The following is a 68,807-nucleotide window of genomic DNA, read 5'->3' on the forward strand; positions in this document are numbered from 1 at the left end:
GGCAGACTATAATCCATGGGGTCACAAAGAATCAGACACAATTTATTGACTAAACAACAAGGAGAACTGTAAGGGCAGGGAAAGGAATTGATGTGGGGAACTGCATAGGGATAGATGGTTTTAAAATGCTGACAGAATACCTAACTCAAAATACTTAGTCATTTGGAAATGCAGGATGAGTTTGGAAGAGGGATTGGGACTAGATTCAAGAAGCATTTCTGTAGAGGTGGAAAATTAAGTACCAGGTGTGCATGGATTTTCTGTGAGACAGCAAGAACACTGTACACAGTCTGAGTGCTGGACAGCATGAGAAACTTGCTGAAACAGTCAAAAAGCTTCAGAGAAATAAAGAGAAGAGGACTATTGGAATCAGAGCTCATAAATGCCTTGGCAGTTTTCAAGCATACAGTTTCAGGTGTGTGCGGGGTTTGTCCAATACTCTGTGACCCCATGGACTGCAGCACACCAGGCTTTCCTGTTCTTCACTGTCTCCCGAGTTCGCTCAAACTTATGTCCATTGAGTCAGTGATGTCATCCAACCATCTCACCCTCTGTCGCCTCCCTTCTCTTTCTGCCCTCAATCTTTCTCAGCATCAGGTTTTTTTTCCAGTGAGACAGTTCTTTGAATCAGGTGGCTAAGGTATTGGAGCTTCAGCTTCAGCATCAGTCCTTCCAATGAATATTCAGGACTGATTTCCTTTAGAATTGACAGATTTGATCTCCTTGCAGTCCAAAGGACTCTCAAGAGTCTTCTCCAGCACCACAATTTGAAAGCATCAATTCTCCAGCACTCAGCCTTCTTTATGGTCCAACTGTCACATCCATACATGACTACTGGAAAAAGCATAGCTTTGACTATGCAGACCTTTGTCAGCAAAGTGATATCTTTGCTTTTTAAATATGCTGTCTAGGTTTGTCATAGCTTTTCTTGCAAGGAGCAAGCATCTTTTAATTTCATGGCTGTAGTCACCACCCAGAGTGATTTTGGAGCCCAGGAAAAGAAAATCTGTCATTGCTTCTACTTTTTTCATCTTCTGTTTGCCATGTATCTTAATCAATGTGTAATACTCGAAACATATATAAAATTGCAGTTTATCCTATCAATGAACATGCAAGTTGTTTGTAGTTTACGCTAGTGATCTTTTCCCCACTTCAGATTTGTGTTGCCACTGCAGTCATATATCAAGGTTTCCTACATACTTGGATGTGTTTGGGGATTTTCTAGTTTATAAGTCTGTTATTTACATGGCTATCTTTTCATGAAAATAAATCATTATACCATAGAGATTTAAATGTGCTAGCTGTTCCTGCGTCCAAATTCTGCCTCAGCCTCTTACAAAGCCTAAATTTCCTAATCTGTAAAACAGTACCTACCTTACTAATTTACGAACATGGAATTCAGCTGTTCTTGTAAAGAGTACTTAGCATAGTGCCTGGTAAGTAGCAAAAGTTCAGTAAATGCTAGTTATTACTAATATATCATAAAAATAATATTTTAATATGACACCATTACCATATTAACATGATAATATCAGTGGTATTCCATTGTGTGTATGAACTGGACCATACACACAATGGCATCAAATCCTATATTTTAGAAACTTAAGATATTTCAAATTTTTGCTCTTCTAGGACTTCCCTGGTGGTCCACTGGTTAAGAATCCACCTTGCAATGCAGAGGACACCAGTTCAATCCCTGCTTCAGGAAGATTTCACATGCCATGGGGTAGCTAAGCCTGTGCACAACTACTGAGCCCAAGCTCTAGAGTCCATACTCCACAATAAGAGTAGCCCCCACTTGCCACAGCTAGAGAAAGCTCGTGCACTGCAACCAAGACCCAGCGCAACCAAAAATCAGTAATTTTTTTTGTTTTTTGCTCTTCTGTAGATTAAATGAGATGACATATAGAGTGCTTAGGAGGTTGCCTTACATTGCACTCAGTAAAGGTTAGCATTAATGATAGTTAATAAAAAGCTTTGTGTATGTTTTTCCTTAGGAAAAATTCCAAAGAAGTTGCTGGGTCAAAAGTATGTGTTTTAAGGCCCCTGATAGAAATTACAAATTCTCCAGGCCAGAATACTGGAGTGGGTAGGCTTTCCCTTCTCCAAGGGATCTTTCCAACCCAGGGATCGAACCCAGGTCTCCCACATTGCAGGCGGATTCTTTACCAACTGAGCCACCAGGGAAGCCCTTCTGGTGGGGTCAGAGCCTTATGGAAATCTAAGAATAAATACAGCTAGTCTACATGCAAACTGCGGTCCAGGCTGATGCTGGGGTGAAGTAGGGTTTCAGGGGCCAGGGATTCTTGGGGCTTTGCTTTCAATGCTTCACCACCAACATACCTGCTTGTGTTAGTCTATTACAGCCTGTTCTCTACCCCGTGCCCCCCACATACTCATGGATTCTGCCTCCTGGTACCTTTGGTTCCTCTGTCCCTCATGGTACTTCTGTCCCTCATGATATACTTTCAGCTCATTGCCCACTGGTGGAACTAGGTTCCTTTTATTTTGTGAAAGCCTCTTAGGCTTTGTGTGAATCTTTGTCATTAAACTTTACTTGAGTTAACTGAGTATATCTCAGTTTCTCACATAAAGAGTCTAATTAAGACATAGTCAAATCAAGCATTTGGGGGATTCATGAGTGGGGCATGGGGATTGTGTGGTCCTGAGAAGGAAGAGGGAAAGGTGTGTCTGAGGCTTGCCAAGTACTGTCCTGCAGTCAAGGCAGTGTATTCATTGATCCTTGTTATGCATTCGCCCATCTAACTTGTGGTCCTGGCATTTCTTAGTTCACGATCCTGAGGATGGATGTCATCTTTTGAAACCAGACCACAAATCAGTCCACGGGTCAGCCTCTGCACTGCCCACCTGTGGCCTAATCAGCATGGCCCCAGGATTAAGACTCAGGGTCATGTGGAACAAGCTGTGGCTGCCCCAGTGTTCCTCGATTAGCACCGGGTGTTGCTGTGAATGGGGTATTTTTCTTTTGAAGAGGCTGTAGGTGTTTCCTTGACAGGACTTGCCCATAGAGCCATTCGTAAAACTTCTTATACTTTTTGTCTGATTAATCATGATGAACAATCTGATCTGATCTCAGATGCTCAGTCATGTCTGACTCTTTGCAACCTCATGGACTATAGCCAGCCAGGCTCCTCTGTCCGTGGGATTCTCTAGGAAAGAATACTAGAGTGGGGTGCCATTTCCTCCTCCTTCAGCACCACCTGGGAAGCCCCATGATGAACAATATTTAATGTGAATTTATAAAGACAATATGAGCCTTAATATATTCTCAACTGCCAGGAATAGAACTTTACCTCTAAGATCGTGGTAAAAACAAGCACCACACTGTTTTCTGCACAGCCTTGCACTCCATTTCTGGGATGGGTGGGCTTGCTCTTGCCTTGCTTTTCTTTGCTTTCCCTTTGTGTAGGGTGTTGAGGATGAGGGTGGGTACATAACTCACTGGTGAGTGGAGATTTCTTGCTTCATGGGTCACAAAACTACTAAACGAGACTGGTCTTTCTCACATCCTGCTTCTCATCCTACCTCTCTACCTCATTAGGACTCAGCTCTTCTCTGCAAGGAGAGCACGCTGGAGGGAATGGCTGCTGTGTCTCCAACGAGATGCCAGGTGAGGCAGACTCTTGTGTTTCTGAAATACTGTTAGGCTCCAGAATGTAACCACTTTTCTTTCCGTCTTGGGGCTTCTTGGCTTCTTTGCTCAAACCCAACCAGGTGGAGAAAGGACTCCATAAGGAATGTCTCCTTCCCATTTGACTTGTGTTGATATCTTTCAGTGACCCCTTCTTGCCTTGAATATGTGCCTGCTAGCCTGTCACCAAGGACACAGCCTCCATTGCCTTCACTCTGATTTTGCCTTAAAACTGATGATAGGGGTCTGATGAGAAGGTCTGTGGAGCAGCAGGCAGTTTCTAGTTCTGATTTCCCTTTAGTACATCCACAAATGGACTGAAAGTAGGCCCCCATATTCCAGGGAGTGTTGGGTTAGGCAGAGAATGTGACACATACTATAAAGCACCCCAGTGAGGTTGAAATAGTCCTAGAGAGAGAGTTTTTGTGTGGGTGGGGACACACAGCTTACCCCCTTTCTGCCCAAGGGCAGAGAGTTTTTAATTCTGAGCTCTGCTTAGAACCTCTGCAGACACTCTGGAGACTCATCTAGGTTTTAGACTTGGGGCTAAAGATGGAACTTACAGAATCAAGGAACATCAGAGTGAATTGAGAGAAAGCCTAGAGATGATCTAATCAACAACACTATTTGAAGGATTTGTCCACACAAACACATACATAAGGGCTTCCCAGATGGCTCAGTGGTAAAGAATCCGCCTGCCAGTGCTAGATGCTGGAGATTTGGGTTCGATCCTTGGGTCAGGAAGATTCCCTGGAGGAGGAAATGGCCACCCACTCCAGTATTCTTGCCTGGAAAATTCCATGGACAGAGGAACCTGTCAAGCTACATTCCATGGGGTCACAAAGAGCTGGACACGACTGAGCGACTAAGCACGCATGTACACACACTCACATAAAGACAGTTGGTGCAACTGGACTAGGTTTATACATTAGATAATAATATCACTCCTCTCCTGATTTTTACAATTATACTGTCATTATACAAGAGAATATCCTTGTTTTTACAAACTATACACTGAAACATTAATGAGTAAAAAGGCATCATGTTTACAAGTTACTTTAAAGAAGTTTGGAAAAAAGATAGGCAGATGTGTATATTCTGAGACAAAGATAAAACCAATGTGGAAAATGTTAACATTTGGGGATGCTGGGTGAAGGGTCTTTGTTCTATTCTTCCAAGTTTTCTGTAAGTCTGATAAAAGAGCCCCTGATACTCCGAGGCTCAGCTAGAAAGGTAGTGTGGGGTTATGCCCCAAAAGTCATGCCTCAGGGCTTTATGGCACTTTCCCCAAATGCTTCAAAACTGTTCTTTGTCAGAACCATTTTCTTTCCACTCCCCCAGCATCCTCAAAGCTGTTGTCATATATGACAGTTTTGTCTGGTCCATGTAAGAGAAGGATTATGGATAAGGGAGAACGTGATTGTGTTTCCAGGACCCAGTGACATTCGAGGATGTGGCCGTAGTTTTCACAGATGAAGAGTGGAGGAGTCTGGTCCCTACTCAGAGAGACCTCTACAAGGAGGTGATGCTGGAGAACTACAAGAGTATCGTCTCATTGGGTAAGGAGAGCTTTCCACCAGAAGTAGACCCTGTACTGAGTTGATGTGGAGTTGAGAGACTAATATATTGACATCTCTTCTTCTCCCACCTGAGTTGGAACCCCTGAGAGACAAGATGAAAGAGCAGAGGGATGTGACTTAGCGGTTACAGTAACAGTGGCTTTCTTAATTCTGAACCCCAGCCTGCAAGGGGTCCTTGAGCTGTAAGCACACTGGACAACCACAGGCCCCCTCACTGAGCAGCCTAGCCCTGCACCACAGAGGGCTCGCCACAACTAGAGAAAAGCCTGCACAGCAATACAGACCCAGCACAGCCACAAATAAGTAAATTTTTTTTTAATGGTGAGGCAGAACTGTGCTAATTAAAATAATAGTTTAAATTTATTATTATGTGAAAAAAATCAAGTTTACAATTCAGCATTATTTCATTATCCAATTTTTTTAAACCATCTGAGCCACCAGGGAAGGCCTCCAGTTTTAACTTTTGTTTTTTAATTGGGAGACTTCTGCGTAATATGATCTTTTACATATAAAAGGGTCTGGTGTGTATTACATACAATAAGTCATGATGGATTTAGAAATTATCAACTTGTAGATATCAAAATAAATCAAATAGAAATGATTTTAGATGGGGTAGCCTTATTTTCCAATTAATGCTCTCCAGTAGTTTTTTTCCCCCCAAATTGAGATACAGTTGTCATTATTCAGTTTTTAACAAAGTGTATCTATAGGTATCTTTCTGTATTAAAGTGAATAAAAAGAAAGAAATATCTTTCTGTATTAAAGTGAATAGAAAGAAAGAAATAGGGACTTCCCTGGTGGTCCAGGGGTTAAGATTTCGCCTCCCAAAGCAGAAGGCGCCAGTTCAATCCCCAGTCTGGTTCGATCCCTGGTCTGGGAGGTAAGATCCCACATGCCTCAAGCCAAAACACTGAAATGTAAAACAGAAGCAGTATTGTAGCAGGTTCAATAAAGACCAAAAATGGTCCACAGCAAAAAAAAAAAAAAGAGAAAGAAATGAATACAAAATACAAAAGGTGATTTTTCTTATTGTCTATGCCTCTAGTTTTCCTACAATGAACACAATCCACTTAAGTAAAATCATACTTAATATGTATATGTTAGTTGCTCAGTTGTGTCCAAAAATAATTGTACTAAAGCATAAATAAGCAAAAATGGGCACCTACATTACACATTCTTATTCAAGGTAATCTTTTTTCATTCTCATCTTCCCTGAGGTAAGGACTCTTCCTGCCATCCTACCAGTGCTAGAGCTAGAAGCATCCCAGTCACTTCAGGGGAAGAATAAACACATTAATTCAAATAGTCTATCCACTCTGACTAGATGCCACTTGTTCCCTTTTAGAACCTTAGTCTTGACCTCCATTCAGAGGTTCCTGTACTTCTGCATATCTCGTGTACACTTCCTGCCTTTTGCATTTTCTCTCTGAAATACTTAAGAGGCTGAAATTTGCTTTGGAATCACTGTGTATTTTCATCACATATGACCACCTGCTTGTTTCTTCCTCCACAAGCAGGACTTCCAATACCCGGACCTGATGTGATTTTTCAGTTGAAGAGAGGGGACGAGCCTTGGCTAGTGGAGTTTCATGAATTTGAGGGAAAAGAAGGTGCAGAGAATGTCTCTCTAGGTAATCGAGTATGAACTGGGCAGGAGAGTTTTGTTTTGCTTTGTGTTTGGTATTTGGGTGCATGTGGGAGGGAGTATTGAGTATCATATTTTTCCTCAAATTCAAGTCTTCTCGTATATTGTTTATTCTGTCACCCACAAGTTTCCTTTTTTCCCCATCTATACCTTAAAGTATTGTTCACCTTCATTCACCAAATGTTTACTTTTTCAGCCCTGTCATGTTGTCCATTCAAACCCCTCCACTTAGCTGACACTCCTAATTAATCTGGCTATTTCCTGATGGAAATTCTCCTCTTTTTTGAGACTTTTCACTACCAGTTCTATCCCTTGTTTCAGTCCCAGGTCTTGGTTTCTCCCTAGAGTGCAATACTATTTGTGGAAGCAAGCAAAGTGACTGTCATTACTTTTCAGATTTATCAGAGTATCCCTCCTTTCTGTGCTAACATTTCCTAACCCAGGAAAGAAACATGCATCTATATTTTCTATCCATTTCAGATTGGGAGCCTAGGCGTGAGATTCAAGGTGCTTCAGAAGAAGGAAAATCAGAAGGATCGTTGAAGGAAAAGCTTGGAAGAAAAGGTCCTCCATCTCCTAAATTTGAAGTTTATGTACTGGATGGCAGGTTGAGAACAGAGAAGGAAAGCCCTACAGTTGAGGCCTGCAAGAAACCCCCTTCTCTGGAGGAAAGCTTGCAGCACAGGGCAACACCTCCCAAGAAATTTCTCACTAAAGAGAGAGACCAGGAATGCAGCAACTGTGGGAAGACCTTTTTTGACCACTCCTCCCTCATCCGCCATCAGAGGACTCACACTGGTGAGAAGCCCTATGACTGTCCCGAGTGTGGGAAAGCCTTCAGCCACAGGAGCAGTCTCAGTAGACACCTGATGTCACACACAGGAGAGAGCCCCTACGAGTGCAATGCCTGTGGGAAAGCTTTTTTCGACCGTTCGTCCCTGACTGTACATCAGCGAATTCATACTGGAGAGAAACCCTTCAAATGCAACGAGTGTGGAAAAGCCTTCTTTGACCGCTCATCCCTTACCCGCCACCAGAGAATCCATACTGGAGAAAGTCCTTATGAATGTAACCAGTGCGGGAAAGCCTTTAGCCAGAAAAGTATTCTTACGCGACACCAGCTAATCCACACAGGCCGGAAGCCGTATGAATGTAATGAGTGTGGGAAAGCCTTCTATGGGGTCTCGTCACTGAACAGACATCAGAAAGCCCATGCTGGGGAGCCTCGCTACCAGTGCAGCGAGTGTGGGAAGGCTTTCTTTGACCGCTCCTCCCTGACTCAGCACCAGAAGATTCACACTGGAGACAAGCCATACGAATGCAGCGAATGTGGGAAAGCCTTCAGCCAGAGGTGCCGGCTCACCCGACACCAGAGAGTTCACACAGGAGAAAAGCCGTTTGAATGCAGCGTGTGTGGGAAAGTCTTCAGTTCTAAATCATCAGTTATTCAGCATCAACGGCGTTATGCCAAACAGGGAATAGACTGAGTGGGGCAAAAGCTTTAGTCCAAGGATCTCCACGAAAACTCAAGATAGGTCTTCCCCCTCTTAAATCCATCACCTGGTCATCACACCTATGCTGGCTACCCCTCTCCTTTTTCTGCCTCTCTGCACCCACAGTGTTTGAAGAAACACTGTCCATCCACTGTGTTACAGAGGTGATGTGGGATGCCAGAAATTAGGATGTGACTTTAAAGAGTCAGCATTCTAAAGACATTTGTCAGACACTAGGGACAAAGGTTAGGAGGCAGTCCTCAGACGAACCTCTTGTCCGAAGCCCCAGGCATCTCTGCACTTTATATAACTGGAGGCCACAGCTGGACAGGAAAGGTACCCTTTATGTCAGAGCAGCACTGTTGTTTCCAGAAGTTCTTTTTTTATAGCCGTTAGTCCCTCTCTCAGAGGATTTTGGGCACTGACCTTGTCCTGTTGTGTCCTATCATCTAGATCTCTTAATACTACTACCGGTAGCTAGCACTTATTGAGCGCTTATTATGGATTAAGCACTCAGCTGAGAGTTTTGCAAGAAGTAAATTATTTGGTCCTTTCAACAACCCTTTGAAGTAGGTACTGTTACTCCCCACAATTTGCAGATGAGCAAACTGACGTTTAAAGAGATTAAATAACTTGTCCAATGTAACAGCTAGTACAAGGAAAGTCAGGTCTTGAATACAGGTCTCAAAATCTCTTTAACATAAGGCTATAAGGTTTGCTTCATAATTTATGTATGTGTATTATCTCCTCAACTAGATTGTAAGCAGAGACATGACTTATTTGTCTTTGTATCTCACACAGTGCCTTGCAAATAATAGGTGCTCAATAAATATTTATCTGAATTAATAACTTTTTGACTACCAAATTCTATTTAAAACACCTCTTAGAGTCACAGCCTTTCTCTGAATTTCAGTCTCACCTGTACTTTTGTTGTCTTGGGCTTCTATTACTGTAGTAGTCACTCCCTGATCTGAATTCTTTCCTCCTGTTTATTGAGGAGGGGGATATCAAGCTATGGCCCAATAATAGGCAAACCCCAAATAAACCAAGATTCATTTCTCACATAAAATCAGATGTGAGTCAGTCTTTCTTCCTCACCTTCATCATTTAGAATATGTTGCCGCCAATGTCCAGAGAAGGCTATGGCACCCCACTCCAGTACTCTTGCCTGAAAAATCCCATGGGCGGAGGAGCCTGGTAGGCTGCAGTCCATGGGGTCGCGAAGAGTCAGACACGACTGAGCAACTTCACTTTCACTTTTCACTTTGATGCATTGGAGAAGGCAATGGCAACCCACTCCAGTGTTCTTGCCTGGAGAATCCCAGGGACAGGGGAGCCTGGTAGGCTGCCGTCTGGGGCTGCACAGAGTCAGACATGACTGAAGCAACTTAGCAGCAGTAGCTCCAATGTCATCATGGGGGATATTCTGGGATATTTTTAAGGGCCATCACTTATATCTCATAAATCAGAACCCAGCACCAAAAGGCTAGAAGGTCAACAGGCACCTCAGTAACTGGTTAATATCAACAGCCCCTGTCACAAGTTACATCTTTCCATATCACTGTTAGGTCAGCCTTTCCAAGTGACCCCCTTCCTGCCCACCATTGCCTTATTCAAGACCTAAAATAGCTCCCTGTTTAATGAAGGTGTCTCTGAATATTTAAAGTCTGCCCTGACATGACCCTGCATTACTCAACTTGAAGCCCTGACTCCCCAGATCCTTCTGTTCCCTATTGTTTAGTCACTAAGTCATGTCTGACTCTTTTGACCCCATGGACTGTAGCCCACCAGGCTCCTCTGTCCATGGGATTTCCCAGGCAAGAATACTGCACTGGGTTGCCATTTCCTTCTCCAGGGGATCTTCCCAACCCAGATATAGAACCCATGTCTCCTGCACTGCAGGGGGAGTCTTCACCACTGAGCCACCAGGGAAGCTCTATTTCCTGGGCCCTGCCCTATATTTTTATTTTCTTGAAGGGAAGGCACCAGGCAACTTTGACTCCAGGCATCTGCATTCCCTTTCTGTTTACTTAAGGTGAAGCCCAGAAGACCTGATTCTGAAAGACTGTCTGGAATGTAGCTACCCTGCATGAACCCTAATGGACCAAGATCCATTTCTCCCTGGGAGTTGAAATCTAGTTCAAGAAACTGGATTGCCAAACAGACCCCTCCCTAATCTACTCAACCCTACTGGTCTACCTGTCTTAAAGCAGATGAGCAGCAGGGAAGACTTTTCACATGTGGACTTTCAAAGCAACTTGAGTTAAAACCAGAGTGCAGAATCTGTTGGAGTGGATAATATGTGCTATTATTTAATAATGTCAAGTTGAAAATAAAAGGAACTACTGCCAAACTTTTGGCTGATGACTGTCTCTGAGAGTTCTGAATCTTTATTGCCTTGTTAAAAGTAAGCTGAAGATCCAGTATTTCCCTAAGCTGCTCTGCCATTGTCAGCAAGATTAGACAAGAATGAATTCAGAATTCTAATCGACATTTGGGTAAAGTGATCATTGAAACAGAGTGGGAACATAAATTCAGCAGTTCTCCTTTTGTTACCTTTTAAAACTTGGGAGATGTGCAGAGCATTTTTAAAAGGTGAGTAACTTTCCATCTCCTGCCAACAATTCTGAGGAAAGGGCCATTTAGCTCTTAACTGATACCTCCCAGTAGGACATGGAGTAATGGAGGCTTTCCATTTTGAGGTTTTAGCTTCACCAGATGGCCACTAATAAGATCAAATCTTGGAATCAGAAATTGGCATTCTGAGCATAGAAGGCAAAAGACTTGGTAGTGTTTGTAGGGTTTTAGCCTAAGATTTTAAAAGTGGTTTTGAAGAAATGAAATAATTTCTCTGGTGCTTAAATAAGCCCTAAGTTTTAAGAGAGAACTGAAAACTTACCATACAGATTACCAGAAGCACTCCAGGAATCAACTCTTCAAAGAAAAGGATGAACTCTAAGATGAAGTGAATATGGTAGAGCAAACCTGTGCAGCAAAGCCTGGGGCAGATAACTGGTGGGACTACTAATCCCAGAAATTTATCTGGGATGCCAGGATAGCCAGGTTGGCCAGCTTCTGAACTCTGCAGCACTCACTCCCTCACTCATCCCCAGGCCTGTGCTACTAAGAATACATTAACCCCCACAACTGATATGAATAACCAGAGGTGAGGAGGAGCTGGAGAGCAAGGTTACCAGGTGCCAGTCACTAGGTAACATGTTGATAAAGCCAGAATCGTGATTCCTCAAGAAGTCGAGGAGAAAAACGGCTGTGGATATTAAATTCCTAAGTGGTCCCTGCTACTGAGGCGGGACTTCTATGGTAAAAAAGCAGAAAGTAGTTGAAGGCCCATGTTGAGCTGAGGTGATCCTTTCCAGTTTTTCCCTCTTTCATGGTGATTCACTGGTTCCGTTTACCTCTCTTAATATCAACTTTCACGTCAAAGTTACTGGCCTCTGATGGCACTGGAGCTTCTTAAGGAAGACAGGGATGCTTTGCTGGAACGATGTTGTGCTAAACACAAAGACAGACTAGAAGGCAACAGTGACCCTCAAATTTAAATTTAGGAAATCTAATAAATTTAGGAGAACTCAAGGTCAATCTACCCTTAAAACAATGAGGACTCACTGGGGACCAAGGGATTCACTCTGCTGTTTTGTGAGTCCAAGATCTAATTTTTGAGATTCTAGTTCTCCTTATTCGAAGGTGCTGCCTGGTTACTTGAGATAATCTGTCTCCACCCCACCCCCACCCGCAATGGTGTGGAGGCGCTGTAGAGGGGAAGCGACGGAGTGGAGTGAACAGCCGTTGGAATGCGGGCGCCTACCCTCCGAGGGAGCACAGCGGCCAGAGAGAAATGCTGGTGGGCGGGTGGCGCCCTCTGCCAGTTACAGTTGCGGAGCGAATGTCCCTCTCGAGGCGGGTTTTGGCTCGGCAGAGCACGTCCTCCGGGGTCGGAGCCCAGAGTAGACACTGAGGAAGCGGCGGCCCCTGTGGCGTCCAGGAAGGAGCTCTCCGAGGGGCTGAGCACCTCTAGAGACCCAGCACAGCCGCGAGGTTCCACGGATGCCCAGCCCCGAGCGCAGAACGTAGCCTGGCCAGCGGCCCGCGGGGTCCTCTGGGAAGCAGCATCCGGTAATGCGCGCCGCGCCCTGCGGAGGATTCTGGGAATTGTAGTTCAGCAGCGAGTTCGGGACGGCGCGACTCAGCCCCGCAGGCTCCTAGATGCCTTTGTCGCCCGCCGAGCTTACTCAGTGTTGTTCATGAGGTCGAGCCTGGGGTCCAGGAGGACTGAGTGCGTGTTCTCTTGAGTCTGAGTGCCCCGAAGGAGGGCCGGGGAAGGCCCCGGGGTGGAGGGCGCCGAGCTGCCCAGCGAGGGTCGCGCGAGCGTTCCCGGGCCTCTAGGTGGACCGGCGCGGTGGACCCCAGGCCCCTCGCGGCTTCCCCGCTCCCTTTTCCCGCAGTCGTCACCAGCGCTAGCGTGGAGGGAGTCACCGTGGAGCCGAAGGGCAGAGGTGAGGATTTCAGAGGGATGCCGCCTGCTGGAGAGAAAAAGGGAGAAAGGCTGCCCTCTGGCTGGGGCAGGCTCAGTAAGAACACACAGAATGTCTCCTACGAGTTGATCTCACTTTGGGGTTTAAGGCCCCGACCTGCATTGCCCTGCCGGTCTTTCGGGTGCCCTGCCGTCTCTAAGTTGATGTATGCCTTCTTTGCCCACGAAATCGACAGATCTGAACATTTGGCTTTTTGATAATGACATTTGTTCTCACAGGAGCCCCGTAAGGCTATTGTAGAGGAAGGAGAATATCCAAACGGACCCATTTGGCAGATGGGGAAAGTGAGGATTTGAGAAGTCACAGGATTTGTTTAGTGCCCTGGATTTTTTTTCCCACATGGCCCATTGCTTTTCTGAGAAAGCCAGTATTCAAAAAGAATTTAACTAGTCTTTCATCCTGTAAACCTGGGATAGAACAGGAATGACTCATTAAGTGAGGCAGGGATTGACATAAGCGGGACTCCGCGTTTATTTTGACTGTCACTCAGCAGATAAGATATATAAATAAATATGTCTTTAAGTGTCCAGGATCTTACAGCAATGTTCTGCTGGAATTTAAACCCAGAGTAGCGGTTTCATGCATTGGAGAAGGAAATGGCAACCCACTCCAGTGTTCTTGCCTGGAGAATCCCAGGGACGGGGGAGCCTGGTGGGCTGCTGTCTGTGGGTTCGCACAGAGTCGGACACGGCTGAAGCGACTTAGCAGCAGCAGCAGCAGCAGCGGTAGGAAATTCCATGGTCATGGCTGTCTTGCTTCAGAGATGTTGTGGAATTGTCCGTTGGTTCCCTGTGTTGATTCTTCCTAGGTAACAAGTAGTTGTGTCTGGCAGTTTCTGGGAGTTTACTGCAAACAAGAGTAGTCACCCTGGTTCCTGTTTCTATTTATAGGGTCACTTTCTGAGGATTCAGACCTTCCTCAGGCTGGAAACCCCAAAGAAAATGGCCTGACCACTGTGCTGCTGACCCGGGCATCCCAGGTGGGTTTAAATTTCTTATTTTTTTCTGTTCTCGGGACATGAATATGATTTCCAGCATTGTTATGGATTTGCTCAGCCCTGATTCCTAGCCCACTGGCTTCATCCTGATAAACTGATGAGTGATGAACCTGATAGTAATTGCTCCTGTCTTATGCAGAACTTTCCCTCCTGGCGTGACTTCTCTGTCTGCTTAGTACTAGGTGTGCACACGCTCTTCTGTGCTGTAATTGGCCTGCTGGTGAGATGCAAAGGAATAAAAGCCAGTTGCCTCTGCCTCCTGAAGTTTACTGAGGAAACAAGGTATAGATAAGGAAGACAGTTAAACAGGGGCTTCCCTGGTGGTCCAATGGGTAAGAATCCACCTTGGGATACAAGGGACACTAGTTGAATCTGTGGTCAGGGAAGATCCCACGTGCCTTGGGGCAACTAAGCCCTTGCACTGCAACTAATGAGCCCATGTGCCACAACTACCAAAGCCTGCACACCCTGGAGCCTGTGCTCTGCAACAAGAGAAATGACCACAATGAGAAGCCCTCACACTGCAACTAGAGAGTACCCCTCGCTTGACACAATTAGAGAAAGCCTGCATGCAGCAACAAACACCTAGCACCCCTAAAAAATAAATAAATATTTTTTAAAAAATAATTAAACAGCAAGAAGAAATATTTATTTTTCTAAATGCAGAAAATTTTAAATACTGAAATTACTAGTACAACAAAGCATTATGCTCCAGTTAAAAATAAATTAATCAATTACAAAAAATTTCACTTCTGACCACAGACTATACATTGCCTTGCAAGAGTGGTGGCCACCAAAAGAACATCATTTCCTTTCATAAGTTGTGTACAAGGATTTAATTCTTGACTGTAAGATAGTAAGATTTTTAAATAAAGAAACTTTTCAAAATCAAAAAAAAGAAATAAATTACTAGTACAGACAAGTCATCATAGGCCTTGAAGAGGTTTTCCATGCTCTAGAGTATTTGGGGGGGGAAGTGCTGGCATAAAAGCTGCATTTTGAAAGACAAGAGAGAGTACATAATTGGAAAATAGAATATAGGAATATTCCAAGAGAGAGAACAGCTTTGGATAAAAGTCTCCAGGTGATGAGACGGTCAGAGATTTTCAGAGGAAATGTGTGTTACTGTGGAGTAAGCTGGATGGAGTGTGGTGAGAAAAGCATATGCCTGCTGTAGCCAGACCACAGGAAAGTCTACACAGGATCTTTTTTTAACTTTTTATTTATTTTTTGAAATTTATGGTCGGTTGTGCTGGGTCTTTGTTGCTGCGCTCGGGCCTTCTCTGGTTGCCACAGTGGAGGCCACTCTTTGTTGTGGCACACGGGCTTCTCATCGTGGCGGCTGCTCTTGTTGCAGAGCATGGGCTCTAGGTGTGCGGGCCTCAGTAGTCATGGCTCAGGGGCTCGGTAGTGGTGGTGCACGGGCTTAGCTGCTCCTTGCTGTGTGGACTCTTCCTGAATCAGGTATCAAATCCGTGTCCCCTGCATTGGCAGGCAAATTCTTAACCACTGGAAAGGGTTAACCACCCTTCCTAACCACCAGGGAAATCTCACACAGGATCTTATTCCAAAGACAGATAAGGCTCTATGAAAGTTTTTAGAGTCCCAGCAAGACAAAACATGCCATGACTGATTAAACAGAGAAGATGAGTCAAGGTGCCCTGTAGCATCTGGTGCAGGACCCTGGGAGAACAGCACACCTTGCGGTAGAGGCACGGGGACTGCCCGTCATCCTCATCCCCGCCTCACAGCATGCAGGTGCTGACGATTTATGCAAAACTCTGGGAGGAAACACCAGTACTGATTCGGACCTGAATGGGTAGATGTCTGTCAGAGGAGGAGAAGTAGGTGACAGGATGAGATGTTTGGGTGGCATCACCAGTTCAGTGGACATGAGTTTGAGCAAACTCCAGGAGACTGTGAAGCACAGGGAAGCCTGGCGTGTGCGGTCCATGGGGTTGCAAAGGGCCCGACACAACTGAGAGACTGAGCAGCAACAGCTTTCAGAGGGAAGCGGGGAGATCTGCTGTCTACTGGACAGTGCGTGGTCGGTTTACTCACCCTCCAGGCCCCACACACACACACTGAGCAGCACTTCCCTCCAAAAATGAGTTTGATTGCTGAGGTTTTCTCAGAACTAAAGCCTGTAAGGAAGTGCTAGGTAGTCTGTCCCTGCTACCTTGCTTGTAAAGAAAAGACACGGTATGAATTATATTGCCTGTGCTGAACACGCCTGAAGCATATGACCTTAAGGGACCCTAACTTAAAATGGGAAGTAATTTCATAGTTAGAAAATAGTGTTAGAAAAATAGTTAACTTATTTTGAGCAGAGAATATTCAAGTAGGTAGTTCTTTTAACTTTATTTCATTATGTGAATTACTTTACCAGTTGTTTTTGGAGGATATATATACATATGTGTGTGTGTGTGTAGTCATAATTGGGGCTTAAAATGCTGTTTTATAAATAAATCTGTATGTGTAGCAAACATCTTAATTTTTTTAATATATACACACTGAACAAACTTTTTAGCCAGTCCAATACATTTATATTCAAGGGGCTATGGCAAAAGGGGTGTTTCAAACAAACCCATAACTGGTTCATTTGCTAGCATCCCAGGGATTGGTCTGTTTCAGTGTGTCTCCTTTAACTTGAAGTTGTATAGAAAAAAATTTTAATAGAATTAGAAAAATTATGAGACATTTGTCGTTCATGAACAGATTCAGGTTCAAAGGAACATTACCTACCCTGCTCACTCTCCCTACATTTGAGTGAACAATCTAAACTTTTTGCCTGTCATCTAGGTCAAGGGAAGGTAAAGTAAACATTTCTGCAGTGTTTGCAACATTTGATAAACTTCCGTTCCCCTCCCACCTCTGTCCCCATGCACACTTTCATAGAACACCCCATTTAAACTTGTTTCTGTTCATTCTTGTTCAAATGTTCCTCCTTTCAACTCCCTGACAGATAATTTACAGTGTTCCTGCTCTGTGCCAAAGACTAGGGCTGCTTCATTGAGCCAAATTAAACCTGGTCTCCACTCCTGTGGAGATTAGTGTCTAATGGGACAGACAGATGTTCATCACAGAGTCCTCTCACCATGTGCTTAACGCAGGAAAAGGGAAAACCCATGGTGCTGCAACCTAGAGAGTCAGGGAAGGCTTCCCTGAGCTGAGAGCCAAAGTGTGAGGAGTATCAAAATAGCTGAAAGGGGGACTTCCCTGGTGATCCAGCGGTTAAGACTCCATGCTTCCAAAGCAAGGGGCACAGGTTCAGTCCCTGGTATGGAAACTAAGATCCCCGATGCCACATGGCATAGCCAAAAAATTTTTAAAATAAATGCAGTTTTTTAAAAAAACAGCTGAAAGTATGGGGCAAAGGGGGCACTTTCAGGAACAGGAAGCAACGTGTATAAAGGGGCAGAAGTAGCTGTGGTCCACATTTCAGGCAGCCACCAGCTGGAGCACAGAGAATACAGGAGGAGTGGAGTGAGATGGGATAGAGAATAGATGGTGGGGCTGGGTGGTAGAGTAGTCAGACTGATTGGGGAGAAATGGCAAAAACACTGGGAACTCATAATAATTGGGGCTTAAAATGCTGTTTTACAAATAAATCTATATACTGTGACACGTGTAGCAAGCATCCTAATTTTTTTTTAATATATTGGACTGATTATATTGTCAAAGGAAAACTAGAAGGAAAAGTAATTCCTATTTATTGAAGCTCTTGTGTTTTTAAACCCTACCATAAAGAAAGTGCTTAATTTATAATTATATTTCCTCTATTCTCCCACGTCTACATAGTAAGGATTTCTATAGTTCTATCATTTAACTTGTCGATACATAAACTAGGAACTTGGTATCCTCGGATTTTACCCTGAAGATGTTCCTTCCCAGCTGCAGGTTATATTCGATTCTGGTGCATGGAGGTCAGGAACGAATCTGTGGTTGTAAATACATCAGTGTTGCAATGGTAGAGGTCATTTTGCCTAACCTTCATATTCTCCCTGTCTTCCTTCTCCTATGCTATCTTCTTGAGTCCTACCCAGAGGCTTCTGGTAGGAGGTCCCTTGGTGAGCACTGATGTGGTTGGTTTTCAGGGATCGATGATCAGGGACATGGCCGAGGCTCTCACCCAGTGGGAACAGCTGAACCCTCCGCAGGGAGGCGAGCCTGAGAAGCCTAGAAATCTGGTCTTGCTCGGTAAGCAGCACTCCCACCCCACCCCCACCCTGTGAAATTACCCAGTGTGGTACCTTGGCTTCCTCAGTTCCTAGGAGCTCTGAGGTTCTTAGATGCAATGATTCCTAATCCTGGTGTAAGGCAGGTATCTGCTACTCTTTGTTTCTAAACACAAGCTTAACGCTTCTAGAATCAGAAATGAACACCTTTTAAAAATTGTATTTGCCAAGGCAGTAGCCATCCTTCTTCCCTATTTCTTGACTGAGGATGCTGAGACAAAGTTCTAGGAGAAATACCTCTTAAGAAATGGGTGTGGAGAAGGAATGGCAACCCACTCCAGTATTCTTGCCTGGGAAATCCCATTGACACAGGAGCCTGGTGGGCTATAGTCTATGGGGTCGCAAAGAGTTGGACACTTGGCAACTAAACAACAGCAAATATTATCAAGCAGATTGTGAATTGGGAAGTATTTCTTCATGAAAATGGTACATAAAATGGAGAGTGAAGTGACCTAGTAATATGGAATAGAGAATTTTATAAGAAATTTGTATAGAATAATAGTTGCAAATATTCAAATAATAAATCTGTGGCTAAAGGGGAAAAAAAAGGAAATGGGTGCTTATTCTTTTAATAGGGAGAGGTGAAAACAAGTGATTCACTGGTTCTGAACTCAAGTAGACCCCATATCAATCTTCCTAACTTCTTCAGAGAAATCCTGTCTTATCCTGTTCTCTCTGACAAGCAAGTCGCTAACACTGAACATATATACTGAGACTCCTTTTTCTTTCCCTGTAAACAGGGCTTCCAATTTCCAAGCCTGATGTAATCTCTCAGTTGGAGAGTGGGGAGGCGCTGGAAAGAAAAGTCTCAAAAGCAGCTAATCCAGGTGAGTGACTGTTGGAAACCATGAACAGAAAACCCAGATGGGAACAGCATCTTAGAAATGCTTGATTTTGCTAGACCCAAGGAAAGGTTAAAGTGCCATTCTCCTGGGCCTCATTGTATCTCTATGGATGATGATCTGTTATAAAATCATAGGTTTATTTTTTGGAAAACAAATACTTTCCATCCTTTCAAATTAGTTCTCTTCTCCAAATAAGGTGAAGTGAAATCAACTCTTAAATATTTATTAATAATTTGGGTACAAGGCTCTAAACCAGGCTTTTTAATATGTGCTATTTTATTAATATCTCTTCAGGATAAGTTGACTTTTTGTCTCAGACCAGTGACCATAAATTGGTCTCTGAGTTTTCCCTTGCCTTACTGTCTATCTAAATGGGGGCAGCATAGCATAGTGGTTAAGAGTGCAGACTTTGGAACCACTTTTCCTGGGTTCAAAGCCAATTTGAACTACTCATCAGCTCTAACCTCAACAGGTGAGTTATCCATTTGTTTGTTTAGTCAATAGGTTGTACTGAGCTCTTTTGCTACCCATGGACTATAGCCTGCCAGGCTTCTCTGTCCATGGGAGATTTCTGGACAAGAATACTGGAGTGGGTTGCCATTTCCTTCTCCAGGGGATCTTTCCAACCAAGGGACTGAACCCATGTCTCCTGCGTTGGCAAGTAGATTCTTTGCCATCTGAGCCATCTGGGAATTATCCATTCTGTGACTCAAATTTCCCAACAGTAAAATGGGGACTATGTAATGCAGATAACAATAGCTCTTAACTCATAGGGTAGTTGTGAGAATCAAATGAAATAGTCTAAGGGAAATGCTTAGAACAGTACCTGGCTATATGCTAAGCAGATGATAACTAAGGATTAAGTCCTGCTAACTGTTTAAAAGATTTGAGCCTGTCTCTTCTATCAAACTGGATGCTGTTATAGACCACCAGCTAATTATACTTTCCTTAATTTTTAATTTTATTTTCTTATCCTTGTCTACTTAGGCAGCATATTACTGCCAGATTCCCCACTGTGAGCTACTTAACTCTTCCAGTTCTGTATTCCTCTTCCTGCCCTCAAGACCTTTGCTAATCTACCTGCCTAGTCATTGTACCTTCTCTCTTCAACTTGAACCCTTAACACCAGACAGGCAAGTCTCTGACTACCCTGTACTAACCATGTGTTCTCTATGAATGTTTGGGGCTTTGGTTCTTCCACTCCCCTTAGCTGAAAGTCTGTTTGCCTTTAACCTGTTTCTACCTACTTGTCCTTAAAAATCCCAGCACTTCCCTGATTATATGTCATTGAGAACATTGTATTTTATTGATTTATGTCATGTAAAGTCTTGGTTGGAATGGATACTGATGACCATTTAAGCCTGGAATGTTTAAACATTGCTAGCGGCGCAGCTTTCCCCGTCCCCTCCCCCAAACTGTTACTAAGAAGTCTAGAATTTGAGGCTCAGTCTGGACTAATCTGAGTCTGTGAGGGGTTTGAACTTCTCCTCCCCACACACTGCTCGTTTTTTGAAAAAACTTGGCTCTGGCTTACTCTTTCAAGTGTTTTCAGTGTGGAGTGATCAGAGCTGCTAAGTTGCCTTTCAATTACTAATTTAATTTGTAGATCTGGACTGCCTTGAATGCTAGCTTCTAGGATTTGTGTCACACTCTGAGACAGTGGAACCAACAAAGATTTTTGTGTTAAGAGGTATGGTTTTAGAAGTTCAGTCTGCTAGCAGTGATTGGGACATACTAGAACAAGAAAAGATTGGTGGGAAGGTCAGCTGACAATGGACATTCTCAGAACGTGATGCTCTGATAAGGTTGTGACAGTGGGCAGTCCCTGGAAGACCATCCCTCTCTGATCCCAGCCCAGTCTCCACCAGACCAGGTTTGTTATCTGCTGTTTTCCACGTCACCTCTGTTTCGTTCTGTTCTATTACTCTTTCTCATTTCCTCCTCTGCTAGACACAGGACTGTTGAGTAACTGCTCACCTCTCCCTTTATGCTTCTGCACCCCTTTGCCCAGTCATCTTTCTTTTCTCATACTCTCTCAAGATTGCAAGGCTATTTGTGAGAACTTCCAAGCTCCTCTGTTCCCTGTAAGCATTTTTTGTTTGCTTCATTATTTTCCTTTCACAGCAATTATTTTTCTCCCAGTGTAAGAAATGATAACATTGTAGTTTTGTTTATTTCAGACTGGGGTACAGGACCAGAGAGCAAGGAGGTAAGCCCAGAGCAGGATATTTCTGAAGAAGAATCAACCCCTGGGGTGTTAGTAGAGAGATTTCCAAAGGAAAGTTCCAGTGAATGTGAAGATTCTTTAAAGAATCAGCAGGAAAACCATGAGAAACATTTAATACAAGAGGTTGGCCCTCAGACGAAACCTTCTGGGGAGAGAAGCTACCAGTGTGATGAATTTGGAAGAAATTTTAGTCGGAGGTCATTACTGGTCCAGCAGCAAGGAGAGAGACGACACAGCCGTGATTCATTTAAAAAGAACTTGAGGCAAAATTCAGATCTAATGAAACATGAAAAAATCTGTGCAGGAAAGAAACCTTGGAAGTGTAATGAGTGTGAGAAGGCCTTTAGTTATTACTCAGCTTTTGTCTTGCATCAGCGAATTCACACAGGAGAAAAACCCTATGAATGTAATGAATGTGGGAAAGCCTTCAGTCAGAGCATACACTTGACTCTGCACCAGAGGATTCACACAGGAGAGAAACCTTACAGATGTCACGAATGTGGGAAAGCCTTCAGTCACCGCTCAGCCCTTATTAGGCATCATATAATTCATACTGGGGAGAAACCTTACGAATGCAACGAATGCGGGAAGGCCTTCAATCAGAGTTCATACCTCACTCAGCATCAGCGAATCCATACTGGAGAGAAACCTTACGAGTGTAATGAATGTGGGAAGGCCTTCAGCCAAAGCACATTCCTTACCCAGCATCAGGTCATCCACACTGGAGAGAAACCCTATAAATGTAATGAGTGTGGAAAAGCTTTCAGTGATCGCTCAGGCCTCATTCAGCACCAGAGAACTCATACCGGGGAGAGGCCTTATGAGTGTAACGAATGTGGGAAGGCCTTTGGCTACTGCTCAGCCCTGACTCAGCACCAGAGAACTCACACTGGGGAGAAACCCTACAAGTGCAACGACTGTGCCAAAGCCTTCAGTGACCGTTCAGCCCTTATCCGTCATCAGAGAACACACACTGGAGAGAAACCTTACAAGTGTAAGGACTGTGGAAAAGCCTTCAGCCAGAGCTCATCTCTTACAAAGCATCAGAAAACTCACACTGGAGAAAAACCCTATAGGTGTAAGGAATGTGGAAAGGCTTTCAGCCAGAGTTCATCCCTTTCTCAACATCAGAAAACTCATTCTGGAGGGAAAGTCAGGGAATATGGAAAAGCCTTTAGTGAGCATTCAGCCTTCAACCAGCAAAAGAGAATTGATACTGGATAAAAGCAATGTAGATGCAATACATTCAGAACATCCTTACTGAACAATTACTATAATGCTGTGAGGGCTACAAAGGAATTAAGAATATGTTACAACAGATTTAATTGAGAAGTCATTGGTGATATGGGACATAGCTTACTCAGAATGTGAGAAAAGGGTTTTGCGTTTTTAAAAAATATCCTGACAGAGAACACTGAATTTCCCTAGGGAGAGAGGAAAATTATTTCCAACACCCTGATGTGTATGTAAGCTACCAAATCCTTGCACAAGAAACAGGGTGTGCCATGATGGAAAGAGGTCATCTTGACTGGGCTAGATGGTCTCATAATACTAAGGGGATGACATTTTAAAGGGATAAATGGTCCTTTTAGGCAAATTGAATAGAAATCAGAGGTTGGCAATTTGCATTGGCTGTCCAGAGTTGAGAGTGGTGGTGGAAGAGACGTTGTCCTTGGTCTTAAATACAAGAATTAAGTGTGTGCTCAGTTGCTAAGTCGTGTCTAACTCTTTGCAACCCCTTGAACTGTAGCCCACCAGGCTCCTCTGCCCGTGGGACTTCCCAGGCAAGAAGACTGGAGTGGGTTGCCATTTCCTTCTCCAGGGAATCTTCCCAACCCAGGGATCAAACTATCTCTTGCATTGGGAGGCAGATTCTTTACCACTGAGCCACCTGGGAAGCCCTATCTAATATATAGTCAGTTTTATTTCATCCACAGTTATCCCAAAATGTCATTTACAGCTCCACCATCCATTTTCAATCGATGATAACACATTGCATTTTCTTTGCCCTACCTCTGTAGGCAGCTTCAGTCTAGAATGATCTTTCAACCTCTTTTTGTCTTTCATGACATTAACATTTTGAGGAGTCAAGGCCAGTCATTTTGTGGAATGTCCCACAGTCTGTATTTTCTGATTATTTTCTCATGATTAGAACCAGATTAAGCATTTTTAGCAAGAAAGCTACCTGACTTGTGTAATCCTCAAATCATATCAAGAAACTCAAAATGCCAGTTTGTCCTGCTGTTCCTAATGCTAAGTTTGATTACTTTGTTCACGTTTGTCCAGATTCCCTCATTATAATTAATCATCTCTCCTTTTCGACTTAATAAGTCACCTGAACGTATTACTTCCCAACAAAAGTTCACCTCGTGTTTTGGACTCCATTGAAGATCCTTGCCCGAATCAGTTATTACATTCTGCATTGGTGCTAAGTCCCTTCAGTCGTGTCAGACTCTTAGTGACCCCATGGACTGTAGCCTGCCAGGGTCCTCTGTCCATGGGATTCTCCAGGCAAGAATACTCGAGTGGGTTGCCATGCCCTCCTCCAGGGGATCTTCCCGACCCAGGGATTGGACCTGCACCTCTTATGTCTCCTGCATTGGCAGGCGGGTTCTTTACCACGAGTGCCACCTGGGAGGCCCAGCTATCTTGTATGCACCAGTAATTTGTTCTTTTCCACTGACAGTATAGTATTCCATTGTATGAATATACTACAATCCGTTCTACTGTTGACAGATATTCGAGTTGTTTCTAATTTGGGGCTATTATAAATATAACTGCTATGAACATTCCTGTTAGGCCTATGCTTTTCTGTTGAGCATATACCTAGGAGGAAAATTCCTGAGTCATGGAGCAGACATATATTTAGCTTTAGAAGATAATGTCAAATGGTTTCCAGACAACTTTTACCAATTTAAAACACCTCTGTCATTAAAACATGAGCATTCCAGTTTGTCTACACTCTAATTTTAGTCTTTAAATTTTTTAACAATCTGGTTCACGTGCAGTGGTCTCTTGTGGTGGTTTTAATTTTCATTTTTCTGATAACTAATGATACTGATCACTTTTTCAAATGCTAATTGAACATTTGGATATCTCTTTTTTAAGTGACTGTCTTACCAAGTCCAAGCTACTATGGCTTGCCAAAATAAATTGAGAGACAAGTTGTTCGAACAAGGAGTAATGACTTGTTCAGAAAGCCAGCAGACCAAGAAGATGGTAGACTAATGTCCCAAAGAACCATCTTCCCTGAGTTAGAATTCAGGCTTCTTTTATACTAATAGGTGAGGATGTAAAGTCCTGATTCTGGCCAGACTCCAGTGCAGACTGTTAATTTCTTCCTGCCTGCAGCCATTCACAGGTGGGTATGGTCAGGATGTTTACTGTGAGCTAAACAAAGGTATTTTCACTGAAAACTCATTACCCGGGAGGCAGGGTTCTCAGAGACTGTTGTTTAGTCACTCAGTCGAGTCCAGCTCCTTTTTGACCCCATGGACTGTAGCCCTGCCAGGCTCCTCTGTCCGTGGGATTTCCCGGGCAAGAACACTGGAGTAGGTTGCTGTATCATTCTCCAAGGGGTCTCCCCAACCCAGGGGTCGAACGTGCACCTCCTGCATTGGCGTGCGGATTCTTTACCACCGAGCACCTGGGAAGCCCCTCTCAGAGGTGGACCAGTATATGTAATTTAATTTATAGGCAGTATCCCTTTAGTGATTGACTTAATAATAGAACACAAAGTTTCCTCCCTATTACATCTGTTTAAGTCATTTGTTCATTAAAGAAGATTCTGATTCATTTGTGGAAGTTCTTTATATGTATTCTTGATATAAGTTCTTTGTTATCTGTATTAGGAATATTATCTCCCATCATTTTGTTATAATAAAATGTGGAAAGTGAGAATCTTTCTTGCTGGCTGCTCCGTCCTTAGTCTGACATGGAAGGGGTTCCAGGCTTACTTTTTTTTCTTTCCTTGTACCAAATCAGAAACCAGCCTTTCTCCAAAGAGCCTTGGTTTCTTTTAGTAAGGAGTCCTTCTTCTTTTGGTTTTGATGTCTGAAGGTAGCTCTTACATTCTTATAAGCAGACCTATGATGTTTTAATCCAGCATTTCCATTTGTGTAGGGATTTTATTTTTAAAATATTTACTTATCTGTTTTTGGCTGTGTTGGGTCTTAGTTGCGGCACAAGGGATCTTTCTTGTGAAGTGAAGGCTTCTCTACAATTGTGGCCTGTGGGCTCTGTAGTTCCGATATGCAGGCTTATTTGCCCCATGGCATGTGGGATCTTAGTTTCCTGGCCAGGGATCGAACCCATGTCCCCTGCATTGGAAGGCAGATCCTTAACCACTGGACCACTAGGAAAGTCTGTGCAGGGAGTTTTAAAAAGAACAGCTGCCTCATCAAACCTTAATGTAATAGTTTACATGAATGCTCATTCTCCTTGTTTTGCTGCTCACATAGAACTGGACTTCTCCAAACTAGAAATAAAAGGAAACTCATATACTGTTGATGGGAAGGTGAAAATGCTACCACCACTTTGGAAAAATGGCTTAGCAGATTCTTAGAAAGTTAAACGTGTACCTACCCGTTGACCCGGAAATCTGACTCCTGAATATTTACCCAAGAGAAATGAAAACACTTGTTCACAAAAACACTCACAACAAGGTTGTTGCTAGTAGTGTTATTTTTAGCACTCAAAACTGGAAACAGCCCAAATGTCACCATCAGTACAATAGAAAACTAAATTAAGGCTTATTCACACAATGGACTACTGTTCAACAATAAAAAGAATGAGCTACAGACGTATAAGGGCTTCCTAGGTGGCTCAGTGGTAAAGAATCCACCTGTAATTCAGGAGACCAACTGCAATGAAGAGACCCGGTTCAGTCCCTGGGTCAAGAAGATCCCCTGGAGGAGAAATTGGAAACCCACTCCAATATTCTTGCCTGGAAAACCCCATAGACAGAGGAACCTGGTGTCGCAAACCGGTCGGACAGCACTCAGCCACTAAACTAAAACCACTGTCCTTCTAGGAACTTCCCTGTAGTTCCCTTTGTCTTCACCAGGTGGCAGTGTCATACCAACCAGTCTGGAGCTGGGACAGGTCAGCTCACTGGAGACGCCTGTGGTCTCCGGAGCCCCTAAGGACCTTAGAACAGGTTTTGTTATCATCATCGTCCACTTTGGGACAGATGACATTACTCATCCCGATTACCTAGTTAACTTACCAGCCTCAGCAGAAAATGCCTTTCATCTTTTTCCAGCCTGCGGAGGAGTCTGGAAAACGATTTACCTTCACAGAGCCATGCCCCCGAGATTTTCAATTTATTAATGAGCCCCAGACTCATTATACTGGTAATTACCAACCTTTGTTGAGCGTTTGCCATGCAGCAGGGACTGTGGAAGTGCTGAATATACATGAAATCATTTCTGCTTTCAGAGGGAGGGACTATTCATAGACCAAACTTTCAGGTTACAAAACAGATGAAAAGGAGTCCTTGTGATGTCCCAGTGTTGGGAAGAGGGGAGCTGGGCGTGGCCCCAGCAGTTGGGCTCCAAGTGCATGGTCAAGGCCTGGGCCTCTCCAAAGCAACAAGAGAAAGGCTTTAGTTGGCGTTCCTATGACGGGACTTGCCTTTTCATCCCTTCCAAACACTGGGGTGGCCTCCCCACTTCAATGCTTGTCAAGGTTAGTGCTTCCTGTGGGCTTGCCAACAGGATTTTCAGTCTGTCTGCTTCAAAGAGGAATAAAGTGGTGTGTCTCTTTAGAAGTCTTGTCTATGGAGAAACAGCAGCGAGAAAATTGATTCTCGTCATCACAGAGCACAACTCCTCCCTGCTCCCTTCCCTCCACGCCCTGTATCGTCAGGGAACAGAGTTGCAGAAATATTCCTCCACATACCCGTGCTTCCAGCTCTCAGCACAGTGGCAGGTACACAATGGGTACTCAGCGAAGGTTGGTGGACCGAAAGGGCTTTTGGCCAAACACACCTGAAATTATTTTTAGCTCTATAATTCTAGCTTGCCTCATTATGTGGGATGTCCTGTTCTCTGTTGGACTAATTGGGTTTGAAAGATGCACTTTTCTCTGGGGACGACTTCAAGTCACATTCGGGACTTATGGTTTTAGATTTTAGAAGCACAGCTTTGTCCAAGGTTTCTGTTAAGGACTCTAAATTCTAGCTCTTTGTTTCAGCTTTTTACACACACACACACCCCCCCTCACCCAGAGGTTGTAAATGGTCCTTTTCCCGTTCGGTACACACATTTGTTCAGCTGGGGCGGGCTGCTGCTTTCTGCTCCTGTGGCCTCTCCAGGCCAACAGTGGCTCGTGGCTCATCACCCAGGCTCCCACAGAGTCAGGTCTGTCAAGCTGTTGCCATAGAAACGGCTGGAGGCCCCGAGAGGGGGCAGAACACAACCTCAGCGGGGAGATGGCTCTGGCCCTGGGGTTTCAGTGGGGAAGAGTGAGGCCCCTGTGCCTTGAGCTGAGGCTCCTTCTGGCTGTGCGTAGGAGGGAGGCCCAAGACCCCTTGCCTGGAAACAGGCACCTGAATGGTTCTGCCCCCAGCAAAGCCTTCCCACAGAAACCCAGCCCAGCATCCCCGTGAGCCTGCCCTGAGTCCTCCTGGTGGTGTAGACTCATGTCTCAGGAACATGAGTCAAGTGGAGGGAGGAACAGAAACAATTGCTCTCAGGGGAGAGGTCTGGCCATGGACACTCGGGCCCTGGCCTCGCTGGGTGATGCAGTCCGACGCTTGGTTGTTGTTCTTAGTCACTTGATCGTGTCCGATTCTGTGACCCCATGGACTCCTCTGTCCATGGGATTCTCCAGGCAAGAGTACTGGAGTGGGTCGCCATTCCCTTCTCCAGGGGATCTTCCTGACCCAGGGATTGAACCCATATCTCCTTCCTTGGCAGGTGGATACTTTAGTACTGAGCCACCAGGGAAGCCCGAGTCTGAGGCTTAGCCACCGAGAACTTCAGGAGGGCGCTAGTTCTGGGACACAGCCTGTTCATCAGCACAGAAACAGAGGCACAAAGCCCTGGCAGGTTGGGGGCAGGGCAACTTCAGTGAGGCCATCTGGGGATGCAAGGGCACAGCAGATGTCATTGGAGATAGTAGTCCCCTGGGAGGGGTCTGACCAGCCTTTGAAGATGTGGGAGACTGCCTGATCCACTGGGGGCTGTATTCAGTAAGAAGCCTAGATCTCAGGGCTTAATCTAACAAGGATGTGTTTTTCAGGCTGGTGGCTGAGGTTGGGGGTATGTGGTCTGGGGCAGGAGTGGAGGGGTGTTGGGTTTGGCAGCTCTGGTATCCAAACTGATGGAGGGGCACTTTCGTGTCACACCTCCTTCTCAACACCATGTGGCCGCGGGGCCCCACCCAGCGAGAGAGTCTTGGGACCTGCCCTCCTGGACTGTGGCCAGGAAGTGACTCCCTCGGCTTCTGCTCACAGCCCGTCCACCATGGCCCACCAATCACATGGCCTCAGCCCAGCTACAGAGGAGGCTGGGAAATGCAGTCTTCCCAGAGGCCTCCGGGAGAGGAGGCTGAATGGGGCTGGTGAACACAGAAGTGGTCCTTGCTGCAGCATCTGACCAGCCCTGGGGACAGAATGTTATTAGGGGCATGAGCAGCCCTGAAGTGTTGCAAGGAGGGAAGCGCTGTGACCAGACGGGGTCCCCGCTGGGCTCAGCCACGGTCTGGGTGGTCCTCCTCTGCCTTTGGCCCCGGGATGAGCAGAGGGTACACAGGTGCTGCTGAATCACAAGGAGGTTCACCGGCCAGAGGAGCAGGAGAGGTATTCCCGCTGTTCCCACTTCCCTGGGCAGTCGTGCTGACGCTCGTGGACTGCAGCCCACCAGGCTCTTCTGTCCATGGGATTCTCCAGGCAAGAGTACCGGAATGGGGAGCCATTTCCTTCTCTAGGGGGTCTCCCCAACGCAGGGGTTGAACCCAAATCTCTTGCATCTCCTGCTTTGGCAGACGGATTCTTTGCCAGCTGCCCCACCGGGGAAGCCCTCTCTGACCTGAAACAAAGGCCGTGTCTCCCTGAAAGCGTCCAGGTGCTTCTGGTTGCCCGACATCTACCCAAGAGGAGCCCCATTGGGCCCGAGGCTTTTCATGAGGACTTGGGTTTGGTGGAACCTGGGTTCTGGAGCTGACCCTGGAGGGCTCTCCACAGGCTCCAGAGTCAGAGCCTCCTTCTCCCTGCTGCCCTGGGTCAGCTTTCCTGCCCTGGATGCCTGCTACCTGCCTGCTGAGATTTGCGTTCACCTGCCAGAGCCTTGATACCTGTGCTCACCTGGGTGCCCCCTGTGTATCTAATTCTTGCTGTGCTTAGCCTGATGCTACTGTGTTTTATGTGTTTTTGTTTTTTTGACTGCACCCTGCTGCCTGCAAGGGATCTTAGTTCCCTGACCAGGGACTGAACCTGTGGCCTCGACAACGAAAGTGCAGAGTCCCAACCACAGGGCCGCCGGAGAATTCCGTATTGCCATCTCTTGATGCCGAACTTCTGCCCTTCGCTGGTTGACCACCTCATTGTCTCACTGACTCTGACTCCATACGTCCTGCCTGGCTCCCAGTTTAACCTAGATCCTTGGTTCCAGAGCATTCCCTTAGCTCTTCCTCTCGTTGCACCCACACCCCCACTTTCTCCCACCTCCTTTTGAAGGACCCGTCTGCTCTGGGGCACAGCATCCCCATCACCGAGGTGCACTCCCGACCTGGCCCCCTGCAGCAGTCCCAGCGTGCAGTCATTTATCCCACAGGTCACAGGGCTTCAGCATTCAGCCTCTCCTTTGATGCCCTGATGTTCTCTGTCTCTTGGGCTTTCACGCCTCCTCCCTCTGGGCCAGGAAGACCCAGGCTCTGTCCCCTTCAGCCCTGAAAAGGAGTGTCCTTGCCTCTAGTTCCAGGCCTGCCTCCTCTTTGGGAATGATGCTGTCTGGGCCAGGACTCCCCCTCCTGGCCATCAGCAGAAATCAGCTATCAGTCTCTCTCTGGCTGAAGGGCCAACCTCAGCAATCAAGCAAGACCAAACCTCCCTTCTGCGTTTGAGATCCTTAGAGGTTAACGAGGCTGAAGTGGGAGGCCAGGACCAGAGTCAGCCTCTCTGATGTGACGTGTCCATGAAGTGTTACCCGCTTGTGTACACAGAGGGAGCCTGAATTCCAGCCCAAATGAAACCTTGACGTTAGTACCCTCAGGTTACAAGCTGGGGTTTCCAATACCAGGGTCTGAGGCAGGAGGAAGACATAAGGGGACACAGAGGGGGAGGGCCCTGAGGGCAGGGAGCCCGGGAGAGACCCTCTGGAGAGAGCCAAGCTGGCTGCTAGGAATAATGACGGACATTTCAATTTGAAGTCTGTTTTTTTTCTCTTCCTCTGCTGCAGTCACCTTCCTTTACCCCCTAGCTATTAGTCAGAGATCCTTACATAATTGTTTAAGTGGTGAGTCAGGGATGATGAAAAAGGACCAGCTTCCCAGATGCCAGGTGGTGGCCAGCTGCAAGGTGAACAGGGAACCCGAGATGGGCCTCCTTTGCTCCAAGACCTCTGCCACAGAGGTGACTTTGAGAGGAAGTGGAGGTGGGTGGTGCGGGGTGGGCATTGAGCTATCTGAGTTGGACACAAGTGGAAAGGAGTTGGGGACCCTCCTTCTCAGAGGTCCAGGCCTGGGGGTGCAGCTGGCAAGATGGGCCCCAAGGCAGGCCCTGCAGCTCCCCTGTGCCTTGAACACTTTACCTGGAGCTGTTGTACTGGCCACACGTGCTGTACCACATCTGAAGACCAGCACAGTCACATATGGACAGAGGAGCATGGCGAACTACAGTCCAAAGTGTCGCAAAGAGTCAGACACAACAAGTGACTAAGCACATCAACCATGAGTGAAAGGGGAAAAGGGAGACATGAATGATGTGGCTTGAGCTTGACGAACACAGGGTTCTTTTTTGATACAATTTAGGGATGATTGTTTCCCCACTCCGGTACTCTTGCCTGGAGAATCCCATGGACGGAGGAGCCTGGTAGGCTGCAGTCCATGAGGTCGCACAGAGTTGGACACAACTGCGAGACTTCACTTTCACTTTTCACTTTCCTGCACTGGAGAAGGAAATGGCAACCCACTCCAGGGTTCTTGCCTGGAGAATCCCAGGGACGGGGGAGCCTGGTAGGAGGCCGTCTATGGGTCGCACAGAGTCAGACACGCCTGAAGCGACTCAGCAGCAGCAGCAGGGATGATTGTTTACGTTTTCCTTGTGCATGCCTACTCAGTCACTCAGTCGTGTCCAGTTCTTTGTGACCTTATGGACTGAAGCCCACTAGGCTCCTCTGTCCATGGGATTTTTCAGGCAAGCATGCTCGAGTGAGTTGCCATGTCTTCTTCCAGGGGATCTTCACAACCCAGGGATCAAACCCACATCTACTGTGTCTCCTGCATTGGCAGGCAGATTCTTTACCATTTGAGCCACTGGGGAAGCCCATATTTTCTTCAGTGCTGCCTCATTTGGCCTTAAAATACTTTCACTACTCAGGAACTAGGAGAATAGAACATAAGTGTATTGGGCAGCTAGAATAACACATTTTTCTGCAGGTTAAAGGAAAACGCACTTTATGCACTGTGCTCTGAAAATGAGGCATCTGTAGTCACACACTCTTGGAGAACCCAGGGTGGTAGTGAAAGCTGGATCTAAGCAGTGTCCACACCCCACATCTTCCTGGAGTCACAGGACCCTGGCTTTATTCCAGGCATGGAGCACCCAGCCCAAACAGCACTCCCCAGCCTCCCTGTGTGGTCTTCTGATTAAGCTCTGGTCAATGAAATGTAAATTCAGGGTCTGGGAGTGACTTGGGGTGGGTGTTTGAGAGTGGTGGGGTAGAGGGTGCTTTAAAGGAAGTTGCCTAAAAAATAAATAAATAAATAAATAAAGGAAGTTGCCTTAGCCAGGAGGGATATCAGCCCCTTCCAGCCGTCTGCCAGCCTGAGATGTCAATGTGATGACCCGACCTCCAACTCTCATTTTGTTCCATGAGGCAATCATGAGGTTAGAAACTGCCGGAGTAAACAAAAGGGAGGAGGGGCCTGGGTACTGCTGCTTCATCCAACTTCCGGCCTAGCTCTGGATGACCAACCTCCTGTCTCACTTTACATAAGAATCCATTTTTGTTTTGGCTTACCCATTGTCATTTTGGATTTTCTCATGTAGTCAGTTGAATGTAATCATAACAGAAATGGCTTGCATAGAAGACTTCCTTCTGTAAGAGTCAGAGTGCATATTAGCCAATTCAAGACAAATGAGAAGCTTCACAGTGAAATCTATCATACACAGAATTCTAGAGATATCCCTTGAAGATTCCTGTCCCTTGGTTAATTTTTTTTAAGGACTTATGTATTTATTTATTTTTGGTTGTGCTGGGTCTTCTTTGCTTTCTGTGGGCTTTCTCTAGTTGCAGCTAGCAGGGCCTACTCTCCGCTGCGGTGCACGGGTTTCTCACTGCGGTGGCCTCTCTGCTCGCAGCGCACAGGCTTCTCACTGCGGTGGCTTCAGCAGCTGCAGTACGCGGGCTCAGTGGTTGTGACCCCAGAGCTCCCATGAGCACAGATCTCATATGAAACTCGTATGAGATCTTCCTGGACCAGGGGTCAGACGTGTGTGCCCTGCACTGGCAGGCAGATTTCTCACCACTGAGCCACCAGGCAAGTCCTGTCCCTTGGTTAGTCGATTGAATTCTATTCTAGGCACGGCTGTGATGGGACTTTGCCAGTGTAATTAAGGTCACTAATCATCTGGCTTGAAGATAGAAAGCCAGTCCCAGAACATTTAGGTGTGAGTTCCTAATCACAGACCGGGAAGCAGAAGAGCTGAGTAGTGAGAGGAAGTGGAAGAGGCAGGAGAAATATGATAGATGAGGAAGTCAGCGTGGGAAGATCCCACCATCTCAGCTGGCTGAGGGATGTAGAGTCCCACCATGGGGAGCAAAGAGCAGCCAATACAATCTGCCCAAGACTGACAGCTGACTGGGAAATGGGGGCCCCAGATTGAGGCCCCGCTGCCCTCTCCTCTCCGTTTGGAAGCTGATGCTCCCCTGTCATCTGGGGTGAAAAGGCACTGCTCCACTGTCTTCCCAAGAGACTGCTCCTTTGTCAGCTATCTGGGATGTCACTGCTCCATTCACCCTCTGCATCTGGAGGTGGTCCTCCTGTCTGCTCCACGCGGGAAGGCGCTGAGCCCCACCCTCTGCATCTGGAGGTGGTCCTCCTGTCTGCTCCACGCGGGAAGGCGCTGAGCCCCACCCTCTGCATCCGGAGCCTCTGCTCCACTGGCTCTTGTATTAGGACATCACTGCCACTCTCGTGGCTTAAGGGGGTGTGAAGTGGAAATCTCTCATGCCATATCAATAAGCAAAAAAATGTCACAGCTATCAGCAATTTCTGGCCTCCAAATGTGAATGAGGGCTCCCAAAATGGATCCAGCGGATGCTGCCACTCCACACCCCACCCCCACGCTCCCACTCCCCATACCCTCCCGCATGGTGATTGCTGAGGAGCTGGGGAATACAAGAAGCAAGGTAAACAAGGAAACAGAGTTGGCCACAGATAGCTGGGGTGCAAGTGAAAGGAATGAATTAGCTGAGCTCAGAGGCTTGCATCTTCCCATACATAGAATGCTAAATTCCTCAACTTGAAACCTGCTCTTTGATGTTCAGGCTACCTGCTACCTTTATTGCAAATTTGTCTATAGGCTATCTTCCCTGGGGGCTTCTGCTTCCTGGGGGCAGTTTTCTCAGAGCTACTCTCCCTGGCTCGGAGTCCTAAACATTCCCACCAAATAAAATAACTCTCTGCTTTCAGGTTGTGACTATATTTTCTGGTCGACAGTCCCTGCTCCACTGTCCAGGGTGCTTTAAAGGCACAGCTGCGATGTCCTTTGTGCTCCGATGGTACTGCCCGCCATTCTCTGAACACGTGGGCACAGCTCCGCGGGCCACTTCCCTGGCTTGTTCTGCTAGCATCTGGGGTCACTGCTCCACAGTCCTTTGCTTTTGAAGGAACTGCTCCTGTGTCCTCTGCATCCTCGCTGCGCTGGTCTACTCACCTCTGCATTTGGGAAAGACCCCTTCACCCTCCTCTGTGTTCAGAGGAGGCGCTGGCCCACTGTCTTCTGCATTTAGAAAACACAGGCTTCCATCGTCCCTGCCCCTCTGTCATCTCGATTTAAAAGTCCTTCTACGCTGAAGGACCAGCTGGGGTGGAGAGCCTAAGCTACTCCATCTTGTAAAAGAACTCCATTTTGTAAAGGTTCCGGGCAAACAGACTTAGACTTTGGATATTACCCAACCTTGCCCCACTGCTCATGAGCTAATTGGCCCTTAGGTTAAACCTCCTGACTTTATGTTTAGGAACTTGTGATTCACCTTGAAAGTAAAAACCAATCAGGAATCCACACACAACCCTATAGAAGAAGGTAACCAATCAGTTGTCCTTCAGCCTGAACACCCCCTTTTTACCCTTTTACCTGAATATTCCCTATAAAAGCAGTGTAACCCAAAACTCGGGGCTCCTCTCCTTAGCCGCTGAATCGGTAACGGTGGGAGCCCCAGCTCAAGCTTGGTAATAAAAACTCTCTTGCTTTTGCATCGGATATCGGCTCCCTGGTGGTCACTGGGAGATTTCGCAACTTGGGCATAACATTTGGGGGCTCGTCAGGGATCTCCCATCAGCTCCACGGGAAGACCGATCCGGAGAGTTATCTGTAACCGGTAAGTTGTTTTTTTTTTTTTTTCTGCTTTTCTTTTCGTTTCTGACAAGGCCTATTTTCTGAGACCGGTATATGACTCAGGCGGATGCGCTGACGGGTCACCGGTGTGGATCGTTGGGAGACGTCCCTGACCCCCTCGGAGGGGACGGAGTGCCCCTGTTTTCTGTAGACGATAGCGGGTCGCCCCCGCTGAACGGCCAAAGGCTGTTGTCCTACTTTCAGTTTTGCCTCTGGACTCCCGGAGGTCTATTTCTTCTGTCTCTTTGTCTGTCTGTGTGGCTGTCTGTATTGTTTGTGTTAATTTACCAACATCTGACTGATCTAGGAACGATGGGGCAATGTCAATCTAGCCCTACTCCTCTATCTCTGATGACTGAGCATTTTAAAGAGGCCAAGATGCGCGCTCATGACCTCAGTGTAGAAATTAAGAAAAATAAACTTATTACTTTTTGCAGCACAGAATGGCCATCATTCCATGTGGGCTGGCCTTCAGAAGGCACGTTTGACTTGAAAACTGCGCACCGAGTCCAAGACATCATCTTCCGACCGCGGATCGGACACCCTGACTAAGTCCCCTATATCATAGTGTGGGAAAATATCATAGTGCACCCCCCTCCTTGGGTAACATCTTTCTTGCCTCAACAGGAACTTTCTACCACTCAGGTGTTGGTGACACGGGTGGGAGAGAACCTGAAGAAACCCAAGGAAACTGGACTAACGGCACCGCTATATCCCATCTTGCAGGGAGGCACAGAAGAAGAACTTCTCTTTCCTCCTCCTTACCAACTCCCGGAATCACCACTGGCCCCCATTATCCCATCACCCAGGGGCGAAATACAGGGTGGGGGACCCGCACAAAATACTCGCCACAGGCGAGCCCTACCCCAGGAGGGACCGGCAGACTTGACAACTGCCCTCCCCTTGTGAGTGGCTGGTCGCCCTAATGAGGAAGGAAACCAACCTCATCAATACTGGCCCTTTTCTACTAGTGACCTATATAACTGGAGATCCCAAAATGCTAAGTTTTCAGATAACCCTAGAGATCTAACTGACCTTCTGGAGACTGTGCTTTTTACTCATCAGCCCACCTGGGACGACTGCCAACAATTGCTCCAGATTCTCTTCACCACAGAAAAGAGAGAGAGAATACAGAATGAGGCCCGGAAAAGGGTCCCAGGGATAAATGGGGAACCCACCACTAATATAGATGAAATTAACCTCTCGTTTCCTTTATCCCGACCTTGATTGGCACTACAACACGGCACGAGGTAAGGAGAGGCTCCGGGTCTACCGCCAGACTCTCTTGGGGGGGCTTAAGGCTGCTGCAAGGAAACCTATTAACTTAGCTAGAGTAGGAAATGTTCAGCAGGGCCCCACCGAAAGTCCAGCAGCCTTCCTGGAAAGCCTAATGGAAGCCTTTAGACCATACACCCCCATGGACCCAGAAGCGGAAGGCACCCAGGCTGCTTTAATAATGCACTTTGTCAACCAGGTGGCTCCCGACATTAGAAAGAAGCTCCAAAAATTAGAACGCCTGGGCGAAAAGAGTATCCAGGATCTAATAACAGCGGCAGAAAGGGTCTACAACACCCGTGAAACCCCCGAGGAAAAGCAAGCCAAAGCCGCAGACCGCCAAACCCGTAATATGGCACGCATCCTGCTGGCTGCAACAGCTCCTGACTCGGAAAAAAGGGAATGCCAGCTGCGACGGCTGGCCACTGAAGGTAAGAGCCGCCCCCGTACGCGACCAACATTGGGAAAAAACCAATGTGCCTATTGTAAAGAAGAGGGACATTGGGCTAACGAATGTCCCAAAAAGATAAAGAAGGGACCACAAAAGACCCCCATCCTGACCGTCGGAGAACTGAGCGATTAGGGGGGACGGGGTTTGGTGCCCCTCCCTGAACCCAGGGTAACCCTAAGAATGGAGGGGACCCCAATTGACTTCCTTGTCGATACGGGGGCTCAATATTCGGCTTTGTTGAAGCCCCAGGGAAAACTGGCCAGAAAGACCTCTTGGGTGCAGGGGGCTACTGGGATGAAACAATACCAATGGACTACCCGAAGATCAGTGGACGTGGGTGCGGGCCAGGTATCCCACTCTTTCATGGTGATTCTGGAATGTCCCTTCCCGCTGTTGGGAAGAGACCTGTTGACCAAAATGGGGGCCCAGATTCACTTCCTCCCGGGAGAAATTAAAATACTTGATCAGGCGGGCAGGCCGATACAAGTATTAACTATTCAGTTAGAAGATGAATATCGGCTGCACCAGAAACCTACATCGCCCCCGGTGGACATTCAAAAACGTCTAGATAAATTCCCTGAGGCATGGGCTGAAACAGGGGAAACAGGCTTCGCCAGACACCGCCCTCCTGTGTACGTAGAACTCAAGCCAGGGGCTGACCCGGTCCGGGTCAGATAATACCCCATGACCCTAGAGGCCCGACAGGGGATCACCCCCCATATCCGCAGGCTCCTAGCCCAGAAAATCTTGAGACCCTGCCAGTCGGCTTGGAACACCCCCCTGCTCCCTGTCAAAAAACCAAATTCTTGTGACTATCGGCCAGTGCAGGATTTACAAGAGGTCAACCGCCAGGTTTTAGATATTCATCCCACTGTGCCAAACCCTTACAATCTCCTGAGCTCCATCCCACCGGACCATCACTGGTACATGGTCTTGGATTTAAAGGGCGCTTTCTTCAGCCTTCCCCCAGTACCCAAGAGCCAGGACCTTTTTGCTTTTGAATGGTCAGACCCGGAAGAAGGAATCAACAGCCAGCTGACCTGGACCCGGCTACCACAGGGCTTTAAAAATTCTCCCACCATCTTTGACGAGGCCCTCCATGAAGATCTGGGTGAGTTCAGACAACACCCCCAACTCACCTTGTTACAATATGTAGATGACCTCTTAATTGCAGCAAAAGATCAACAGTCTTGCCTTATGGGCACCCGAGAACTATTGCAGACCCTTGGAAAATTAGGGTATCGAGCCTCAGCCAAAAAGGCTCAGATATGCCAGCCAGAGGTCACCTACCTAGGATATGTATTAAGGGAAGGGCAGAGATGGCTGTCAGAGGCACGGAAGGAGATGGTACTCAGAATCCCTACCCCAGACTCACCTCGGAGGGTAAGAGAATTTTTAGGGTCCTCTGGGTTCTGCCGTCTCTGGATCCCAAATTATGCAGAACTGGCTAAACCCTTATATGAAGCCACAAAAAGTACCACACCTTTCAATTGGACAGAGTGGATGGAGACCGCTTTCAAGACTATTAAAACAGCTTTGCTGTCAGCCCCCGCCTTAGGGTTGCCTGACTTTACAAAACCCTTTCTCCTGTACGGAGATGAAAAACAAGGAGTGGCAAGGGGGGTAGTGGTGCAACACCTGGGACCTTGGAAGCGGCCGGTGGCTTACTTGTCTAAACGCCTAGACCCCGTGGCGTCAGGCTGGCCCCCATGCCTCCGCATGATTGCGGCAGTGGCCCTAATGGTCAAGGATGCAGATACACTGACGCTGGGGCAAGAATTGCATATCACCGCCCCCCACGCCATTGAGGGCGTCCTAAAACAACCCCCAGATAGGTGGATCAGCAACGCTCGGCTGACCCACTACCAGGGACTACCGCTAAACCCCTCCAGAATCATCTTTCTGCAGCCTACTGCTCTCAATCCGGCTACACTGCTTCCTAATCCGGATTTGGAGGCCCCAATCCATGACTGCAGTGACATACTAGCCCAGGTACATGGAACGCGAGAGGACTTGCAAGATCGCCCTCTAGCGGATGCTGAAGTTACCTGCTATACGGATGGAAGCAGTTTCCTCGGAGATGGGCTCAGGTAGGCAGGAGCAGCCTAACCACAGAAACCCAAATTGTGTGGGCGGAAGCGCTACCTCCGGGCACTTCAGCTCAAAGGGCTGAACTAATCGCCCTAACAAAAGCCCTTCAGTTGGGAAAGGACAAAAAACTTAACATCATTACCGATAGCCAGTATGCCTTTGCTACTGCCCACATACACGGAGCCATCTACAGAGAGAGAGGCCTCCTCACGGCCGAAGGTAAAACGATCAAAAATAAAGAAGAAATAAAAGCCCTCCTTGCGGCATTATGGCTGCCTAAAAAATTAGCTATAATACACTGCCTGGGACACCAAAAGTCAGACACTCTGACTTCAAAGGGAAACAATTTGGCGGACAGAGCAGCCCGAGAGGCAGCCCAGGGCACCGTGGTAGAAGCCACCCTTCAGTTGCCCGACCCCGGGAGCCCTGTTCTGCCAGCTCTACCCAACTACTCACCAAAAGACTTGGTCTGGATAAAAAGTCTGCCTATGACCCAACAAGTGGCCGGGTGGTGGAGGGCAGCGGACAGCTCCCTGATCCTCCCGGAGGAACTAGGAAAGCAGGTGCTGCTAAAGAGGCACCACGCCACTCACCTGGGAACCCGCAAGATGCAGGACCTGATTAGACATGCCAAGATCACCATGCAGAACGCCAGGTCAACGATAGAAGATGTGGTATCAAACTGCAAGGCCTGCCAGCTCACTAACGCTGTCCCTCATCCGACCAGCCAAGGGTCTAGAGAACGCTGGAGCCGGCCAGGAGCCTGCTGGGAAGTGGACTTCACTGAGGTAAAACCGGGTAAATATGGATATAAATATCTGCTGGTGTTCACAGATACCTTTTCAGGGTGGGTAGAAGCTTTCCCCACCAAGAGAGAGACAGCACAGGTGCTGGCCAAAAAGCTGATTGAAGACATCTTGCCGCGGTTCGGGTTTCCTGCACAGGTGGGGTCGGACAAGGGGCCAGCCTTCGTATTGCAGGTAAGCCAGGGAGTAGCCCGGGCCTTGGGGACTGAATGGAAGCTGCATTGCGCTTACAGACCCTAGAGCTCAGGACAGGTAGAAAGGATGAATAGAAGTCTTAAAGAAACGTTAACAAAACTAGTTGCTGAGACTGGCGGGGACTGGGTGGCTCTCCTCCCCTTTGCCCTATACCGGGTACTTACTCCCCCTACCAACTGGGACTTACACCCTTCGAAATTATGTATGGGATACCTCCCCCAATAATTCCTAACCTAAAAATAGAGGTGTTAAAAGAGATAGATGATCAAAGATTACTCTTTTGTCTCCGGTCCTTACAATACTCCCACAGGGGCACATGGAAGAGGCTTAAGGCGTTATATGAATCAGGCCCTCCACCTGAACCCCACCGCTACCGGCCAGGAGACTGGGTGTACGTGCGCCGTCATCGTCAAGAGACCCTAGAGCCCAGGTGGAAGGGGCCTTGCCTAGTCGTCTTGACAAGACCTACTGCTCTCAAGGTTGACGGCATCTCCGCTTGGGTTCACTACACCCACGTACGGCCTGCGGACCTGTTCGCCTTACGAGAAGAATTCCTCCCCCAATGGAAGACCAAACTGGACAAAACCAACCCACTCAAACTAAAGCTACAGAGACGGTAAAAGTACTGTTTGTACTGTGGTCCCTATGGCTTAGTGTTGCCACTAATCCTCACCAACCCATGAATTTGACTTGGATCATTCTGAGTGCAACTACCGGGGAAGTAATTAACTCTACCTCGGCCATCTATCCTAAAAACTCTTGGTGGCCGGATTTAGAATTTTACCTTTGTCTTCTGGCTGCAGGATCTTGGGACATCGGCGATTGGGAAGTAAAAACGCCAGGAAAACCAGAATGCGGGGCCGGCATTAATCGCTGTAATACCCGACCCCCTACCAACTCAGGACCTGGATGCAGCCACCCCATTCAACGGGTGGCCTTGCAGGACACTGCCCTCTACATGTGCCCCGGGGGAAGACGAAACCAGGCGACAGTTAATAACTGGGGGGGGGGACAGATAAATTTTACTGTGCCATTTGGGGGTGCGAGTCTGTTGGGACTATCGACTGGGAACCCCCTACTAGAGGAGACTTGATCACTTTGAGTCGCGTCCCAGGGCCCACCAGACTGACTCTGACTAGAAGACATGGGCAGGGATCTCTCATTGCGGGGCCCTGTGTAGGGTTTCTTTGTAACCCAGTTAGACAGATGGTGACTGCATCCATGAAATTAAAAGACGCTTACTCCTTGGAAGAAAAGTTATCACCAACCTAGATAGTATATTCAAAAGCAGAGACATTACTTTGCCGACTAAGGTCCATCTAGTCAAGGCTATGGTTTTTCCAGTGGTCATGTATGGATGTGAGAGTTGGACTGTGAAGAAAGCTGAGCGCCGAAGAATTGATGCTTTTGAACTGTGGTGTTGGAGAAGACTCTTGAGAGTCCCTTGGACTGCAAGGAGATCCAACCAGTCCATTCTGAAGGAGATCAGCCCTGGGATTTCTTTGGAAGGAATGATGCTAAAGCTGAAACTCCAGTACTCTGGCCACCTCATGAGAAGAGTTGACTCACTGGAAAAGACTCTGATGCTGGGAGGGATTGGGGGCAGGAGAAGAAGGGGACGACCGAGGATGAGATGGCTGGATGGCATCACTGACTCGATGGACATGAGTCTGAGTGAGCTCCGGGAGATGGTGATGAACAGGGAGGCCTGGCGTGCTGCGATTCATGGGGTCACAAAGAGTCGGACACGACTGAGCGACTGAACTGAACTGAACCGAACTAGACTTAAATTCTCAACTAAAGGAAAGAGGTTCCCTAGCTGGGAGGCAGGACAATCTTGGGGCCTCTGGCTATATCAATCTGGGTATGATAATGGATTATTATTCACTATTAGGCTGAAAGCACAACTCATCCAGACAGGCCCAAGCCAAGGCATAGGGCCTAACCCTGTCTTAGTGCCCCGAGAACCTACGCAGGCACCTCCTGAGCCCAGCCTTACCAATACAAACAACCCTCCTCAGATCAACTTTACAGAACCCGACGTCAAAGATGATCAATCCAATGTTAAAGACGATCAAGACCCGTTATTTGACATGGTAGTTAGTACCTACCGGGTCCTGAACTCCACCTGTCCAGACCTAACCGATGGTTGCTGCTTATGTTATGACATCAAACCCCCTTATTATAAAGGCACAGCTGTCCTGGGAAATTACATCCAAACAAAAGACCACAGGGCCTGCTGCTGGCAGCAGAGAGGGGACGCAAGATTAACCCTCCAAAGAGTGACAGGACAGGACCTCGGTACAGGAGACGTTCCCCAAGCCCACCGGCACTTCTGCAACACCACAGACTCCGTAGAAACAACTGAATACCTAATACCTCCCCAAGAAAACTGGTGGGCATGTTCCACGGGCCTAGCACCTTGTATACACGGGCAAGTGTTAAAGGACTCAAAAACTGTGTGTTAGTACTACGAGTCCCCCAATTGTTCTATCACTCTAATGATGAATTCCTTCAACGGCTGGGAGACTCTCACCGAGTCAAAAGAGAACCAGTTACGGCTTTAACCCTCACAGTCTTATTGGGGTTGGGAGCAGCCGGGGCAGGGACCAGAATATCTTCTTTAGTGCTACCAAATCAACACTATTCCAGCCTAAGGGCAGCCATTGATCTTGATATCGAGCGACTAGAAAGCTCAATTAGTCACTTTCAAGAATCATTGAGTTCCCTGGCAGAAGTAGTACTACAAAACAGAAGAGGGCTAGACCTGGTTTTTCTCCAACAAGGAGGTCTATGCGCCGCGCTAGGAGAAGAGTGCTGCTTCTACATGGACCACTCAGGGGTAATCAGGGAATCTCTGGCCAAAATAAGAGAGGGACTGAACCAGAGAAAAAGAGAAAGGGAAAAGTCTCAGAGTTGGTTTGAATCCTGGTTCAGTTCACCTCCCTGGCTCACGACCCTCATATCTTCTCTGCCTGGGCCCCTGATCATTTTACTCTTGCTACTCACCTTCGGACCGTGTCTACTAAATAAGTTAATAAACTTTATCAAAGGCCGCATCAACATGGTGCAGCTTATGCTGCTTAGGTCCCAATATGCAGCCCTACCAAACCCACCCCTGGTAAAAGACAATATGAAGCTAACCACAGACCCATGACTGGGTCTGTTTTGGGTCCTTGAGAGGGGGGAATGGAGAGCCTAAGCTACTCCATCTTGTAAAAGAATTCCATTTTTGTAAAGGTTCCAGGCAAACAGACTTAGACTTTGGATATTACCCAACCTTGCCCCACTGCTCACGAGTCAATCGGCCCTTAGGTTAAACCTCCTGACTTTATGTTTAGGAACTTGTGATTTACCTTGAAAGTAAAAACCAATCAGGAATCCACACACAACCCTATAGAAGAAGCTAACCAATCAGTTGTCCTTCAGCCTGAACACCCCCTTTTTACCCTTTTACCTGAATATTCCCTATAAAAGCAGTGTAACCCAAAACTCGGGGCTCCTCTCCTTAGCCGCTGCGTCGGTAACGGTGGGAGCACCAGCTTGAGCTTAGTAATAAAAACTCTCTTGCTTTTGCATCGGATATCAGCTTCCTGGTGGTCATTGGGAGATTTCACGACTTGGGCATAACAGGAGCAAGGTAGGGACCCCCCTGCTTTGATCACTGACTCATCTGCTTCCTTGCCTGCATGGCAGCATACCCCAAAGAGCTCACTGTGGCCTCACTGACCCCCAGAAGCCCACTAAGGAACCCAGAGGCTGCTGGACCTTGGCAGGGAAGTCTCCCCATCTCCAAACATTCTGGGGACAGGTGTTACTCCCCCAAATACCAGCTGGCCCACAAGTAACTGAAGTCTTTCCAAAAGGTGGTTCTGTGGGGCCCAGTCTCCTCTCTGCCCCCCAGTTGCTTCCTGCCCGCCCCCCGCTCCCCGCACGCCCTGAGAATGGCTGCTCACATGTACTCCCCACACCTACACCAATGTGGTGCCTGAAGCCTGGCTCAGTGGTTACAGTGGGGAGAAGGTGGGGATGGCCACAGGCAGGGATAGAGTCCTGACACCCCCTCCCTGTGTTCCCGCAGGAAATCTCCTGAGTGCGTGAGGATATGGGCTGCACTCCTGTGATGGGGGCTGGGACCACCCATGGCAATGGCTCTCAGGTCACTCTCAGGACATCAGAACCCCCGGGGGGTGCAGGAACCCACATCCACCTGAGCGCCACCCCTAGAAATCTGCAACCCAGGCCTCTGCACGTGATTCAGCTTGGGGCATCTGCAGCCTGTTGAGACTCTCTAGACCACCCCCAGCCTTGTCTCTGCTCTTCTTGCTGGCTGAGCCCAAGGCTCCTGTGCAGATGACAGCTCCCTTTGCAGCCCTGAAAAGCCCAGTTCATGCTGAAGTTTCAGGACTTGCACCTTAGGAGGGAGAGAAGGTCTCCTGTGGGAATGATTGCTTTTGCCATTATCCCCATTCCTCAAAAGTTGGCATTATGGGGCTTCTCTGGTGGCTCAGTGGTAAAAATTGTGCCTGCCAATTCAGCAGACATGGGTTTAATCCCTAGTCTGGAAAGATCCCACATGCCACAGAGCAGCTAAGCCCATGTGCCACAAAGACTGAGCCTGTGCTCTAGAGTCTGGGGGCACAACTACTGAAGCCCGGTGCCCCTAGGGCCCCCGCTCTGCAACAGGAAATGCCACAACAATGAGAAGCCCCTGAAGCCCGGTGCCCCTAGGGCCCCCGCTCTGCAACAGAACAGTCTACACTCTCCACAACTAGAGAAAAGCCTGCACAGCAAGAAAGACCCAGCACAGCCAAAAATAAATAAATAAATACAACATTCCTAAAAACGAGAAGCTGGCATCACTTCAGGTGAGGGCACATGACTCAGAAGCCCCACAGTTTTACGTGGCTTCCTTATGTTGTAGGGGCACAGCTAAGTCATGGTGTGCTAAGTCACTCAGTTGTGTCCGACTCTTTGTGACCCCATGGACTGCAGCCCGCCAGGCTCCTCTGTCCATGGGATTTTCCAGGCAAGAATACTGAAGTGGTTGCCATGCCCTCCTCCAGGGGATCTTCCCGACCCAGGGGTCAAACCCGTGTCTCTTATGCCTTCTTCATTGGCAGGAGGGTTCTTTACTGCTAGCGCCACCTGAGAACTGCTGTGCAATTCGTACTTCACCTAGGAAGGTGAATAGGTCCACACTTTGTTTTCTGGTACTTGTGTTAATTAGCATCAATGCATACCTTGGCGAGCCTTCACTTTGGATTTGGACTTCTCTAATGAAATGGCCCTTAATACTTTGGCCACCTGATGCAAAGAGCCAACTCATTGGAAAAAACCCTGATGCTGGGAAAGATTGAGGGCAGGAGGAGAAGTGGGTGACAGAGGATGAGATGGTTGGAAGGTATCACTGATTCAACGGACATGAACTTGGGCAAACCCTGGGAGATAGTGAGGGACAGAGAAGCTTGGCGTGCTGCAGTCCATGGGCCACAGAGTCAGACGTGACTTGGCAACTGAACAACAACAATGAAATGAGGGCGAGGGCAGTTCTACCTGTAAATCACCCAGAGAGGAAAGCATCCTACCTCCTGAGAGTGGTTGCTGCAGACTCACCGCCGCGGGGCTGGCTGTGGGAGTGCAGGAGTGCCTGTGGCTTCTCAGGGGTCAGGGGGTTCCTATGTCCTCACCCAGGGTCTGGGGGGCCCCAACTCGTTCAGCCCCATTGTCAGCCTAGGGAAATAGGAGCTGCATGGAAATGGGGGAATGGGGCTGGTGTGGAGCCCTGAGAGGGCTGCAGTGCCCATTCTCATCCTCAGCGGCTGTGAGCAGCCTCCGTGGCCCGGTCTGCAGTGGGGCAGAGAGGTGCACGAGGGGCTGGGGACAGGCAGGGCAGGTCTCTTGGCTGCTTGCAGCATGGAAGACCAGAAGTCAAGGAGGTCTTTTCCTTGACACTCCTGTCCTTCTGAGGCCTGGGGGGTGGTCCTGTCCTGGGCACAGGTGGCCGCTCCTGGCATGGTGCTCTGGTCCTGCCTCACCTAGTCATGGCCATCACCAGAGGGACTTAAAGTTCCAGAGCCCGGTTGAGCAGTGCGGGACAATGGCCCTAGGCCTCCACAGGGGAGACCTTTGACCCCTCAGGCCGACTCCCCTTCCAAAGGCATCTTAGCTGTCTCACCCTTGCAGTCAGCTGGTCCTTCGTGGTCTTTTATGTTTCCACAAACAGTTATGAATCTAGGAATCTGTAAAATGGCTATTTCAATTCTCCTGCTCCATTTCATGCAGAACAGTTGAACCACCTCCTGCCCCCGGTCCAGTGGATGGAGATTCTTTTGAATCTTCCTTCTGTCATCAGGACCACACCACTTTCCTCCCCAGTTTCATGCAGTTGGCATCAGGCAGGAGACAGGTTCTGATTCAAAGCAGGCACTATGTCACGTGAAACATCCCTGTAGACTTTATTGTGGTTTTTTAAAAATCTTTTTAAAAAAACATTTATTTGGCTGCACTGGGTGTTGGTTGCAGCATGCCGGATCTTTAGTTGTGAACTCTTAGTTGTAGCACGTGGGCTCTAGTTCCCTGACCAGGGATCGAACCTGGGCCCCCTGCATTGGGAGTGTGGAGCCTTAACCACTGGACCCACCAGGAAAGACTCCCTGTAAACTTTAGGTATTGTTTGTTCCCCAGTCTCCGTGGCGTCATTCATCTCCTGGTTGTGGCTGGGTGGGCTTATCTTTGGGGTCACCACTAAGCCTGGGTCCTTGCAGAGCTGTATCATGGGGACAGAGAGTGGAGCCACTTCTTCCTGGATACAATATAAGATCTAGTTCTTTAAGATTTTTAGCCTGGAACTGCTGGGCACCTGGATGGAGCTCCTGGGGGTCTGCTCCGTGCTGCTGTTGTGAGCACTCAATGGGAAGAAACGGATGCATGGCACCTCTAGGGGTGCTCTCTTTGGGCTGGACCACGGTGGCCTGGGGGAGGCTATTTCAGGTTGGCACCGTCAGTGTCTCACTGCTTGAGCTCAGGATGTGGCTTGTGGTTCTTTGGTCTCTGGCACCAATAGATCCGGGAGAACAGGCAGCCTTGGGCTGGCAGGACAGCCTTCTCTGCCCTCAGACCCATGGTCTGATCCCTGGCCGGTGTGCAGCAGGGGAGGGATCTGACCAGAGACCGTCCTGGGCAGAGCAGGGAGCACTCAGTGGCTTCCTGTTTCGGCCCCCAGCCCTCCTGAGGCCCAGCTCCACTTCCCGTGCGTGGGCTCCTCAAATGCCCTGTATCCCTGTAATAAATGCTCACTTTTAAAATCTCTAAGTGGATCTCTGGTTCTTGCCATCAAAAGAGGGTTGACTAAGGCAAAGCTGATCTGTCCCCTGGGATGATTTACAAGCCATCGACTCAGAGGTAAAGAACGAAGTGGGAGGAGCCCGCTCTGTCTGCTGCTTCCTCCGTTTCCAGGGCAGGCCACGAGGCAGCCAGAGGGCCTCCTGGTGTCCCTGGGCCCAGCTCCCGCCCCCGCAGGTCTCCACCTCCACACTCCTCTCCCTCCCAACCTCAAGGCCTGTGAGATTGGGGAACTACCAACTTCTGACGATGTGTGAGGTCAAGTGTAGGAAAGTGGCCCCGGAAATATTCCCAAGGTAATGAGAGTCAGTCGATCCCAGACCAACCAAGGAATGTCCATGGATGGTAGCGAGTCCCAGGGATAGCAGGAGGAAGGGACATGCAGGTGTGCCCAGAAAGGTGTGACTACAAGGCGGGGGGCAGGACAGAACCTCCTTTGGACCCCCTTCCTGATTCTAGAAGGCCTCCAGCCCCCGCCTGCCAGCTCCACACCCTTAGAGGCTGCTGCAGGGGTAACCCTGCGGCCCAGAGGCCCAGCCCCCACACAGCCTGCTTGGTCTGCTCTTCCTAGGAATTCAATTATAGCAGCAATTTCCTCTCCTCCTCTGCCCAGCACCCAGGGCTGCCCCCGAGCCTCACCTGCTCTCCCAGGTGGGGCTGGGGGAGGGAGGTGACTGGGGCCACCAGCCAGCCTGACGATAGATTGTTTAGATTGCTTCATCAGGATCTGGCTCAGGAGGGAGACTCGAGGCTTGACCACTGCCTTGGCACAGTCCCTGCTTCCGAGCCTCACTTGGCCCACCTATCAAATAGGCAGATTCAGTATCTTTATCAACCCTCCTCGCCCTAAAGGAGGCTTGGTGTGTTTTGCTTTTTCTTGGGGAAATTCTTCTTTTTTTTTTTTTAATTTTTATTTATTTATTTGGCTGCAGTGAGGTCTTAGGTGAGGGCTACGGGATCTAGTTCCCCAATCAGGGATCAAACCCAGGGATCGTGTTCCCCCTGCACTGGGAACACGGAGTCTTAAGCCACTAGACCAAGAAGGAAGTCCCAACTGGGGAGACTCTTATCTTGAAAGTGCAGTGTTTTTGTTAGAGACACATGAAAATTAGCTTAATGTTGTATCCATGCGTTCCAGGAAACAAACTCACTCAGAAGGACAATGCAGATAGTGGAGTGCAGTTTATTACACCGGAGGGCCCAAGGCAGAGTCTCCTCTTAGCCAAGGACCCCAACCAGCATTTGTGAAAATCTTTTATACCCATGTGTACGTGTCGGAACCCGCCACTCCAAATTGCTTGAAACTTACATAAACCAAGGAAAATACAATCCCAATGAGCCCATCATCCACGTGCTATGTGCTCATGTGCTCACACAAACAGTTAGCCAATAATCAATAAGCCCGAGGTTACACTCCGATTGATACAGAAAAATTTATGGCCTGTCTGGAGGAAGGGGTGATTAGTGTATGTTTTCTCTTAGGCGATGAGTAACCTAGATACGATCTTCAAGGTTCCCCTGTCTGGAGGGGGTCTTATCCTTCTGTTGTTGTGTTCATAGACACTGAACACAGAGTTCAGAGTCCATTGGAAAGGTGGCCGAGCGTGATCAGCATGAACAGGCCTAAGACGGAGTCCAGGCCCTATGAGTTCCTTCTTCATTCCCCTCTCTTGATGCTCTTAACTCATATTATGAGCATCATTCATAAGGATATATTGCACCCTGGCTCTCCAACTGCCAATTTGGGAGAATGACATCAACCTTCGGGTTACAGAGTTCATAATATATTGTAAAACTCAGGGTCCACAAAGCAAAACTATCAAGACAACCACAACAGTGGTAAATATAGTTTTCCACCAATTGCCCTTCACCCAAGATAGGACCAAAGTCCAGAAAGGAATGTTTTCATTTTACATTGCTTTTACCTGGTTTTTCATGTCATCTAAAGCAGTCGATACATTGCCAGATAAGTCAGGAATGTATGTACAACATTCAACCTTAATTATAGCACAAGTCCCTCCTTGAGTAGCTGTATGTCCAAAGCCATTCTGTTATGAATTACTGCTTTTCTTATTTGGATTTGCTCTTCATTTAAGGCTTGGATGGCTTTTGTTCTATCTAGGAGGGCCTGTTTTGTGAAATTAGTCAAGGCCTCTACTTTAATCATGATATCTGTTGTCCCTATAGAGGGTACGAATAAGGCAGCAATATATTCATACCATCGAAACACGGATCTTGTCCACCTAGCATGCAAATAGGGTAGATTTACCGGGGCTACCGGGGTAGATTTACAACAAGTAGGTTAGGCTTTTGTTACTGGCATTTATATCAAATGTAACCCCATGACCCAAGTCTATTGACTGTAGGTCTTACACCAAGAGAGCAAGGAAAGGTTATGATTGGCAAGAGAGAGGAAAGTCTCTTTTTGTCATCCCAGAAAAGAGCAGAGTGGTTTAAAATCTCCTTGGCAGAGCGGTGACACCCACCAAGGAATTCCACCCCTCACTGACAGAGGCATAGCCCTACATACCCAGCAGTTGGAAGTGTTGTGGAAGTCTGCGTAGGAATGTGCCCATGAAATGAAAACATTGTCCTGAGTTGAAACGCAAGTTAAATTCAAAATCACGTTGATGAGGCCAAGCAGCAGGAGTTGATTGTGCAGATTCATCCTGAATGGGCTTGTCCGGGATCTTCTTTTCCTTCTTCTTAAGGATGGTCTTAGTCTCTCGAGGGTCAGCGGGGTTCCTCTGTGCAGTGCACTCAGCATTTTTTGGGTCTGCGTGGTATGTTCTCTTCACCCTCATATGATGGATCCAAGGGACAATACCTGCAGCTTTAACTGCAGTAGGGGTAGTTAGAATAACATGAGGGCCCTTTCACCAAGGGGCTAGCAAATCATGTTTCCAGTCTTTGACCCATACTTGGTCACCAAGCGTAAACTCATGAATCTGTTCCCCAAGGGGGAACGGCACCCTTTCTTGTACAAACTTAGTTACCCGATTTATTACCTTACCCAGTTCCATCTGCTGTGAAATCGTATTCCTCCTTACTTGAGGCAAATTTGTTGACACCTGTTTTATTATAGGAGGGGGCCTCCCATACACAATTTCATATGGAGAATAGCCTTGGGACTGTGGGGTCATCCTGAGTCTGAGCAGAGCCGTCGGAAGCAAGTCCACCCAGGAGCAGTCAGTCTCTGTGATCCACTTGGAGAGTCTCTTTAATGTCCGGTTGGTTCATTCCACCATCTCAGAACTCTGGGCCTATATGCAGTGTGCAGTTCCCATTTGATGTTTAAAGTTTTGCTTACTTGTTGTACTAAATCAGCTACAAAAGCCAGGTCATTGTCTGAACCAACGGTGGTAGGAAGTCCAAATCTGGGAACTATTTCCCTAAGCAGGCACCGGGCTACTTCTGATGCTCTTTCAGTCCAGTAGGAAAAGCTTCTACCCATCCCGAGAACGTACATACCATGACCAGCAGGTAACGGTGGTGTCGGTGAGGTTTCATTTCAGTGAAGTCCACTCCCAGGTATTCAAAGGGCAGCGTGCCTTTCCGCTAAATACCCAGAGGTTTTTGTCTGAATACCTGAGAGGCAGCATTAACCTGTGAGCAGGCAGCATGGCCTAGGTGGGTCGCTTGGTGTGCTTGGCTTACCAGAGTGTGTGCCAGCTCCTCCGGTACCAATAATTTGCCACTTGGCAGTTCCCACCATCCCTTTTCAGTCTTGATGGCCTCTTCCGCTTTGGCTAACCTGACAGCCGTTGTCCTTGTTTTATCAGGCTGGTGCCATCAGTATATAGGACCCAACTAGGGTCTGGAACATTGTGTCCTGCTTTAAAACAAACCCCAGATACCTTACCTCCTCCTTGCAGATCTGCGCCTTCTTCTTCAACACCCGGTAACCTGCTTCCGTCAGCAGCTGGAGCAGTGCTTTTTTCCCTTCCCAGCATTTTCCCTTGGTCTCGGCGGCCAGCAGCAGGCCATCCCCATATTGTAGGAGCCAACATCCACACTCTTCCGGATGGAATGAGTTCAGGTCAGAAGCCAAGGCTTCCCCAAAGATGGCTGGGGAGTTCTTAAACCCTTGTGGGGGAGTCCAGATGAGCTGTCGATTGGTGCCCCCGACTGCATCTTCCCATTCAAAGGCGAAGATGGGCTCTGACGCTGGGGCGAGGCGTACACAGAGGAAGGCATCCTTGAGATCTAGGCGAGTATAAACTTTAGTTCTCGGTGAGAGGAGGCTAAGTAAGGTATAGGGGTATAGGTATAGGGATGTAAAGTCACAGTAGCCTGGTTGACTAGCCTGAGATCCTGTACAGGCCTATAGTCCTGTCCTCCTTCCTTTTTGACTGGCAGGATCGACGTATTCCAAGCCGACTGGCACTCTACTAGAATGCCCACTTGTTTCAACCTATTGATGTGGGGCAGTATGCCGGCCCAGGCCTCTATCGGTAGCGGGTACTGGTGCTTTCTAACCGGGATGGTGCCTGGTTTGAGTTCTGTCGTCACTGGTGCTTGATGTCTAGCCAGCCTGGAGGGGGAGGGGGTTTGTCTTTCGCCCAGACCTCAGGGAATAATTGAGTTAGCTCTTGCTCATGCTCTTCCAGCCCACGGTTCTTCCTTCGGAAGCTCATGCAACCTCCACTCACTTTGGGGTGGTATTGAGAGAGAGAGCAAATAAGTTATAGTGCCCATCCGGAAGGTGGGCCTCTCCTCAGGGGAGAAAGTCACTTGTGCTCCTAGTTTGGAGAGCAAGTCTCTTCCCAACAGGGGTACTGAACACTCAGGAATGTAGAGGAATTCATGAATCACTTGGCGCCCTCCATCTGACATTTTCTGGGCTGGCAAAACGATTTAATCATCTCTTCTCCCGATACCCCAGTTACAGCAGTAGACTTTTTGGACAGTGGTACCACAGGTTTTGTTACTCCCGACAGTTCTGCTCCTGTATCCACCGTGAAGTCAGTGTTTTGGTCCCCCACTTTTAAGGTTACCATGGGCTCTCAGGGACCTGATATCTCTGAGTCCTGGCAGCTCTATTTAATTTCCAAGTCAGCAAGCCCCACAACTGCGGAAGCTTCCTCTTCCTTCCTTGCCTTAGGGCATTCATTCTTCCAGTGGCCAAAAGCTCAGCACCCGGCACACTGGTTTGGCTGTAACAGGGCCTGGGGCCTCCGTTGGGACCGGCTGAAGGACTGTCCTGTCGCTGGGGCAGAGGAGGTTTTCCCGAGGGGCTGAGATAGACTTTCCCAGAGCAGCAGTTAGCATTGCAAGTCTCCTGTCTGTTCTCTTTCGTTCCCTCCGGCTCTCTGGCAGAGCTCAGTCTCTGCTTAATTTCAACATCTCCCTCCCTTCTTGTCAGTACTCACCGGGAGAGACACGGGTATAGCCTGGGCGGTTTGGCTGGAGCCGGATCCTGGAAGTGGTGGCCAAAGGCTTCTGTCATCGGGATCCGAGCCTGCCGAGGTGGCGGCTCTACGACCTCGGGGAGAGCTGGTGGAGGAGCAGCGGCTGCTGCAGGGCTTCACCGGGCCCTGGATCGGCCATTAAGGCGGCCTCCGATCCTGGTGGAGCACTGAGGCAGGAGCGTCATTATCCAGTATGGGGGAGGGGTCAGGTCGACCCGTCCAAATCCTGTAGAAGTTCCTTTTTTATCATCAGTCAATTTTTGTGCCATTAATATTTTCCCTTTCCCTTCTGGACATAGAAACTTGTCCAAGTAGGAGGGTCTTGAGCTAACCCGAGCCATGAGTCAATATATGGATATCGATCCAGGCGTCCCGGCTCTCCTGCTGTATAGACTGCTTCCTCTATTTTTAAGTTCATGGTGTTCTCTGGTGGCCACCCTACTCCCATAGGGGCCATTCGACCTCACAGAGTATGTGGAGGTGGTTAGGCTTCATCTTCACCCCATTGTCTCCTCCTAATCCCTTCTTAAAATTTTTAATCACGCACTCCAATACAGTTGCCTTAGATTCACTTCCTCCCATCTTGCTTACCTTCTCTGACCTTCTACTTTTCCTTTTCGTTCTGTCTACGAAGTTCTCAGTACCCTATGTACTTCTGATATTTCCACTCAATGATATTTAAATTGCCATTCTGCCTCCTTCCTAACTGGGGTGAGAAGAGCCTTATCTGCCAGATCCCAGAGGGAGAAGGGGGATCGGCGTGCCTTCAGCTGCCGGTCAGCACAGCCAAATCAGAAACCACGTGGTCCAAGACTGTTTCTCCCTTAAAGTCCGTTCTGCCTTGGTGGGTTTGATCAGGGGTGGATGAAAACACAGATGGGTTAAATATACCGCGTCCCAGGCCATCTCCAGGAAAGCCAATTCATACCCACTTATGTATCCCCTTCCTTCTAGCCCAACAATTCCGAGGGGGTCAAGAATTTCACAGCAGATGGGACATCTCCTGGGGGAGGGCAGAATACAAGCATACAAGGACCAGTTTCCTATCCTAAAAATCCCCTGGTGATCGCTGGCAATAATTTTCCCTGAGACGGCGTGCACACCCCTAAATGACCTTCACAAATTTCCTTCCTAAACCGTCGTAGCACGCTCGTCGCCCTGTGTACCAAGCAATCGCTGCTGCCTGCCTATTCCAGGCCCTGTGGGTCCGTGGCCCTCCTAGTCCCTCCCAGGGGGGTGATCAGGCCCCCTCTTCCACCCTGCCGGGTGGGTTCCTCCTTACCTGAGTGCTCAGTTCCCTTGCTGCCGTTCACTACCCGCCAAAGCAAAGAAACCAGGCACTGAAAGGCTAAATTCTTCCAGAGGGGCGAGGCGCCTTCCCCTCTCTAGGAGATTCAAGCCACAAAGCCTCGGTGGCCTCAAATGAGACCTGTCTCCTCAAAGTGAGGAGTTTCCCAGCCAATGCACCAAATGTAGCCACGCGTTCCGGGAAACAAATTCACTCAGAAGGACAATGCAGATAGTGGAGTGCAGTTTATTACACGGGCGCACCCAAGGCAGAGTCTCCTCTTAGCCAAGGACCCCAACCAGCATTTGTGAAAATCTTTTATACCCCATGTGTACGTGTCTGAACCCACCATTCCAAATTCCTTGAGACTTACATAAACCAAGGAAAATACAATCCTAGTAAGCCCATCATTCACGTGCTATGTGCTCATGTGCTCAAAGAGTCAAACAGTTAGCCAATAATCAATAAACCCGAGGTTACACTCCGATTGATACAGAAAATTTTATGGCCTGTCTGGAGGAAGGGGTGATTAATGTATATTTTCTCTTAGGCGATGAGTAACCTAGATACGATCTTCAAGGTTCCCCTGTCTGGAGGGGGTCTTATTCTTCTGTTGCTGTGTTCATAGGCACTAAACACAGAGTTCAGAGTCCATTGGAAAGGTGGCTGAGCATGATCAGCATGAACAGGCCTAAGACAGAGTCCAGGCCCTGTGAATTCCTTCTTCAATAATTATTGTTAAGAGAAGGGTGGGCGGGGAGACAGGACCTGGGGGTCTGGGCTGCTTTTTTCCCAAAGCCCCAGGGGTTTCTAATCCTCCCCAGGTAGTTAGGACCTCAGCTTCCCTGCTGCTGGTGCACCCAAGTCAAAGCACACAGAAAATCCTAAATGGCAGTTACTGAAATTGCACAGGTGGATTATAACAAGCCGGGAAGGGGCTATTTCCATCCTACTGGCGGCAGGACTCAAGTTAGAAAGTGATGGCCAGGGAAGTCATTCCTTCTAGTAGCTCACATTGGAGGAGGAGAGTGAGGGGGAGCAGGCAGGCTCTTGGGAGACCAGCCCTTCCTGATGGCAGCCTTGGTGTCCCCAGCTCAGGTGCAGAGCTCAGGGGAGTCAGATGGGAAGGGTGAGGGTGGGCACAGCCTGCATTTAGCTCTTAGACATAGTTACAGGGCAAGCGGTCAGGGGCTTCCCTCCACAGCTGCAACTGGGCTCCAGGGGTCAGTGCTGGCCCTGGACACCCCTCCTTCTAGGGCACCCCAGTCCATTCCCCGAGTAGCCCTGATCCTCATCTCTGAGTCACCCTTTGATGAGGTTCCATTTCCTGTCAGCACCCTGTTATTAACTAGACTTTCTTTCCACAACTGCATCCTCCTAACCCCCAGCTCCGCGGGGAAAGCAGTGGGACTGGTCGGGGCTCTGCTGTAGGCCCAGCCATGGCTTAAGCTTAAGGCACTTCAGGGGACTTGCCTGGAGGTCCAGTGGCTAAGGCTCTGAGTCTGATCAGGGAACTGGTTCCCACATGCTGCAGCAAAGATGGAAGACGCTGCATGCTGCAACTAAGACCTGGTGTGGCCGAGTAAATAAATATTAAAAAAAAAAAAAATTGAGTCACCTCTCTACCGCAGACCCCCATGAGCAGTCCAAACCCCTATTCCCCTCACACACAACGCAGACCAAGCCTGAGCCGGGGGGTCCTGCGGACAGGTGGCATCCTCTCCTTCCGGGGCTCCATGGTGGCTGCTGTGGCCACTCACAAACTTCTCATACTTCTCTGAACATGAGTAACACATGTTTGTTGCACACACACTAGGCAAGTGCAGATGAGAAGAGAATGAGAAATTGCCCGAGGTTCCACTTGGAGACGATCCTGGTTTTATGCCTTCACTCCAGGTACCCCGCTATTTGTCATCAGCTACTCACACTTGTTAAGACACTGAGCACCTTTCAAAATAGCCATTTCCACATCATTTTCTTTATTGACAGCCCAGTGTGTGAGATGCTCATTTTGCCAGTCTCTCCACCACCCAATGATGGTTCCATCAGGGCTGTTTCCGGGATTGTGAATAATGCTGCCAGGAACATCCATCCATTTAGCAAATATTTCCTCCAACATGCTCAGCTATGGGCACCCTCTGTGTACTGGGCTCACAGCCACTGACAAAACAGAAGCCTGTGCAGACACATCTCTGGGCATATTCTTGACAGTTATTTTAGCCGATGACTGGATGGGGCATTGCTGGGCTAAAGGGCACACCTTTGCCAGGATTCACCCTCCCAAAGGATTGGACCCATCTGAGTGACTCATCAGAGAGCCTCCCTGGACAAAGCCTGGTGGCCTCTCTGCTCCAGACTGACCTGGCCTGGGCCCAGGCATGGCTGGAGCCAAAAGAACAGGCCCAAGGGGAAGCTGAGAGAGGAACCTGGTTCCTGGGCCCAGGTGGCTGATCTTGCCTCCCCTTGCAGTCCTTCACCTGGTGGCTGTTTTCCCAGGCTCCAAATTTGGCTTCTGAGTCTGGGCACTGAATATAATCATTGAAATTGGGCAATCCTCCATAATCCAGAGGTACTGACGTGCGCCCCCACTCAGCTCGGAGGCTAAGCCCTCCCAAGAGCGTCTGGCGAGGGCAGAGGGCACCCAGGCTCCCACCCGAGGCCGCTGCAGGGCGGGTCGGGAGCAGGCCCTGCCCCCACCCCCACCCCACCCCCAGCCCAGGTCTCCACCCCTGGCCCTGCCGCGCGCTCGGGCGGATGCCCAGGTAGCCCAAACCTGTCGGGCAGGTTTGGAGAGCGGCGGGACGGAGAAGGGTGAAGGATGCGCGGCCTGCCCCGTGCGCCGCTCGCACTCTCGGCTCCCTGAACCCCGTCCTCCCACCCGCAGCCTACCGGCCGACCCCATGCTGCGCTCGCCCGATCTCCTGGCGGCCCTCCTGGGCCTGGGCCTGGGGGCAGTCCTGACCCTCCCGGGGACGGGCGCGGCTGGCTGCAGGGCCCTCGGCCCGGCGGAGCGCCTGGCTTTCGCCCCGGCGGCCAAGGCCCGCTGGCTGCCCCCTCGCGTCCGCGCCCCGGGACCCCTGGACTCACTGTATGGCACCGTACGCGGCTTCCTCTCCGTGGTGCAGCTCAACCCCTTCCCCGCGGGTGAGTGCGCCCCTCCCCCAGACGAGCCTGGACGAGTTTGGGTCCCCAGCCTCACCTTAATCGCCTGTCCACCGCAGGGCGCGCCCACCCTCGGCAGCCACTTGGAGGGCAGGACCCCAGCTCTCCCCACCCCCGTCTTCCTCCCCAGCAGCTCCCAGAACATCACTTTCCTGAGTGACCTTGGGCAAGCCCCTGTTCCTCTCTGAGCCTCCGTTTCTCGGCCCTAGAGTAGAGAAGATACATTCAAAGTTCTCAAAGAGCCAGCTGAGGTCTTCCCAGGGACTGGTGTTGGGGGGGTGGGGAGCTTGCAAGGACCAGGAGGGACGGCCGGACCACACACCCCCACCACCTCCCCACCCCCGCCCCCAGCCTGTCCCTTAACTCAGCGGGGAGGGTTGCTAGACCAGGCCTCTTCTCTGCTTTTAACCAGCTTTCCTGCTGCTTTCCTACGGGGCCGGGGGGAGGGGCAGAGGCCAGAGGGAGGGTTGGGCCAGGCCTGCCCTCAGAAATACCCTCCTGTATCCCTGCGGAGGCCAGGGTAGGTGGGCACTGGTCTGTGGTGACACTGCCTTCTCTGAGGGTGCTGGGTGGTGGGAGGACCCTCTCCGGAGAGGGATTAGCCTGGCAGTGGGGGTAGACACAGGCAGGACCGCTGCCCCCAGACTCAGCTTGACTCTTTCCCTAGAGCTGATAAAGACCCTGCTGAATGAGCCGGCCTCTGTGAAGGTGGATGAGGTGAGCATGGAGGTGGTTTGGGGGAGGGTGTTCAGGTGTGAGCATCTGGGGCAGGAGGAGACAGGCCTCCTCAGCTGAGCCCACCTGGCTGGGTGACCCCCAGGATGGAGTTCAGGCATTGCTTCCTCTCTTCTGTGAGCAGTCCGCAGACCTGATTTCAAACCACAGTTCTGCCCTTAAGTGGTTGTGGGGTTGGCGTGTGTGCGTGCTAAGTTGCTTCAGTTGTGTCCAACTCTGCGACCATATGGACTGTAGTCTACCAGGCTCTTCAGTCCACGGCATTCTCCAGTGGGTTGCCATGCCCTCCGCCAGGGGATCTTCCCGACCCAGGGATTGAACCTGCGTCTCTTATGACTCCTGCATTGGAAGGTGGGTTCTTTACCACTAGCGCCACCTGCGACAGGGAGCCCCAACTCCCTGGACTTCCTTTCCCTTGTTTGTAAGATGGCAAATAACAATATGGGGCTTCCCTGGTGGCTCCGTGGTAAAGAACCAGATCCCCTGGAGGAGGAAATTGCAAATCCACACCAGTGTTCTTCCCTGGTAGATCCCAAGGACAGAGAAGCCTGGCGGCTACCGTCCAGGCTACCCTCCAGGGGTCGCAGAAGAGTCAGACATGACTTAGCGGCAAACAGCAATAAGGACTCTGTGCCCCTCACAAGGAGATAAGAGATGTGGGCAAGGTGCCCCCTGCCCCCCACCCGCTTCTGATGTCAGGCGGCAGAGGGCTGGGGAGGGAGGTCGGCACAGCCCCTCATGCCTGCGGCTGGCCCAGGTGGTGCGGTACCAGGCCGGCTACGTGGTGTGCGCTGTGATCGCCGGCCTCTACCTGCTGGCCATGCCCGCCGCGGGGCTCTGCTTCTGCTGTCTGCGCTGCCGCCGGCGCTGCGGGGGTCGAGTGAAGATGGAGCACAGGACGATGGCCTGCGAGCGTGCTGTCCTCGTGACGTTCCTGCTGCTGACCACCCTCGTGCTGCTGTGAGGGGCGCCCAGGTCAGGCGGGAGGCATGGGCCGAGGCCCGAGGGGCCATGGGCATCCAGCCAGCAGCCGCCTCCTTCTCCCCCGCCCCCGCAGGATCGGCGTGGTCACTGCCTTTGTCACCAACCAGCACATGCACGAGCAGATGGGCCCCAGTGCCGAGGCTGTGCCGGAGACCCTGCTCAGCCTCCGGGGCCTGGTTTCCGAGGTCCCCCTGGTGAGCATCGAGCAGCCCCTCACCCCCACACGCCCCTAGGTGGGCGGGACAGAGCAGGGTGGGGCCTGCAAATTCCTGCTTAGCCCGCACATTAGAAAGGGTGCCTCTTCTAGCGTGCACCTGACTGCCCCCTGCTGGGGAATCGCGTTCATAACCACACTTGCTATTCTCAGGATGGACGCCCAGGTGCAGGGATGGTGGGAGGAAGGGCCGGGGAAGGCATGGGAGCCCGGCTGTTCCGTGACGGGGAAGAGCAACCTCCGGCCCTGTGTTTGCCTAGGAGCTGCAGGCCGTGGCAGAGCAGTTTTCCCTTCCTCAGGAGCAAGTCTTGAAGGAACTTAATGGTGAGGGTTTGGGCTGGGTTCTGCCTTGGGGGCCCTCTCATCCCCTCATCCACGTCCTTGAGGAGGTGGGGATCGGGCCCAGCCGGGCAGCATGGCACTCACTCCACTGCAGAGCACCCAAGGGGAGGCCCGGGGCCGCCCTGCAGACTGCCCTGTGCTTCCCAGACATCGGTAGCAGCATCGGGATGGCGATCCACTCCCAGCTCAAGAGCACCGTGTATGAGGCGCTGGCCTCAGTGCTCAGCCTGGGCCAGGGTGAGTGTCCCGGGGGGGCCCGGCCCCACCCTCGCCCAGCCCTACCGTTCCTTCTGCCACCTCAGGGGGCCCCACCCCGGCCTTTCTGTGCTCTCTGCCCACTCCTGGCTTCATGTGCCCTGGGGCTGCTTCCATTACAACTACAGAGATCAAGGGCCAGCAGGCCCCTTGGGTTGGGGGAGGGGAAAAGGCTCGACTTACCCCAAGGCCTCTGAGGATGCTGGTAGCAGCAGAGGCCCCTCAGTCTGGATGTGGGTCTCTCAGCCCTGCAGGTCTCCGTGGACCACCTCCGAGGCCTGAACGCCACCTCTGTGGAGCTGCGGGAGGGTCAGGAGGCCCTGGCACCGGCTCTCCATGGGCACCGGCAGTGCCTCCTGGCACTACTGCAGGAACCCCAGTGCCAGGGCTGTGCAGGGGCCCTGGACAAAAGCCACAGCCTGGCGCTGGGAGCAGACTTCAGCCAGGTGCCGGCCCACGTCTGAGTCCTCTGGGGGCGCAGGGGGCTGCTCTGCTCGCGGCTGCAGGGCACCCTGTGTTCTAGGTGTCTTCTGAAGCGAACACCCAATCGCTTTCCCCAGCTGCCCCTCCTCTCTCCACACACCTGGGGTTAATGACCGCCGTCCTGTCCCATGCCTGTGCCAGCGAGCCTCACGTGACTCAGCTGCTGCTTTTTGTTTGCTTACTGTTTTATTTGTGGCCGTGCTGGGTCTCCGTGGCTGCTCTGGCTTTTCTCTAGTTGCGGCGAGTGGGGCTGCTCTCCAGCTGTGGGGCACAGGCTTCTCACTGCAGCAGCTTCTCTTGTTGTGGAGCACACACAGGCTTAGTTGCCCCACAGCATGCGGGATATTCCCAGATCAGGGATCGAACCCATGTTCCCTGCATTGGCAGGTGGATTCCTAACCACTGGACCACCAGGGAAGTCCCGGTTAAGCTTCTTGAGTTCTCACGATCACCCAGGGCTGTCGGGGCTGTGGTGGTCCCCATCGTATACATGAGGACAGAGTATTTAGAGGCCTCTGCCCCCATCCTTCCCCAGGGACCCCTCCCAGGTTTCTTCGTGGACTTTGTCATAACAACCCCCTCTCAAAAAACCGTTTCAGGTGCCCTCCGTGGACCACGTCCTACATAGGCTGAAAGGCGTCCCAGAGGCCAACTTCTACAGCATGGTCTGGGAGGTGAGTGCCTGCCCTGGTCTCCCTGACTTTTCTCCCACCTGCCTGGGAACTCAAAAGTGAGGGACCTCAGTTCTTCCCTTTTGGGGTGGGAGCCCAGTTGAACCTCAGGCTTGGGTCCAGTCAGGGCCTCACCTACCATGTGGCACTCTGGACTGGAGGCTCACAATGCTGGTCCTTGCATGCACGGTCTGGTGGGGGAGGTAGGCCTGGAGTTCAGAAGGAAGGGCCAGGATCCCCATGAGGTGTGGGCTGGGGATGGCCAGGGAGCAAACACACCCTGAGCTCCAGAAAAAGGCAGGCTCTCCTGGGTGGAGACGGGCTGTGGGGGGAGGGTGCAGGGTGAGTCAGCACCTGTGACCCCGGGCCTGGAAAATGCCAGGGTTGGGGAACTGGTGAATCAGTTGTGCTGGGTGACTACAGCAAATATTCCAGGAGGAAGGAAGTGGAACCGGAGGCTGGAAGAATAGCCCAGAGCTGGACTTTAGGGAAACAGAGGGTGCTGTGCAGAATGGCTGGGAGAGATGAGACACTGGCTGGGAGTCTACTGCAATAGTCTGGGCAGGAAGGTGGAGACAGAAAGGAGCCATGTTTGGGGGAGTTGAGTCAGCCTGGGCCGAAGGAGGGGAGAAGGACCAACAGAGCAAAAGGACGTGCATTTCCCTGATTTCCTGAGCTGGGAGCACCATGAGGGATGCTCTCCCTCCAGACCTGGTGAAACAAGGGTCCCTCAAGCTGGGCCCCCCAGGTGGAAAGCAGGAGGCAAGCCTCTTTTGTTTTTGGCAGGAGAATACCACCTTCAACGCCCTCCCAATCCTGGCTGCCTTGCAGACGGCCGACATGGTCAGAGGTGAGGGCCTGCCCAGGGGCCAAGCAGGCTGTCCAGAATGCCCCCCACCACACCCCTACCAAAGAAGCTTGTTGAGAAAGGGACATGGCAGTTGAGGGGGGAGGCTGAAGGCTGCCCTCTGGGGTGGGCAAGCCCGCTAGACCATCTCTATGCATCCCAGATGTTCCTCCTGTCTATCTCCTCCTTCCTGGGCCCCTGGGGGGTCTTCCCCATCCCTTAAGCCCCTGCTGCTTTGGGCAGAGCTGAAGAAGGTGGTGGCTGAGCAGCCCAGAGAGCTAAACACAATGGGAGAAGCGTTCCCAGTCTGGGAGGCAGCTTCTCACTGGAGCCAGGCGCTGGAGGAGGTCGAAGAGCGCAGCCGCCCCTTCCTGGAGGAAGTGCAGAGATATGAGAGATACAGGTGTCTGGAAACCTGCGGAGTGGGGGTGGGCGGTTCAGCCTCTCAGCCACCCTGGGCCCAGTTTCCAGCCCTAGTCAGCCCTCCTTGTACTAAGTCCCTGCCTCCACTTAAGCCAAGACCCCTTACTCACTGGGCCTCCACGCCCCCGACTTAGCTGTGTGCTGTGGGGATCTGAGCCTGAGGACCCTGTAGGAAGTCACACTTCTAAAGCCCCAGCCTCTGGGCTAGGCGCCTCCCCCGGCCAGTAGGGCCTCAGTCAGCCCCTGCTGGTTTCCCTAACGCCCACCTCCTCCTTGGCAGGTGGATTGCAGGTTGCGTGCTGTGCTCTGTGGTCCTGCTTGTGGTGGTCTGTGACCTGGTGGGCCTTAACCTGGGCATCTGGGGGCTATCTGCCAGAGAGGACCCCAGCCACTCAGAAGCCAAGGGCGAAGCCGGAGCCCGCTTCCTCATGGTGTAAGAAGGGCTGGGGAAGAGGGGAAGGGTCTCCGCCCTCCGGGCTGGCACATTCTTCTCACGCTCCTAGTGTGACTACAGGAGCCGGTCCTAGGGATCAAGAGACTGACCTCTGGGCCAACTTGCTGCATGGCCCTGGGTGAATTATAACCCAACTGGGCCTCAGTGTCCTTCTTTGTATAAAAGGGTTGGCCCAGAGCAGGAATGGCAAAAAAGAAGCACTTCCCCTTCCCCACTGGTGGCAACTATAGTAATTGATGGATGCCTTTCTCTCTGAGCCCCGATGAATAACGGTGGCTCAGCAGTAAAGAGTCTGCCTGCCAATGCAGGAGGTGAGGGCTCGATCCCTGGGTCGGGAAGATCCCCTGGAGAAGGAAATGGCAACTTCACTAACTATAATAATCAATGGGCACTTTTCTCTCTGAGCTGAGAATCCTTCTTAACCCAGTGTCCAGCCATTAGCAGATGGCACCAGAGGCAGACTCTGCTTGCCATCCCTGAACTAGATCATCCCTAAGGCCAGGGCTGCCATGTTCAGCTACGCAGGCTGGGCACTGCACAAAGGGGCCTGGCCCACGGGTGAGTGAGATCCAGCCCATGTTTCACTCCCCAAGCTTCATGAAGAAGCTCTGGATGGTCGTACGGGTCCTACCGAGAGGCTATAGGTGGCTGCCCCTGCTGGTAAGTCATGGCTGAGTCATGGCTGGCCATGCCAGGGAGTCATGTTGAGGCTGAGCCCTGGAGCTGGCCACCTGCAAGTGCCCTCGGCCCAGAGACTGGCAGCCCTGGCTCTTTTTCTAAAAAATTAATTTACTTATTTTAATTGGAGGATAATACAGTATTGTGATGGTTTTTGCCATACATCAACATGAATCAGTGTCCCCCTCATCCTGAAGCCCTGGCTGCCCTCTTCTCTAGGCTGCCAGCCAGGGCATGGAGGGGGGATGGGGCAGGATGAGATGGGGCAGTCGCCAGTTCTGAGTCCTTCCTCCTGTCCTGGAGGCCACGTCCTGTGAGGTCCTCTCCCCAGAGGGCTCTGCCCTGGGGCCGGCTCACTGACCAAGGTGGCCCCAGGATGCAGAATGGGGATGGAGAGCATGGTCCAGGGCATCCTCCCCGCTCAGCCCATCTCAACCGTGTCCCCCCCACCTTCCTCAGGGGTGTGGGCTTCAGCTTCCTCTTTGCTGTGCCCCTCATCCTCCTCGTCTTCTCCACCTTCCTGGTGGGCGGCAACGTGCAGACGCTGGTGTGCCAGAGCTGGGAGAGCGGAGAGCTGTACGAGGTGGGCTTACCTGGCCCTGGGCCCAGAGGGACATGGAGAGAGACGTGGGTAGAACTGGAGGTTCAGAAGGAAGTTTGGAGCCAGAGGGGGCCAGAGGGCAAAAGGGACAGGAAGAATGATGGAGATGGCTAAGAAGAGAGATGGAAATTCACCAGGAAATAAGGAGTAAGAGAAAAGAGCCAGTGAGTCCCTGGGCCCCAGGCAGGGACCTCGAGGGATGGCACCCAGACATGAGCTCCTCTGTTTCCTAACACTAAGTTTGGGAACTGGGGATCCTGGTTCCCTATTGCACTGAGCAAGTGAGCTGAGATGCTGGCCCAGATCGTCTGCCGAAGAGCAGGCTGGCCACCCACCTAGAGATTCCTGGAGAGAGTCCCTGCCAGGATGTAGGGCCTGAGAGTGACTGGAGGTAGAGACAGGTGTGGGCTGAAGTCACAGGGGTGTGGTCTCTGCGGTGCCAGGGCAGCGGGGACCAGGCCCTGGGGAGCTGGGGCGGCCCTATCCCCTACTCCCTGTTCCAAGCCCGTTCCCTCCTGCCCCGTCCCCAGTTTGCAGACACTCCAGGGAACTTGCCGCCGTCCATGAACTTGTCCCAACTTCTTGGCCTGAAGAAGAACCTCAGCATCATCCTGGCCTATGAGTGAGTGGGCAGCCTGGCCTGGGGGATGGGGTGTGAGGAGGCACTAAGGTGGGTGTCCCGTTGGGATGACACACCTGCCCTCCCTGCTCTCACCTCCCATGTCCGTCCCCAGGCAGTGCAAGCAAGGGGCCGTGCTCTGGACTGTCCTGCAGCTCAATGACTCCTACGACCTGGAGAAGCACCTGGATATCAGCCAGGTGAGAGAACCTTCTGGAACACAGTGGGGACCCCCCCCAATCCTGCAGGTCCCCCCTCTTTTGGTCTTGCCTTTATGGAGGAAACTTCTCCTTCAAACTGAGAAGTATGCAAGAAAGATGGAGGTGCCTCCGGGGCAGAAGAGCCAGGTACAAGCTCAGGGCATGGCCCAGGGCTAGAGCCCAGGGAAGATTCCAGAGTGTATGGGTGGGTGCATGAGTGCCTGGAGGCTGTGATCAGCTCAGAGTGCTGTGCTCCCAGGAAAACGGAATGCACCTGAGGTTGAGACTGGACAGGGTGGTGACAGTGAGGGAGAGCACTCGGGTGTGTGTCCTGACCCAGGACAGGCATTGGTTGGGATGCTCCAGTTGGGAGTGGGGAGGCTGGGGAGGGGAGTGACGGTGAAAATGATGGTGATGAAGTTGGGTACCACTAGAGCAGGGCTCGCCGCAGCCCCCTCCTGAGCGCACACAGCCCGTAGGTGATGTCAGGATTTGATCCCCCACCAGCCTGTTCCCTAACCATTGGACTTTGCCAGAACTTGGTGTGTAGAACTGGAGAAACTTATTAACACTGGCAAGAGACAGTTCTAGAACGAAGAGAAGGAAAGTCTACTTCCTGAGAGGAGACGTGCTTTGTGAGTGTGGCCCTCCCAAGGGTTCACAGAGGCTGTAGAAATACCCCTCCTGTCCTCCTTCTGCTCCTCCTAAGACACTAACTCCTGATTCTGCACCCTCTTCAGAATCCTTCCAACTCCTTTCTGAAAAATATTTATTTAAGTATCTCCTTGCATTTTCTGCCGCTTTTATTTCTTTCATGGCATTTTCGTTGTTGTTGCTTTATTTTTATGTATTTATTTTTAGGCTAAGTTATGGGACATGTGGGGTCTTAGTTCCGCAACCAGGGATCAAACCTGTGCCCCCTGCATGGGGAGTGCAGAGTCAACCACTGGACTGCAGGGAAGTCCGCTTCCAACTCCTTTTGAATTCACTATCCATTCCTAGCCCACAGCATAGCATAGCCAAGGGGTCCAGACTTTCTGTCCCAACTCCGTGTCTTAAACTGTATAACCCGGGGCAGTTTCCCTAACATGGCAGCCACCTCCTCCTTCAGCATCTCTAATCAGAGGGGAGGTCGACTGAGCAGACTCTGTCCTGGTGGGAGGCCGCAAGGTGAAAGCTGGCCAGGGAGGGCTTCTGTGAGGGGCCTTGGTACTGAGACGAGGTCCTGTGCTCCGCTGACTGGAAGGAGGGGGCGCTCTCAGCCCCGGTCGAGGGAAGGGGTCCAAGTCACAGAAGAGCTTCAGGTCCAGAGGGATAGAGCAGCCCTCGGGGGCCATCTGGCAACATTCCAAATATGACCTTAGGAGAACTTGTCCTCAAAGGAGGTAATAGTGAGTTGATGATGCAGAGATAAGTAAGACAAGGTGTGCCTTCCCAGGCCCCGGGAGGCCTCTGCCCCTCTGGAGACACGTGTACCTGTCTGTCACTGATGCCTAAAACCTTCTCTAAGGTTCTGGCTTCTGAGAGATGGGCCTTGCTCCCCTGAGGAAGGCACCGTGGGGGATGGGGAGAAGGAGGCTGCGCTGCATTCTCTGATGCCGCTCCTGGCTTCAGCTTCTCGTCTGTGAAACTTGGGGCTGAATTTCATGCCCTTTAAATCTCTCCCAGCAGTGGTTGGAAAATGTCGAATTCCTTTTTAAACTGCTCTTAGAAATAATTTGGCCACCTGATGTGAAGAGCCAACTCATTGCAAAAGGCCCTGATGCTGGGAAGAATTGAGGGCAAGAAGAGAAGGGGGAGACAGGGGATGAGATGGTTGTGGATGGCATCACCGACTCATGGACATGGGTTTGAGCAACTTACAGGAGATGGTGAAGGACAGGGAAGCCTGGTGTGCTGCAGTCCATGGGCACTGAGTCGCAAAGAGTCAGGCACCACTGAGCAGCTGAGCAACAACAAATCTTAGAAATGTTGGTTGTGTCCATTCATTCATTCATTTATTTTTACCCATTCAACAAACTTGCACTGCACCCATCACATGTGAACCTCTGCTCTAGACACTGCTGGTTTGGTACAGAGTTGAGCAGACAAGATGGCATTCTCGTGGGGCTGATGTCAATAGACAAGCAGCCACATGAGTAAATAGCATATTCAGTGATATAATTAAGCACACAGCATGCGTGTGTTAGCTGCTCAGCCATGCCCAACTCTTTGCAACCCTATAGCCTGCCAGGCTCCTCTGTCCATGGAATTCTCCAGGCAAGAATACTGAAGTGGGCAGCCATTCCCTTCTCCAGAGGATCTTCCCTATTCAGGGATTAAACCTGGGTCTCCTGCATTGCAGGCAGATTCCTTACCATCTGAGCCATCAGGGAAGCCCGAAGCACATAGTATACTATATGTTAAATAAGTAAATAGCATGCTATGAAGACCTTAATACAAGGTGATATAATAAAGATGGGCCAAGGAAGCTGTTTCTACTGGGCAACCTTGGAAGGTCTGTGTTGCTGTACAGTAGCCAGGCAGGTGCTGGAGGAGAGCTGAGTCTTGGTGAGGGTGAGTTAGATTTGGGGATGGGGAGCATGGGGGGCAGAGACCTGCTAGGAGCCTGTCTGGGGCTGGTAGTGTCCTCCATATACAGAAGGAGGGCCTTGAGGGGCTCCTCACCTAGGATACCAGCTGTGGGGTCCTGGCTCAGCCACTGAGCATGGCCCCAGCCTGTCCCCTCCCTCCCAGTACACCGTCAAGCTGCAGGAGGAGTTGCAAAAGCTCAAAGTGGAAGTGAAGAATCTGGACCTGCTGAGCCCAGCCGCCCGCCGGGACCTGGAGGCTCTGCAGAGCAGTGGACTTGGGAGCATTCACTACCCTGGCTTCCTTGCTGAGGTCAGCAGTGGGCACCTCAGGCCAGACCTTGGTAGATCAGAGGGGCCTACAGAGGAGGTGGGGGTGGGTTACTGTCTCACCTCATCTGGGCTCTTCATTCTCCCTTGACTTCCCTACATGTCTCTAGGGCCTCTTCTGTTGGGGATGTCCCCAGACCCTGTGCCCCAGAGTGCCACCACCCGAACCCCCACCTCCACCCCCACCCCCCGGCCCCATCCCAGGTTGAGGGGGAGTGAATGCACCCCACCCAACCACAGGTGTCACTGTCCATGGTCCTGAACACACTGCTGTTACAAAAGCTGGGGGGACGTTGCCTCTCCATTGAGTTACACCAGAGGGTGCCTCGTGTTTTTTTTTTTTTTCTTTCCTAATGGAAAATGTCTCATATATTTCACAATTTCAGGTCAAACCCACTATGAGTGATGTGTTGCTATAGTAGACTTAGCTGGTGTGGGTACTTTTGAAAATACTGGGAATTCTAGGGTTGGGGGAGCCGGGGTTCATCCCCTTTTGGCCTCTCCTGTTTATCTCTAGATCCAGAAGCCAGTGGTGAATAGTGACGTGGAGAAGCTGGCCCAGGAGCTGGAGGGACTGTCCCAGACCCAAGTGAGAAGGGAGCAGCGACCCTGCTGGGCAGGCTGGAGACAGAAGCCAGGGAGAGGGGATGGGCAAGAGTGCCTGACTTGGGGAGGTGTGTGTGTGTGTATGTGAAGTGGCTTTAGTCGTGTCCGACTCTTTGTGACCCCATGGACTGTAGCCTGCCAGGCTTCTCCGTCCATGGAATTTTCCAGGCAAGAATACTGGAGTGGGTTGCCATGTCATCCTCCAGGGGGTCTTCCCAACCCAGGGATTGAACCCGTGTCTCTTATGAATTGGGGATGGGATGAGGGCAAAGACGGAGGAGTGAGGGCCCCCACCACCAAGGGCTGAGACTCTGGGCCCCTCACTGGGATGAAGGGTCAGTTTTGTAGGGTCAGTTCTGACTCACACTCTACCACCAACTGCTGTGGGGCCTTGGGCAAATCTTTCTATGTCTCTGGGCCTTCATCTCTAAAGCAAATTGTCCCCCACCTCAGATCAGATGCTGTCAGATGTGGTCTGACATCACACAGCTGGGCAGGCATTACAAGGTACACATGGCTTGTAGCATCCACAGGATCAGATGCTGTGAGGACAGTGGGATCAACTGTCATGACAATTGCCTCTCAAAGCTTAAAATCTACTGGAAAAAAGAAGACTTTGTCTTTATAAATATTGAGAGTTTAAGAAGTTCTCTTCGAGACATCTCACAGACAGCCCTCCTCAGTTCCCCCATGGTGGGCAGAGCAAGTGAGGGCTGAACTTGGAACTTGGGCTCAGGTAGGCCCCCAAACCCAGATGTG

The 68,807-nt window shown here is 49.8% G+C and overlaps 4 protein-coding genes and 1 long non-coding RNA gene across 11 annotated transcripts in view; 4 read left to right on the forward strand and 1 right to left on the reverse strand.

Annotated features, from left to right (window-relative positions):
- The window catches only part of ZNF2 (zinc finger protein 2), an 11,933-nt gene extending 1,210 nt beyond the window's left edge, over positions 1-10,723 (forward strand). Inside the window, exons 2-5 of the mRNA XM_040267559.1 lie at positions 3,563-3,631; positions 5,085-5,211; positions 6,750-6,863; positions 7,358-10,723. Coding sequence (XP_040123493.1) covers positions 3,602-3,631; positions 5,085-5,211; positions 6,750-6,863; positions 7,358-8,364 — 1,278 coding nt within the window. The 5' untranslated portion in view covers positions 3,563-3,601 and the 3' untranslated portion in view covers positions 8,365-10,723. The remainder of the gene's footprint in view (positions 1-3,562; positions 3,632-5,084; positions 5,212-6,749; positions 6,864-7,357) is intronic.
- A 1,833-nt stretch (positions 10,724-12,556) lies between these two features.
- On the forward strand, positions 12,557-22,936 carry LOC120883525 (zinc finger protein 501-like). 2 transcript variants are annotated; one of them, XM_040267558.1, is made up of 5 exons: positions 12,557-12,884; positions 13,814-13,902; positions 18,018-18,120; positions 18,899-18,985; positions 21,184-22,936. In XM_040267558.1, exons 3-5 carry the CDS (start codon positions 18,024-18,026, stop codon positions 22,452-22,454), a joined length of 1,455 nt encoding a protein of 484 aa, XP_040123492.1. In that variant the 5' UTR covers positions 12,557-12,884; positions 13,814-13,902; positions 18,018-18,023; the 3' UTR covers positions 22,455-22,936. The 2 variants fall into 2 exon arrangements, with proteins under 2 accessions (XP_040123492.1, XP_040123491.1); XM_040267557.1 differs by lacking the exons at positions 12,557-12,884; positions 13,814-13,902 and having other exon boundaries at positions 16,390-18,120.
- Positions 22,937-35,067: 12,131 nt separating this feature from the next.
- LOC120851793 lies at positions 35,068-39,883 on the forward strand. The gene is given in 4 exon segments (XM_040224795.1): positions 35,068-35,170; positions 35,924-36,237; positions 36,239-38,843; positions 38,846-39,883. Coding segments are annotated over 4 exon segments (4,053 nt in total). The 3' UTR covers positions 39,877-39,883.
- Positions 39,884-55,836: 15,953 nt separating this feature from the next.
- On the reverse strand, positions 55,837-56,515 carry LOC120883529. Its single transcript, XR_005725804.1, has 2 exons — positions 56,236-56,515; positions 55,837-56,034 (listed from the first exon to the last, which is right to left on the reverse strand). It is a non-coding gene; the product is annotated as an uncharacterized LOC120883529 (long non-coding RNA).
- A 116-nt stretch (positions 56,516-56,631) lies between these two features.
- Positions 56,632-68,807, forward strand: part of PROM2 (prominin 2) — a 16,720-nt gene continuing 4,544 nt past the window's right edge. For 4 of the 6 annotated variants that reach the window (XM_040267565.1, XM_040267562.1, XM_040267566.1 and 1 more), the window contains exons 1-16: positions 56,775-57,018; positions 57,704-57,753; positions 58,529-58,731; positions 58,829-58,949; positions 59,230-59,293; positions 59,459-59,548; positions 59,813-60,012; positions 60,649-60,723; positions 61,507-61,570; positions 61,811-61,970; positions 62,271-62,423; positions 63,582-63,705; positions 64,254-64,345; positions 64,458-64,542; positions 67,279-67,425; positions 67,960-68,031. In XM_040267565.1, the coding sequence (XP_040123499.1) occupies positions 56,775-57,018; positions 57,704-57,753; positions 58,529-58,731; positions 58,829-58,949; positions 59,230-59,293; positions 59,459-59,548; positions 59,813-60,012; positions 60,649-60,723; positions 61,507-61,570; positions 61,811-61,970; positions 62,271-62,423; positions 63,582-63,705; positions 64,254-64,345; positions 64,458-64,542; positions 67,279-67,425; positions 67,960-68,031 (1,944 nt within the window). Of the gene's footprint in view, positions 57,019-57,181; positions 57,288-57,703; positions 57,754-58,528; positions 58,732-58,828; positions 58,950-59,229; positions 59,294-59,458; positions 59,549-59,812; positions 60,013-60,648; positions 60,724-61,506; positions 61,571-61,810; positions 61,971-62,270; positions 62,424-63,581; positions 63,706-64,253; positions 64,346-64,457; positions 64,543-67,278; positions 67,426-67,959; positions 68,032-68,807 lie in introns of those variants that run through there. The other 2 variants (XM_040267561.1, XM_040267567.1) reach the window with 2 other exon arrangements.

The sequence above is a fragment of the Oryx dammah genome, unplaced genomic scaffold (assembly GCF_014754425.2).
Source record: "Oryx dammah isolate SB20612 unplaced genomic scaffold, SCBI_Odam_1.1 HiC_scaffold_25, whole genome shotgun sequence".
In the NCBI taxonomy this organism is placed as follows: domain Eukaryota; kingdom Metazoa; phylum Chordata; class Mammalia; order Artiodactyla; family Bovidae; genus Oryx; species Oryx dammah.

Excerpts from the sequence above, each read along its gene's own strand:
- LOC120883525 (XM_040267558.1), top strand. The coding sequence starts at position 18,024 with ATGATCAGGGACATGGCCGAGGCTCTCACCCAGTGGGAACAGCTGAAC. Across the intron at positions 18,121-18,898 it reads TAGAAATCTGGTCTTGCTCG|GGCTTCCAATTTCCAAGCCT; the intron begins GTAAGCAGCACT and ends CCCTGTAAACAG. Across the intron at positions 18,986-21,183 it reads CTCAAAAGCAGCTAATCCAG|ACTGGGGTACAGGACCAGAG; the intron begins GTGAGTGACTGT and ends TGTTTATTTCAG.